Below are 59,041 nucleotides of genomic sequence, written 5' to 3'. Positions count from 1 at the left end.
CCAAGCCTTTATTCTGGGATAACTTACACCATTGTTCCCTCATCTGGGGGGTAGAGCCGCCTTTCAGATCCTTCTCTACCTCCCTTAGTTTCAGAACAATGATTTGGGTGGTGGGGTGTCCTCTGTGAACCTTCCCCGACTACCCTTCGCCTCCGATTCAACTGGTCCTACTAGGTCAACATTGGTGTCTCTCTCAAGGGGGAAAGAGTCCTTCTCCAACCCTCCTCTCCCGCACTTGAGATCGTTAGCACCCCTGACTTTTCGGTTTAATCTTGCCTGAACTCACTCGAGGGTGAGAAGGGCTTTTTCTGATGCCTCAACTTGCCCAGAGGTTACATCTCCTCCTCCCCCGGATGCACTGAGGGCTTTCAACTTGCCTCGATTTGCTCGCGCAAAGAGGTCTTGTGATCTGTTCTTGCCTACGCTCGCTCAAGGCGAGGAGGTCTTTTAAATCTCTTTCTTGCCTGCACTCGCTCAAGGCGAGGAGGTCTTTTAAATCTCTTTCTCGCCGGGAGGAAATCTGATACTTGGGCCTCCAATCGCCAGGAGGCGGTGAGGACTTAAAAAACTTTATTCTTGTGCCTCCGATCGCCATATGGCGATGAGGACTTAAAAAACTTATGTTTCCAAAAATTTGTACTGGATGCACGCAGTTCGGATTTGTCGTTTTTCTTTAAAACACAAGGGCGATAGGGTCTCCCCCCACAAACTTGGCAAACAGATAGCATGCAAACTTAATAGATGGGAAACTTTGATAAACTTCGAAACCTTCTTTACTGGGTGGCCTCGTTAAAACCCTCCTTAGGGAAAAAGAGTGGCCCCTTGAAAAATTTGTTTAAATCGATACATCTTAAATTGTTCGAGTTAATTGCTACTTACAAAGACTTAACTGTAGTAAAACTTGAGATGGGTGGCGTTCCAAGTGCGAGGAATCGCCCCTCCCTCCAGCGTCTCCAAGGGGTAGGCGCCGTTCCCGAGTGCTTCAGTTATTCTGAACGGTCCTGTCCACTTGGGTGACAACTTGTTTTCCATCTCGTACTGGTGGGCCTTCCTCATCACCAGGTCACCATCCCTGAAATGCCTTGGCTTTATCTTGGAGTTGTACTTACGCTCAACTCTTCTCTTTACCGCCTCAGCCTTCACCCGCGCTTCCTCCCTGACTTCGTCCAGCAAATCCAAGTTCATTCTCCTTTCTTCGTTCGAGTCTTCCGCCACGAAGTTCTGGAATCTCGGCAAGCTTTCCTGGATTTCAACTGGAATCATCGCGTCGCATCCATACACTAAGCTAAACGGGGTTTCGTGGGTTCCCGATTGCTCAGTGGTATGATATGACCATACTATACGGGGAACTTCCTCAGCCCAAGACCCCTTGGCCTTTTCCAGCCTTCTCTTCAATCCTCTCAGCAGAACCCGGTAAGCGGACTCCACTTGCCCATTCGTTTGCGGGTGTTCCACGGAAGCAAACACCTGTTGCGTCCCGATGTCCTCGCACAGCTTCTTCAACAGGTGGCTTGCGAACTGAGTCCCATTGTCTGATACTAGACGCTTGGGCACACCAAAACGGCACACAATATTTTTCCACACGAAACTCTGGATTTTGTGTGCGGTGATCTGGGCTACTGGTTCTGCCTCGATCCATTTGGTGAAGTATTCGATCGCCACAACCAAATACTTCATTTGCCTGATCGCTAGCGGGAAGGGTTCCAGAATGTCGATTCCCCACGTGTGGAACGGCCAGGGGCTGTAGATTGACCTCAACTCTTCTGGGGGCGCCTTGTGCCAGTCGGCGTGCTGCTGACACTGCTTGCAGCGTTGGGCATATCTCTTGTAATCTTCCCTCATCGTGGGCCAGTAATAACTTGCGCGGACAGTTCTTGTTGCCAGCGATCGACCCCCAATGTGGCTCCCGCAAATCCCTTCATGGAGCTCAGCCATAATTCTCGTGCACTTCTCTTCGTGTACACATACAAGAAGAGGGTGTGTAAATCCGAACCTATACAGCTCGCCATCAATGAGGGTAAACTTGCTGGAGCTTTTCTTCATATTTCTAGCTTTTGTTGAATCTATTCGGAGCACGCCATCTGCCAAGTAGCGCTGGTATGACGTTATCCACGTATCAGGCTCGTGGACAGCGCAAACTTGCGTCGTGCTCACTTCTCTCGCTGGGTGCGCCCTGACCTTTTGATGGAGATCAAGCTCAAGAGAACATGGAGGCCACTCATCAAGCTCAAGAAGAGGTGGAGGCACAAATGGAGGACGCCCATGGAGGTCAAAGTCCACCTCAAAGGATTACAAGCAGCATGTTCAAAGCTTTGGGAGCTAGAGAACATTTATTTTCTCTTTTTGTAGTTTCTTTAGTTGAAGGTGCTTAGAGGGAAACTTTAGAAACCTCTTTTGTTATAGCATCTTTTAGGCTTTAGTTAGGAGCTTTAGGGGGGTGTGTTAGTAGATAGGTGTAGAAGTAGAATAGGAGGTGCCAAAGTGAAGGAAGGAGTCACACCTTCCTCATGGCTTGAAATAGGCGCCGGTTTTAGCTAGCTTTGGGAGGGAAATTTGAATTGTTTTAGCTTGCATTTTCAGCACCTTAGGCTATATATAGAGGTGCTCTCTTTGTAAAATTGAGATTGGAATTAATCTAAGAAAACTATACTCAAATTTTGAGTGACCTTTGGAGAGCTTTTGGAGCCTTCTTCCCTAGTCTTATCTTGATGGATCCATGGAGTCCTCAAGTGGCGGCAACACTCTCATCTAGGAGCATTCCACACTTCTAGTGGCGAGATCATCCATCCTTCTTCCATCTTCATGAGCATTCTCTTCTCCTTCCTTTCTTCTTCTTCAATTGTTCATGTTGCCTTGTGTTTTGAGTTGTTTTTAGTTTCGGTTCTTCCATTTTCCAGCACCTATATTCTGTTTTGTTTCTTAATTCTGTTCGGTTCAATTGAGTATTGGTTTATTTCTGTTCGGTCTTTTCAATTTTAATTCCTTTGTTGATTCAATTTGACAATATTTGGTTCATCCAAATGAGTTTGGGATTTGGTACTAGTAATTGGTGAGTTCTTGTCTTAGAACCATGATCCAACTCTAAGAAAAGTGCCTCTATATTTTCCAGCTCAAGGTGATTCCTAAAAATGTCAAGAATCTTGTTATATGTGGCTATTGGAATCACATCATGTGGTATCATGAGTCTTAGGTTCATTCTTGTTTAATTGTTGAGTTGTGTGCACTTTATTTCAAGAGCTCTTTTTAATTTCTTGCAATTTAAGTTTCTGTTTTAGAATTTTAATTGAGTATTCTTGCTGTTTTTCTTTTGCTCCAAGTGTTTGTGGAAAGGTTTATGGCACTCATAATTCTTATGAGTATGGTTGCTCTTTTGGAATGGCATTATCCTTCCTAGAGTTTACCTTAAGCTTCCTTTCACTTGTTACAATTTGTGTTGTGTCTTTTAATTTTTGAATCATGTCAAGTTTTGTCTTAGTCATGTTATTCCATATATGTCATTACTTCTAGTAGTACTTTTATTGTTTTGATTGTTTCTTGCTTTGGTGTCATATAATTTTCTGATTTGATGTTGATCCTTTGTGCATTTTCTTTTTAGAATTGAGTTCATACTTGTATTCTAGACCTATACAAGTTCCAATACATCATTTTCTATTATGTCTTTGCTAGTTCATCATCCTGTTTTTTATTCCTATTAGGATTCCTCTGTTTCTGAAAAAAATGCTTACTGTTTTTCCTTATTGCAACTGATTTACGTACTTTAAAATTCTGAAATTCTGGATTTGAGATATTCAAAGTGTTAGAAAAGAATAGAAAAAAGAATCATTCAAAAATATGAAGTACACAAAAAATGATAAATAAAATAAAAAAAGTGTACATTCCTGCCGAAAAAAAATACGGTAATCTGGCAGTGATTTTAAAAAAATTATTTCTCTCAATTGGCTTACTGTTTTTAATTGATTCCAGTGCCATTATTGAGTTAACATCTTGAAGTTTCTGTGGTATAAATTTCATAATCCAGTTCGCTCTACAACGTTCCAGTTAAATCAGTGAATATCAAACACAGTTTGCATAAATTTTTTTTTTTTCCAGTAGCTAAATTTTTTTGTTTTCTTCATCTACTCTAGTGCTTTTCCTTAGGTATTCTTTTGTGTGCCTACTTTTCTCATTGAGTTCTTTATTTTCTTGATTGTCTTTCATTCTTACTCTTTGAGTTTGTCTTACATATAGTATTCCTTTTGCAATTACCTTTCCTTGCTTATACCTTTTCTTGTTTGTCTTTATTGTTTCTTTGGTTTTGTGGTGGTTTGCTCTTAAGATTGGTGTGCTTGCTTTGACATATTTCATTTGAGGATTCCAAGGCCTCAAGTTCAGATTGGTGCAAGAACATTATTTCTTTGAGAGTGATATCTTTTCAGCCTTAGTTCACTTCGGCAGTTTCATTGCCATAAGCTCACTGTTTTTGCTAATTTTTAACTTGTTTGTTGTTTTTGTGTGTTTGCTGTTTTTAATTACCAATGGCTGGATTTTCAAGTGATGCATCCTACAAGCAGAATTCTCCTTCCAAAGCTTCAATTCTTGGTGAATTACATGAAGCTCAAAGAACAATTAGACGGTTGGAGGAGAAAATGCTAAAGATGGAGGTACAACAAGCTAGACCATCTCCTTCTATCCATGATGGACATCATTCTCATAGACCATCTTCTAGAGCTTCTTCAAATGATGTTGGCCGTGAAGATGAGCATAGGAGAAGGAGACCTCCACCCCAAGTCCATGGACAAAGACATCATCACCAAGGGGAAAGAATTCACTACGGCAATGGCTTCTACCATGATGCAAAGTCCAAGCTTCCTTCGGTCAAACTACCTTGTTTTAATGGTTCTAGTGATCCAAATGTGTATTTAGATTGGGAGGCTAAGTGTGAACAAATTTTTGAGATCCATGAGATCCAAGATGAGCATAAGCTCAAGCTAGCCACCCTAGAGTTTAGTGATTATGCCATGAAATGGTGGCATGGAATTGTAAAGGACATTATCTATCACAAGGGTCCTCCCGTGGACTCTTGGAACTCTTTAAAGGATCATATGCGCGCTAGGTTTGTGCCTCCACATTTTAGGAAAGACCTCATGTTGAGACTCCAACGGTTTCAACAAGGCACGCTAAATGTGGATGAATATTATAAGGAGCTGGAGACGCTTGTGCTTAAAATTGAATTAGAAGAAAGTGAAGAAGCCATGGTTGCTAGGTTTGTGAGTGGTCTTAGGAAGGATATTCAAGACATTGTTGAGTTACAAGAGTATTCATCATTGGGCTCTTTAGTTCATCTTGCAATGAAGGTGGAAGCCCAACTTGCTAAGAAAAACTCTTTTAAAAATGCTTCCAATGATGGATACTACTCCAAGTCTTGGAGAAACAAAACTTCTTTTTCTAAACATCCTTCCAAAGATTCTTCTTTCAAACCCAAGGAATCTAAGCCATCAACTTCTAGACCTAAGTCTCCCACTAGAACATCTAACACTAAATGCTTTAAATGTATGGGTTATGGTCATATTGCTGCAAATTGTCCTTCCAAACGAAGTATGTACATGCATGAGGGCATTGTAGTTAGTGAGCATGATTCGGATTCTCCAAAGCATTCATTGCATTCTCATGCATCTAGTGAGGAAGAGAGCGAATGTCCACTTGAAGGGGACTTGTTAGTTGTGAGAAGACTTCTTGGACAAGTTTCACAACCTTTTGATGAAAGTCAAAGGGAAAATATTTTCCATACAAGATGTCTTATTCAAAACAACATTTGTTCCTTGATAGTGGATGGGGGTAGTTGTGCAAATGTGGCTAGTACAAGAGTAGTAGATAAGCTTGGATTGCCTACTATCTCTCATACAAAGCCCTACAAGTTACAATGGCTTAGTGAAGTAGGAGAAATAATTGTTAATAAACAAGTCCTCATCCATTTCTCCATTGGAAAATACAAAGATGAGGTATTATGTGATGTTGTGCCCATGGAAGCCACTCATGTTCTTTTGGGAAGGCCTTGGCAATTTGATAGAAAAGTTTTACATGATGGCTTTACCAACAAATTATCTTTTGAATTCCATGGTCACAAGGTTACCTTAAAATCTCTCTCTCCAAGAGAAGTCCATGAGGACCAAGTTATCATGAAGAAAAAGAGGGAGAGTGAAAAAGATAGAAAAGATAAAAAAGATAAGAGTTCTAAGCCTACACTCCTTGTGTCTAGGCGTGACATTGAAAGGGAAATAGTGGCTCATCATCCTCTTTTTTTAGCCATCCCTAGAACTCTTAGCATAGCATCACTTGTTGATAGTCCTCATTGCTTGGAAAATTTGGTAGAAGAGTTCAAAGATGTGTTTCAAGATCCTCCAAATGGACTTCCACCTTTGAGAGGGATTGAGCACCAAATTGATTTGATACCGGGCTCTTCTTTACCAAATCGTCCAGCATATAGGACCAATCCAAGTGAAACCAAGGAAATTCGCCAACAAGTTGAGGCTTTGATTGAGAAAGGGTGGGTGCAAGATAGCATGAGTCCTTGTGCTATGCCTATCATCTTAGTGCCAAAAAAGGATGGCACATGGCGAATGTGTTCGGATTGTAGGGCCATCAATAACATAACCATTAAGTATAGGCATCCCATACCTAGACTAGATGATTTGTTGGATGAATTACATGGTTCAAAAATCTTTTCAAAGATTGATCTTAAAAGCGGCTACAATCAAATCCGTATCAAACCGGGTGATGAATGGAAGACGGCTTTTAAGACCAACTTTGGTTTATATGAGTGGTTAGTTATGCCTTTTGGTTTAACTAATGCACCAAGTACCTTCATGCGCCTCATGCATCATGTTCTTAGACCTTTCATTGGTAAGTTTGTTGTGGTTTACTTTGATGACATTCTCATTTATAGCTTATCTTTGAATGACCATAGGTTGCATGTTAGGCAAGTTTTAGAAACCCTTAGGAAGGAACATTTGTATGCTAACCTTGCTAAATGTATGTTTGCTCTTGATCATATAGAATTCCTAGGGTTTGTTGTGAGTTGTAAAGGGGTCCATGTGGACAAAACAAAGGTGGTGGCCATTCAAAATTGGCCTACACCGAAATCTTTGAATGAGGTCCGAAGTTTTCATGGACTAGCTTCTTTCTATAGAAGATTTGTCCCAAACTTTGGTACCATTGCCGCACCACTCAATGACATAGTGAAAAAGGATGTGGTCTTTCATTGGGGAGAAGCACAACAAAATGCTTTTGATACTTTGAAAGAAAAATTGACTAATGCTCCCATCTTGGCCCTTCCTAATTTCACTAAGACATTTGAGATTGAGTGTGATGCTTCAAGTATAGGTATTGGGGCTGTTCTCCTTCAAGAGGGCGACCCATAGCCTATTTTAGTGAGAAATTGAAGGGAAGTCATCTCAACTATTCCACCTATGATAAGGAATTATATGCACTTGTTAGGGCTTTGTTTACTTGGCAACACTATCTTTTTCCCAAAGAGTTTGTGATACATAGTGATCATGAATCTCTTAAATATTTGAAAAGCCAAAACAAACTTAACAAGAGGCATGCTAAGTGGGTGGAATTCATTGAGCAATTTCCTTATGTGATCAAACACAAGCAAGGCAAAATAAATATTGTGGCGGATGCTCTTTCTAGAAGATACACCTTGCTAAATCTTTTAACCTCTCAATATCTTGGTTTTGATCACATTAAGGAACTTTATCATGATGACCTTGATTTTTCTCCCATCTATCAAGAGTGTCTTAAAGGAGGACACAAAGACTTTTTTATTCAAGATGGCTTTCTTTTTAAAGGAAAACGTCTTTGTGTTCCCCAATGCTCTATTAGATTATCTCTTGTTAGAGAAGCTCATGAGGGGAGTTTAATGGGACATTTTGGGGTTGCTAAAACTTTGGATGTGTTGCATGAACATTTCTTTTGGCCTCATATGCATAAACATGTTCATAGTTTGTGTGATAAATGCATAGCTTGCCGCAAAGCTAAGTCTAAAATGCATCCCCATGGTCTTTATACTCCTCTTCCTATCCCTTCAATGCCTTGGGTAGATATATCTATGGATTTCATCTTAGGCTTACCCAAGACATCAAAGGGAAAGGACTCCATTTTTGTGGTAGTGGATCGTTTTTCAAAGATGGCTCACTTTATTCCTTGCCACAAAGTGGATGATGCATGCCACATTGCAAACCTCTTCTTCCAAGAAGTGGTTCGCTTGCATGGGATTCCTAGGTCTATAGTGTCCGATAGAGATCCTAAGTTCTTGAGTCACTTTTGGAAGACCTTGTGGGGCAAGCTTGGAACTAAGCTTTTATTTTCTACCACTTGCCACCCACAAACTGATGGTCAAACCGAGGTGGTGAATAGAACATTGGGACAACTATTGAGATGCTTTATTTCGGGGAATCCTAGAGTGTGGGAGAATTTACTACCCCATGTTGAGTTTGCATATAACCGAGTAGTAAATTCTACCACCTCCCATTCTCCTTTTGAGGTGGTCTATGGGTTTAATCCCCTAACACCTCTTGATCTTCTTCCTATTCCCCTTCTTGAAGATGTCTTGTGCAAAGATGGGGATGAAAAGGCTTCTTTTGTGAAAACTTTGCATAAAGACATCAAGAAGAGAATTGAGAAGAAGGTTGGCAAGTATGCTGAACTTGCCAATAAAAGGAGAAAAGCAGTGTTGTTTGATGAGGGCGATTGGGTTTGGCTTCATTTGAGGAAGGATCGTTTTCCTACTCAAAGGAAGTCCAAACTAATGCCTCGAGGGGATGGACCTTTCCAAATCCTCAAGAGGATTAATGACAATGCTTACGAGTTAGATATGCCTGATACATTCTTAGGTAGTCATACTTTTAATGTCAGCGATCTAACTCCTTTTTCTGTAGGTCTCCAGAATTCGTGGTCGAATTCTCTCCAACTCGGGGAGTATGATGGAGATCAAGCTCAAGAGAACATGGAGGCCACTCATCAAGCTCAAGAAGAGGTGGAGGCACAAATGGAGGACGCCCATGGAGGTCAAAGTCCACCTCAAAGGATTACAAGAAACATGTTCAAAGCTTTGGGAGCTAGAGGACATTTATTTTCTCTTTTTGTAGTTTCTTTAGTTGAAGGTGCTTAGAGGGAAACTTTAGAAACCTCTTTTGTTATAGCATCTTTTAGGCTTTAGTTAGGAGCTTTAGGGGGGTGTATTAGTAGATAGGTGTAGGAATAGAATAGGGGGTGCCAAAATGAAGGAAAGGATCACACCTTCCTTGCTTTGCAAATAGGCGCCGGTTCTAGATTGTTTTGGAGGGAATTTTGAATTGTTTTAGCTTTCTTTTTTCAACACCTTAGGCTATAAATAGAGGTGCCTTCCTTGTAAATTTCAGATTTGAATTTATCTAAAGAAACTATACTCAAAATTGGAGTGAGCATTTGGAGAGCTTTTGAGCCTTCTACTCTAGTCTTATCTTGAAGGACCATGGTTTCCTCAAGTGGCGGCTTGCACACTCATCTAGGAGCATCCATACTTCTAGTGGCGTGATCATCCAACCATTCTTCCATCTTCATGAGCATTCTCTTCTCCTTCCTTTCTTCTTCTTCAATTGTTCATGTTGCCTTGTGTTTTTGAGTTGTTTTAGTTTCGGTTCTTCCAATTTTTCCAGCACCTATATTCTGTTTTGGTTTATTTCTGTTCGGTCTTTTCTTTTTAAATTCCTTTGTTGATTCAATTTGACAATATTTGGTTCATCCAAATGAGTTTGGGATTTGGTACTTGTTATTGGTGAGTTCTTGACTTAGAACCATGATCCAACTCTAAGAAAAGTGCCTCTATATTTTCCAGCTCAAGGTGATTCCTAAAAATGTCAAGAATCTTGTTCTATGTGGCCATTGGAATCACATCAAAGTGGATGATGCATGCCACATTGCAAACCTCTTCTTCCAAGAAGTGGTTCGCTTGCATGGGATTCCTAGGTCTATAGTGTCCGATAGAGATCCTAAGTTCTTGAGTCACTTTTGGAAGACCTTGTGGGGCAAGCTTGGAACTAAGCTTTTATTTTCTACCACTTGCCACCCACAAACTGATGGTCAAACCGAGGTGGTGAATAGAACTTTGGGACAACTATTGAGATGCTTTATTTCGGGGAATCCTAGAGTGTGGGAGAATTTACTACCCCATGTTGAGTTTGCATATAACCGAGTAGTAAATTCTACCACCTCCCATTCTCCTTTTGAGGTGGTCTATGGGTTTAATCTCCTAACACCTCTTGATCTTCTTCCTATTCCCCTTCTTGAAGATGTCTTGTGCAAAGATGGGGATGAAAAAGCTTCTTTTGTGAAAACTTTGCATAAAGACATCAAGAAGAGAATTGAGAAGAAGGTTGGCAAGTATGCTGAACTTGCCAATAAAAGGAGAAAAGCATTGTTGTTTGATGAGGGCGATTGGGTTTGGCTTCACTTGAGGAAGGATCGTTTTCCTACTCAAAGGAAGTCCAAACTAATGCCTCGAGGGGATGGACCTTTCCAAGTCCTCAAGAGGATTAATGACAATGCTTATGAGTTAGATATGCCTGATACATTCTTAGGTAGTCATACTTTTAATGTCAGCGATCTAACTCCTTTTTCTGTAGGTCTCCAGAATTCGTGGTCGAATTCTCTCCAACTCGGGGAGTATGATGGAGATCAAGCTCAAGAGAACATGGAGGCCACTCATCAAGCTCAAGAAGAGGTGGAGGCACAAATGGAGGACGCCCATGGAGGTCAAAGTCCACCTCAAAGGATTACAAGAAGCATGTTCAAAGCTTTGGGAGCTAGAGAACATTTATTTTCTCTTTTTGTAGTTTCTTTAGTTGAAGGTGCTTAGAGGGAAACTTTAGAAACCTCTTTTGTTATAGCATCTTTTAGGCTTTAGTTAGGAGCTTTAGGGGGGTGTGTTAGTAGATAGGTGTAGAAGTAGAATAGGAGGTGCCAAAGTGAAGGAAGGAGTCACACCTTCCTCATGGCTTGAAATAGGCGCCGGTTTTAGCTAGCTTTGGGAGGGAAATTTGAATTGTTTTAGCTTGCATTTTCAGCACCTTAGGCTATATATAGAGGTGCTCTCTTTGTAAAATTGAGATTGGAATTAATCTAAGAAAACTATACTCAAATTTTGAGTGACCTTTGGAGAGCTTTTGGAGCCTTCTTCCCTAGTCTTATCTTGATGGATCCATGGAGTCCTCAAGTGGCGGCAACACTCTCATCTAGGAGCATTCCACACTTCTAGTGGCGAGATCATCCATCCTTCTTCCATCTTCATGAGCATTCTCTTCTCCTTCCTTTCTTCTTCTTCAATTGTTCATGTTGCCTTGTGTTTTGAGTTGTTTTTAGTTTCGGTTCTTCCATTTTCCAGCACCTATATTCTGTTTTGTTTCTTAATTCTGTTCGGTTCAATTGAGTATTGGTTTATTTCTGTTCGGTCTTTTCAATTTTAATTCCTTTGTTGATTCAATTTGACAATATTTGGTTCATCCAAATGAGTTTGGGATTTGGTACTAGTAATTGGTGAGTTCTTGTCTTAGAACCATGATCCAACTCTAAGAAAAGTGCCTCTATATTTTCCAGCTCAAGGTGATTCCTAAAAATGTCAAGAATCTTGTTATATGTGGCTATTGGAATCACATCATGTGGTATCATGAGTCTTAGGTTCATTCTTGTTTAATTGTTGAGTTGTGTGCACTTTATTTCAAGAGCTCTTTTTAATTTCTTGCAATTTAAGTTTCTGTTTTAGAACTGAGTGGCGTCGCGGCTTGGGGTTTGCATAGAACTGGTGGGCTCGCCAAATATTCTTTGAGCTTTATGAAGGCCTCCTCGCACTCCTTCGTCCAGACAAACCTGTTGTTCCTCTTCAAGCACTGGAAGTATGGATGGCCCTTCTCCCCACTGGCCGATCCAAATCGAGACAGGGCGGCCATTCGCCCGGTGAGCTGCTGCACCTCTTTCACAGTGGCTGGGCTCCTCATTGCCAAGATGGCAGCACACTTCTCGGGGTTAGCCTCGATTCCCCTTTCTGACAAAAGAAATCCCAGAAATTTTCCTGCTTCCACACCAAAAACACACTTCTTAGGATTTAGTTTCAGCTTGTACCTGGCTATGGTGATGAACAACTCTTCCAAATCGGCAACGTGCTTGCTCTTTTCCAGGGACGTTACAACCATGTCGTCGACGTACGCCTGCACATTCCTTCCGAGCATTGGGGCGAGCACCTTGTTCATTAGCCTTTGGTACGTGGCTCCCGCATTCTTAGCCCGAAGGGCATCACCTTGTAGCAGTAGCATGACCTTTCCGTCATTTAGGCGGTCTTCTCTTCATCCATGGGGTGCATTTTGATCTGATTGTACCCCGAGAAGGCATCTAGAAAACTGAGCAACTTGCACCCTGATGCACTGTCTACTAGGGCGTCTATACTCGGCAAAGGATAAGAATCCTTTGGACAGGCCTTGTTCAGGTCTGTGAAGTCGACACACATCCGCCACTTTCCACTACTCTTCTTGACCAGAACGACGTTGGCGAGCCATTCTGGATATTGAATCTCTTTGATGTGGCCTGCTGCGAGGAGTTTTTGTGTTTTGTCTTTGATCGCCTGCCTTTTCTCCTCGTTGAACTTTCTCCTTCTTTGGCGGATAGGCCTGACTTGGGGATCCATTGCTAAGTGATGGCACAAGAAATCGGGGTCAATCCCCGGCATGTCTGAAGCGGCCCACGCAAAGGCATCCAGGTGTCTACTGATCACCTTGGCAATTTGGTCTTGCGTCTCGCTATAAGGTTCTCCCCAGCTTAAACACCTTACCGTTGATCTCCTTCTCGAGCCATTCCTCCACTGGCTGAGGCCTCTTTTCACTGGCGATCAGCGCCCTCGCGATGCCTGTTTCTCTGGCGGTCTCCGAGCAACTTCTTTCTCCCTCCAACGGAGCGGCGCTCTCGGACCTCGCCTCTATATCCTCCATGGGCACATCGCCCCCGACGGCCACCTCCAACACCGTGTCTGAAACTCGCCGCCGGGTTTCCTTCGCAGGCTCCGCGCCAGGGGTAGGCGTTGTGGTTACGTGGCACACAAACCTCTTGTTTTTGAGGTTGTTCTTGTAACACTTCTTCGCTTCCTTTTGGTCAGAGCGAATGGTGATGATCAAACCCTCCATGGACGGTAGTTTGACCTTCATGTGCCTTGTCGAAGGCACAACCCCCGTTCTGTTGAGCGTTGGCCTTCCTAACAGTATGTTGTACGCCGACGGAGCGTTTACAACAAGATACCTGATCTTCTCCGTTCGTGAGGCCAAACCATCTGTGAAGGTCGTCCTCAACTCAATATACCCCCTTACCTCCACTTGATCGCCGACGAAACCGTAAAGGCAGCCCCCATATGGCCTCAGCTGATCAGGGGACAGTTGTAATTTTTCAAAAGTTGGCCAAAACATAACATCCGCCGAGCTCCCTTGGTCGACCAACACCCGGTGGACTGTCCTTCCCGCCGTGACAAGTGAGATCACAATAGGGTCGTTGTCGTGAGGTACCACGTCCCTAAGGTTTCCTTTTGTGAACGTGATATCCACGTCGGGTGAGTGGTCCTCAAAGACTTTCACTGACATCACCGATATCGCGTACTTCTTGCGCTGCGATGCAGTGCACCCTCTACTTGAAAATCCACCAGCTATGGTGTGGATCTCGCCGTGGACAGGCACCTCGTGCTGCTGTCCTTCGTTGCTCGCTGGTTGGGAACCCGCTGATTGGCCCGCTTGCTTTTCCAGCAAGTAATCTTTCAGGAATCCGCACTTGACCAACTCGGCGAGTTGGTATCCCAAAGCCAAACACAAGTTGATGGAGTGGCCAAAGCTCTTGTGGTACTCACACCACGTGTCTGGTTTTGGACCCAAAACCTTCTCTGTCGTCTTCTCAGGCACTTTGAGCCTGGCAGCGATATTCGGGATGGCGATCAGATTAGCCAACCCCATCACGAACTCATACCTTGGTGGGCGGTTAGTCTCTCTGGGCCGCCCTGGCCCCTTCCCCTTCCTGTTACTGTTCTTGGGATCATAAGGATGACGCATCCTCTGGTCCCTCTTCCCCGCTGCTGCCTCCATTACTCTTTGCGGCTGGACCCTCGTCTGGGCGCGCGGTGGTTTGGCTGGGGCCACGTTTCCCCTTTTCTCGGAGACTTCGCTCTCAGCGACGATGTGGGCCACAACACGTCGCCGGATTTCAGCAAACGTGGCGGGGTGACTCCTGATAAGTGACTCACTAAAAGGCCCAGGTAACACACCCTTTTTGAAGGCGTGTACAAACATCTCTTCGTCCTTACCTGGCAAGCGGACTATCTGGGCCCCGAATCTATTCAGGAAATCCTTCAGGGACTCCCCCTGGTACTGCCTCACGTCAAACAAGTCGTAGGACACCAATGGTGGTGCCTTGTTCACTATATACTGCTCAACAAACATCTTGGAAAACTGTTGAAAAGTGGTAATGTGGCCAGTAGGTATACTGACGAACCAGTCCAACGCTGTTCCACTAAGGGTGCTCATGAACACCTTACAATAAACCGCGTCAGACCCCCTAGAGAGCATCATCTGAGTATGAAACGCCGTGAGATGGGCCTCGGGGTCTTCCACCCCAGTGAAAGACGCTTTCACCGCCACAGTGTTAGCCGGGACCACCGAGTTCATGATCTTCTGGGAGAATGGCATAGGGAAGCTGCGCGATGGGGATGGGGGTGCAGATCTGTCCCCGACCGCACGCTCCTCCCGCTCCTACAGGGCTTTGCGCAGCTCTTCGTTAACCCTGTTAAGCTCCTCATTCCTAGCTTGCGAGGCCACCAGCGCCTCATGCGGCCTTTCCTGTTCAGAACGCGATGCAGCCACGTTCTCCTACAACGTCCTCATCATGTCCATCACTTGTGTCATGGACACAACATCTTCGTCTGTCAAAGCGTTGCCTCATCACGAACCTCCTCACCAGCTTGACTCCACATGCCCTTCAAGTTCACACCACAAGAGCTTCCTCAGGGAACCTGAAAACACAAGGTGGCGCCTCTGTGGCCGGTGGCGCTCCGACGCTCAAGTCAGTAACAAGAACACCCAAAACTCAGAGAAAATATGCTCTGAGGAACCGTACTAAAGGCACACAACCCTAGCAAAATGAGCCGTAATGAAAACGTACCCTGCAAATTCTGTTAAGTTTACCTTTATAGCTAGGTTTCCTCTCTCACCAGGGCGTTATGCTTTTGGACGCGTGGCTCGCATCCAGCCCTGCACGTGTCGCCATCTGGGCTGGGATAGCAGGTAGCGCCCAGCCCTACACGTGTCATCATCTGAGCTAGGGTAACTCGAGCGTCATTTCTCTATTGCACCCAACCCTACACGTGTCGTCATCTGGGTTGGAATAACGGTTAGCATCCAACCCTACACGTGTCGTCATCTGGGTTGGTGCAACTTGAACGTTATTTTTGTGTAGTAACCAGCCGCGCAGCTAAGTCATATACCCATGGAGCAAGCTAACACGCAATGTGCCTTAGAACACTACCTGACAAGGCGAGTATCGGGTGCAACACAATGCACCATCTCTGTGATACCGCCTGTTTGTTAATGGCACCCTCCTTAACGCTGCGCCATGAGAGTTCTCGGGCTGAGGAGACCTTGTTACCAACGAATGTCCACTCTAGGAATCCTGTCGCTGGTAGGCAAGCTGTCCCCTTCAACCCACACGCCCTTCACGCCCTATGCTGGCGCAACAATCGCCTCACTGGAGTTGTACACTTGAACTTACACTTCTGGGCCCTCATCAGCTTCAACTGAGCTTGTCGGGAAATCCGGCGACGTGCTTCCTGCGGCGATATCAAGCTATCTGATCGCCAATCGCCAAACAAGTCGATGACAGATAAACCCGGTGACAACCGACCATGTTCATCTCAGAACGCCAGTTCCATGAACCGGCGACTACGCTCACCTCTGAACCATCCACCTTTCCCTTGCCCACGTGCTCCGCTGAGCACGCCCCACATAGTCACGTGCAAGCCACGTCATCATACCCGATGTCCTGGTCGGTACATTTATCATTTTTACCATCTAGAACCTATAATATGCACACACATTAAATAATTACAAATTAATTACATGCATCACAAAACATATGATGTTTCTAAAGACGTTTAATGCAAATAGATATGTTTAACTAGACACAAATGTCTAATGCATATAGGACTAGACCATCTAATACATCACATTCTTAGATTGCTTAACAGAAACTTAGGTTGTCTAATGCATATAAAATGAGATGTTTATACATACAAAATCAAAATGTAATTTGTTAGACCATCTGATAAATATTATTGAGATATATATACTAGAGATACTTATCCCATAGATGTTGTGAAAACAAATCGTTTATATGAAAATTTCCCGTAGCAGAAGATGAATGTTTCATCTTGTGAGGCCATCTCTAGTGTTCTTTCCAATTTTTGTTGACAAGCATCTTGCTTGATCTCTTATTTTTATTCCTCGACCTTGGGAACATATATTTCCTTGTCATGGTTAATTGTGAGCATCCATTTTCCTTTTTCCATAAAAGATGTCTTCTTGCTTCTGTTTAAGATATTTGTGTTCTCGCCGGCTCAAAGTCGGTTGGAATACGGATGATCTCTTCTTGGTCTCCCGCTGGTGCTCGGTCGACCAACTGGATGAGGCACTGGTAACTGCCTTCAAGCTTTAGCAAACCGGTCTTTTGGGGACAAAGGGGGTTCCACTGATTACACTCCAATGCTCAAGTCAGTGAGAGCACAAATATATTGTATATAGTGGAATATATTGCAAAGATGCAAGTTGAGATACTTCTTGTGGGTGGTTGTCTATTTATAAGCCTTCATGGGCTTGGATTTCTAACCGTTGTTCCTCCAGGCATTCATGTGTCGTATTATGGTAACTTTACCTAAAATCTAAATTTCATGTAATATAATTATAGCATTTATGTAATATAATAAGGGATATTAGGCAAATAAATTAGGGCATTTATGTGTAATAATCAAGAAATATTTGTAGCGTAATCAGGAATATTATGTCAGTGCTTATAGCGTAATCAGAAATATTACGTTCAACATTTATAATGTGATCTGGAGGGATTCTGATGAGCGTCTCGGTCAGTATTGAGACCCGGGTTGCTCGGCCTAATTCCTAGCCATTTATCGGGTTGGTACAATTTGTAAGAGGAAATATTTTTTCTTTTGGTACCCATACATAGTTGAGTTCTTTTCTGTTTTTCTTTTCAATGCTTTCCTTTTTCAGACACCATTAGAGACTTCACTTACAAATACTCTAGAAGAAAAGGCTATAAATTCATTTTTGGTGATGAGTTTTTTGTTTTTATATCCAAATGTTGTTTTAAGAAAAATCCTTGAATTTTTAATCAAAACATTTATATAAGTAACGTTCTTAGAACTAATGTCTTCCTCAAATAGACAATCCAAAGGTTGATCATAAGACATTTTATTTGGTCTTTTACTTAATTTTTCTTTAAGTAAGATTAGTTCTTTGTTAATCCTTTCTAGATCAATATTTAAATTTTCAAACTTTGTTTTCACATCTAGATTTACTTTGCTTAATCTTTTATTAGCTCTAGCAAGTTCTACATTTCTATTAAAATCATTCAGGTTTTCCTTTGCTATAGAACTAATTTTCTTTACATGCATTTCTAAATTTCTTTTTCAATTTTTTTATGTGGAAACTAACTAAGTATAATGAAAATAGCTTCTCGGTAAGCTTTCCTAAGAGAGCACGAGTCTAGGAAATGTACCTCTCCGTTGGAGTAATCAACAATGAAATTTTCCAAGGATGTCGAGGTGTGTATGGCATTCATTATGAGGCAAATGTGATCTTCACTACAAAAAAAACTTTTATTAGAAAGGGCCAAAGGCGGACACTAATCACAAAAAGCCCACGCAAAGATACAATTAACGTAGGCTTTGCCTTCACACAACTTTGAAGCTAATATCCTTGTCGCAAAAAAAATTGTCGGGTGTGTGGCGTCGCAATAAGTTGGCTTGCGTGGGCTTTGCCTACAAGTTGGCAACACAAAAAATTACAAATATTAACTTAAGCGGGGGTTTAGCCTTGGACAGAAAGTGAGGGCTTAGACTTAGCTAGGGAGACAATAAAATTAGCGTGGGCTTAGCCTTGGATAAGGGGACAATAAAATTAAAAATAAAGTGTGGACTTAGCCTTGGATAGTGGGACAATAAAATTAGAATAAAGCGAGGGCTTGACCTTGGTAAAGTGACAATGAAATTAGAATGGGCTTAACCTTGGATATGTGGACACATAATTTTTTTTTTGTATACACTATTGTTGGCAGCTATTGAACTCCACCTTTAAATAAAAGTTTGGATTTTAAATATTAAATATTAATATTTTTTTAATTTTTTTTTTTTTTTTGCAATAGCATTAAAAAGAAAAAACATCAATAAATTGATAAGTTAAAAACTAAAAAACAAAAGTAATGAATAAATTATTATATTGATGAATAAAAAGTGTTTAAGCACCGAAAGATCAATAATTTTCAATTTATAATAACTATTTTTTAAAAAAATTAGTTTGTATTTAATAATAGTATAGATTATCTTATATCATACTTTTTCTCATTTTTTTCATATAATCTTTCTCTATCGAAGAAAAAATACTATACAATAAATAAATGCAATTTTTTAAACTCCAAATCATCACCAGACATATGTAATATTGACTATTCATTCTCTCATATTAGTCTTTTATTGGTACCATCTCTAAGTTTAATTAGTTATAGCATACATTTCACTGTTATCTAAATTCATAATGACTAAAGAAGATTAAAAATACAATGCATAAAATCTAAAATTGATGGTCTTTCATATAAGAATTAAAATGTAAAATTTGTTAAACTACAAGGACTACCAAGAAATTTAACCAAATAATGATTTATGTAGAATTTTCCTTGTCTTTTTACTGGTAGAAATTTGCATAAATTAAGGGTTTTAGACAATGTTGGTCATTGAACCAATGTTATCAAGTGGTTTCGTTCTTCCATGGCTACTGGATGCATAACCAACATTGTCCTCACTTGACATCTCTTCTCCATGTTGAACCCAAACTGTGTAGTTAGGTTTAAAACCATATCGTAGCAAATGAGCCCTCACATGTGATGGTGGAAGAATTTTCTCACAGACACACTTTATGCAAGGACACCTTATCCCTCCTTCTATAGTATAAAACGTTTGATCCATTACCTTTGAAACAAACTCACTTACTCCAGTAATGAATTGTTTGCTAAGTCTCCTTGAAGGATCAAGTCGTTCATACATCCATCTTCGATCCATTTTTCTGCATAGAATATATGTATATAGTAGTGATACAAAACTATCATACCATATCACAATGGTGTGAAATCAATTTTGACTTGTAAAGTGATTTTCAACTTAAAATATTGGTAATAAATTGGTTGTAAACCAATTTTTTTTTGTTTAATTGGACGGTCTTGTGAAGCCACAAGATTTGTCAATAGAAAAACCTAAATACTTATCTCAATAGAAAAACTACAAGATATATAAAACCTAAATACTTATCTCAACAGAAAAACTACAAAATTGACCTGAAGGGCATACCACTGGATGTGTTTAAGAGAGTCACCAACTAACCTGTAAGCATAAACAAATTTTTCTTTCAGATTTTAAGTGTAAGAGTACTCGAATGTAGGTAGAACCAAATGAATTAATAATTAAAATCGGCAGCCCAGTAGATTATAGGTTCTTCATATACCAAAAGTAGTCTAAAAAAATGAGAAACAAATGAAAACAATAAGAAAAAAATACATGAAATATTTATTAGCAATAAAACCTGTAGAAAAAAAGTTTGATGATTCTTTACCTTGTCTGTAAGTCTAATTAGTTATTATGAACAAGTACAATCATGCTATCACCTAATATAAAAATACGAAGCGTAGAAGACATGTTTAATCTTGAACCAATTAAATTCTTATGTACATCCAATTGTAGACACATTACAAAAAAAAAGTGAGGATTCATGGTGAAAAAATGAACAGGTTGAAAGTAAGCAGCAAAAATTTAGTAAAGGGATCAATGGACCAATTTATGTTTTTAATTAGTCAATTATCCTCACAACAATAAGCTTTAAAACTAATAGTTCATTTAGAAAGAATAAAATAATTATAGAATGCAGTTTTGAAAGTAAAACCTTGATGGGAGATGAATTGCTGCCAGACCCACTAACTGGTGACCTTGGATTCTCTGTCAAGTTAGCTGCATATACATAATGCTCAAGATCAAGTTCCAAACCCACAAAAGAACAATTATGGACAAAAAAATAAAGTATGATTGAAGTGCATACAAATGACATTATGAGTGATGTGCAATAAGTGGGCTAAAACAGAATCTAGTTTTTTTTTTTTTTTTTTATCAGCAAAGAATAAATAAAATTATAGGGACATTTCAGGGATGTCCCAACCCTTATCCATAGACTCCTCCGCCACATATGGAACCCTCATGTAATTTAGGCTTCCAAACCTGCAGCAGATGAATCTCACAGCAAGTCCCTCATATTTGGGTTTCCCCACGTTTACAATAAAAGCTAGAAAGCATCATAAAAAATGGTTCTCAATCCCATCCTGCTGATATGCATAACCTGCTGACACTGAACTCACTTACAGTGGTGCTCTCCCAAACATGTAACACTATAATAATCTGCATAAACCTTAGCTTAGAAAGAGTATTCGAATCCAGAGTCACAAGGATGATGAATCCTTGTTACCACCAGAGCTCTGCATCATCGGGACCAGTTCTGCAGCTCCAGTTTGATCTGCGTCTAGCCGGCTCCCATATGTATTCACCACCAAGTTCCAGCTACAGCAATTTAAAGCTCCACAAATTTTACTATTTTGGCCAACTTTGAATCTATTCAAATCTTACGCACACCTGCATACAAGACAAAAAATAAAGACTCCACTGAAACCATACACCTGCAACAGAGGAAGGCTCCTGCACCATATCATCCCTCTCACGGTAGCTCTCTTCTTTGTGCTAATAACTCCCTCCAGCTATATTTACACTGCCTACTGCCTTCGTCACACCAAGTAGCTGCCTTCCACCCCACTTACTTAAAGCCTGTGATGCATACCATTGGATTTATGATCCAATCCACCAAAGAGTATGTGAAAGAGTTTGATTTATGTTTTAACCATAACCATGCTTTGATTTGGGCCTTTTGGAAAATCTCCTCTGCATCTACTACTCCTTGCTTAAACACCTCCTCATTCCTTTGATCCCATATACTCCTCACAATTGCTGCCCAAACCCCACTCTAAACCAAATTTTGTTTATAATTAACATGGTACAAATGGAAGCTCTCAAAGTTGATCTTTATGTCATTATGTTGGACAATCACTATACCAACCCATCTGAAGCACATCGACCATACACACAGCGCATGTTTACATTCCATAAAGAGGTGTTGACTGGATTCTATCTTGGTCTGACAGAGTGCACATAGTGGGTTACTCAACACCACCCCTTTCCTACTCAACCTCTCTCGAGTTGGTAGACTATCCAACAGGGCCCTCCATGCCGTGGTCACCACATTAGGGAAAGCTTTAGCCTTCCAAAGAAGATTAAACACCCCAAGGTATGGCCCTCTTCCTTGGTTAGCCAAACAATCATATGCGGAACTTACTGTAAAACACCTTTCATCTTTACTCCCCCACGTATGCCCATCCTTCTCCTCTCGTTTCAACCTGATCGTAGCCAAGTATTCTAACATCTCTTCTTCTAGCTTGGATTCCCACTCAAATCTTGCTCGTCTCCACCTTAAGTTCCACCTCCATATCACATCGTCCCACCTACCAACCTCTTCCACCTTATGCCCCTGATTCAAAGACAGAGAAAATAGTCTAGGAAACATATTTTTAAGGCTAGAATTCCCAGTCCAGACATCCTCCCAGAACCTTACTTTGTCACCACATCCTACTTTCCACCCTACTTCATTTTGGAACCACCCTTCATCTCCACCCTCCCCACACGCTTTGGATAGATCTCTCCACCACCAAGATTAAAGTCTTACTAGAGTTTGTGAGACTTCTGATCCCGATCCATACTTTGAGACCACCATTTCCTTCCACCTCCCCTTCTCTTCACTTATAAGACGCCATTTCCACTTAGCCAGCAAAGCTAAGTTAAAGTTCTGGATATCTCTAAGTCCCAGCCCACCTTCCCCTCTTGGTTTGCAAACCACTTTCCAACTAACCCATGAGATGGGTTCCTTCTCCTTCCCCTAACCCCACAGAAACGCTCTCTGAATTCTGGTAATACTCTTACACACCGCTACCAGAACTCTAAAAAGAGATAGATAATATAGTGGGACAGCAGTAAGCACAGATTTGATAAGGCATATTCTTCCCGCCATAGATAAAAATCTCCCTTTCCACACATTAAGTCTGGCTTTTAAATTATTAACCACCGGATCCCAAAACTTTTTCCTCCTAGGGTTCCCTCCCACTTCCAAACCCAGGTATTTAAACGGGGTACTCATCTGTACACAGTTCAAAGTCTTTCTGTAGCATGCCATATTGTGACTGAGGACATTGATACCTGCTAATTTTGATTTGTAGAAATTAATCTTCAACCCTGAGATCACCTCAAAACCTCGGAGAATAGCCTTTAAAGTCACCACATTGCTGTAAGAATCCTCACATAGGAACACTGTGTCATCCGCAAACTGGAGAATAGCCAGTTCGATCTCATCCCTACCAAACTTGAGGCCTGTGAGCAGCCTTTCCTTCAGAGAGTGTCTTACTATACCATTCAAGCCTTCTGCTATCACTAAGAAAAGGAATGGGGCTAATGGATCACCCTGGCGCACCCCTCTAGAGGGTTTAAATTCCTCCGTGGGGCTTCCATTAACAAGCACTGAGACTGTGGTACTTTCCAAACACCCTCGGATCCAAGCAATCCACTTACTATTAAACCCAGCTTTTGTAGCATGTCATAGAGAAAAGCCCAGCTAACCGAGTCGTACGCTTTCTCAAAATCTACCTTCAGGCATAACCCACTGCTCCCTCTCCTTCTCAGATCCTCAATCGCTTCATTGACCAAAAGCACACTGTCAAGAATCCCCCTATCCTTTAGAAAAGCCGATTGACTTTCATCTATGATGGAGGGTAAAACCTTCTTTAATCTTTCAGCTAAAACCTTAGAAATAATCTTATACATAGCCCCTACTAGAGAAATAGGTCTATATTGTTCTAGCGTTACGGGATCCCTTACCTTAGGCACTAGTGCAATGAAAGAAGCATTGCACCCTTTTGGAATATAGCCAGAAGCATAAAAGGCAGCCATAGCACCCATAACCTCTTCCTTTATGACCTCCCAACTCTTCTTAATAAAGTTAAAATTAAACCCATCAGGTCCTGGGCTCTTCGACCCATCACAACGCCATACTGCTTCCCTCACTTCTTTCTCTGAGAATTCAGCCATCAAGCTGGTATTATCTTCCAGGGTTAAAGCTTTAAACTCCACCCCTTCTAATACTACCTCGAAATCTCTTGAGGCTTTGAATCTTTTTTCGAACATCTTCTTTGCTTCGTTACGGACAGTAGGCGGTTCCTCACACCATTGACCCCCCACCTCTACCCCTTTAATTTCATTTTTTAGGCGTCGCCATCTCAGTGTTGAGTGGAAGAATTTAGAACAGGAATCACCATTCTTAAACCAGCTGGCTCTAGCTTTTTGGCATAAAAGGGACTCCAACTTCTTATCAGTCTCCTTCAGTTTACTCACCAACCCAATCCTATGGAGCCTCTCACTTTCCATCAAAGCACCATTGCAGTCTTGACAGTCTAGCGTCTCTATTTCCTTCAACAGTGCCTTCTTCGTGTTCTCCATATTACCAAATACAACCCTGTTCCATACCTTTAGATCACCCTTCAACCTCTTCAACTTCTCTTTTAATCCCGTGAGTGCATTCCCATGTATTACATAAGAACTCCACTTCTCCTTAACCATCACACCAAAGCCCCTTTCCATAAGCCAGGCGTCTATGGTTCTAAAGGGTTTTGGGCCCCAATCCTTATCCACAGACTTCACCACTATTGCACAATGGTCAGAGACCTCCCTGTTTTGCATATACTGCTTACACATGGGCCATGTTTGCATCCATTCTTCAGTTACCAACACTCTGTCTAACCTGCTCTTGGCCTTCCCATTAGAGTTAAACCACATAAAGGGCTTACCCACCAAAGGGATTTCAAACAAGAGATTAGCATCAATGAATATATTAAAATCTCTCATTTCGCTTGTGTTGCTGTTCCTCATGCTAACACCTTTCCTCTCACCATTCTCTCTAATGGCATTAAAGTCACCACAGAAGCACCATACCACATCTGAGGAGGCCTTTTTTAAATCTGACAGTTCCCTCCATAGCACTATCTTATCACTTACAGAGCAGGCTACGTAAACATTTACTACCACACACCTACAGTTGGATTTAATATGTTTTCCAAAAACAGCAATGAACCCCTTCTCCATCACATGTTTTTCATAGCAAAACGCTTCTTTATGCCATAATGATAATAAGCTTCCACTACCATTATCACCTCCATAATGTAGCCATCCCACTTTGTTGTCCCCCCATAGGTTGAAGCATCTTGCATCCGTAATGGCATTCACTTTCGTTTCTTGAATACAAGCAAAATTCGCATCCTCTCTTGCAATAATATATCTCAGATACCTAGCCTTAACACTTCCCCCCAATCCTCTTATATTCAGATTAACAATCAACATAAATTATCATTCTTGTTTCCCTTCTCATATTTCTTCATAACCTCTTTATCTCTCTTTTCCAAACAGATATATTCGTTAACAATCTCCTCCTCATCCCCCCAACATTTTAGTCCAGCTTTCTTTCCAATCTCCCATAATTTAGATGGATCCGCCTTACCACTAGGCCCAGAAAAACGTAAATTGCAATTGACAACTTCCCCATCAGATACCGAGATTGAGCACATACCGTCTCTGCCGCTCGAGGAAACCTTAGCATTAGCACTCCTTGAAATGAGTCTCACAGATCTTCTCGGAAAGGATATCGAGTCCCCCAGTTCAAAGAGCCCTTTCAGCTTTCGTCTTCGTGGCGGAGCGGAAGTGTTGTCTTTTCCGTTTGCTTCCTCCAGATTGTCCCGAACCAGTGTTATTTCCTCTCCCCCGACATGTAGAGCCTCGTTCACCACATTCGTCGTCATTAACATATGCACCTTCGTTGGATTCCCATTATCGCTTCCTTCACTCTCATCGGCCCTTCCTCCCTCTTTTTCACCGTTCGTGATGTCGTCCAAACGGTCTTCCTTTCCTTCCCCACATTCACAGTCCTTCTGCACAGGCCCTGCCTCAGAACCATCCTCCTTGAGTTGGGCTGGATTTGAGGATCGTAAAACATGATAATGGGCCTCCAGCTCGTGGCCCATATTTTGGCGCACTGGAGTGTAACACTCCACCTCTATGACCGTTTTTGCCAGCTCAGCATTTTCGACACACCCATTGGTTGAGTATTCACGATTTTTTGTAGGGTCACAATCTAGGTCTGCACCTTGAGCCACCCTCTGGCCTAAGCTTTCTTCATTCATGAGGAAACTGCACCCACTCCTCTGACAAAAAAGATTTTTTAGATATGATTTCCCAAAATGCACATTTATTTTTTGCCTACTCTGATCACCGTCTTCCGCCGTCTCACCTACCTCCTCCTCCCTTTTTGAACGAACTACCTCCCTCAACTCCGGCTGAATCTCCTCCTCCCCGCTTCTGGTTGAGTAGGCTGTTTCTTCTACATATGTGTCCGAGGAAGGCACACTATCAGACGATCTGTAACCACACTCCTTTACCATATTCAGCTCACCATAGTAGACAGGGGTCTCTTCTTCAATAAGGATACAACACCTTTGTTTATTGATTTGCATACTCTTCATCGCTCCAGGGTTATGATTATACCTGCATCGCACTTGTAGCCTAACGAATTCCAGATTCTCCCACAACATAGTGGAGGGGTCAATGGAGACCAGCGTAATCGATTCCCCCAGCACATTTGTAAAGCATTCCTTGTTCCAGTAAGGCAGTGATATCCCATAGCATCTCAACCACATTAGTTTATGGTCAGCCACGCACGACGTCATCCACGACTTTATGCTTGTGAAGACATTGTCAAACCATTCATTATTATCCTTGATAATATCCTTAGCTTTCTCCCCTTCTCTTGGGGTCAGAAGGATTAGGTTATCTCCCAACTTTCTTGCTCTCAACCTGTTCAGGCCTTCTTTCACTAAATCCTCACTCAGTTGGTCGAAGTCCATGCCTTCCTTTAGTTGCCCAACAACACTTTTTTCCATCCAAGGGAGAATGTGCGTTTCAACTTCTATCGTTGTCCCCTTCCACTCTTCCTGTTGCACTTTCCCTTTCACAGCTTCAGCATATGACAGATTCCTTTTCTTCTCCACCCAAACCTCCTTACGCTCCACTCCCTCCCTCTTCCTTCCAGAGTGCGATGCCCTTGGATCCCTCATGTCCCCCTTATGTACTCCCATTGTCCTCCTTCGATATTTTGGTATATTTACGTGCAATTTCATGTTCCCGATATACAAGCTATCCAGGTCTCTCTCCATGCGTCCCACGTTTCTCACTTCAAAGAACCTCACAAAACCAAACCTTCTCCCCCATTTGTTCAACCTTCTTGAGATAAAAACTTCTTTCACCCTGGCCTATTTTTGGAAAATCTTCACCATGTCCATCTCTCCATATCCATGAGGGAAGTTTGAAAAGAAGAATGTAGCATACTCGTTTGAGTACCCGTCGTTACCCCTCCTGCCATTGTAACCTCTGCTTCCCATTCTACAACATGCTAACGCACAGATGCTTCTCTTTTGCAATATTTTAATATATTTGTACAGAATCTAGTTAATACAAGGAAAAGCAAGTTATATGGTAGGCCAGTCTTTGGATCACGATACCTATATTATTCCAGAGAGAATTCCTTAACAATATGTGGGTATAGTGGAAATTGACTAAAGAATTCCTTAACAGTAGATAACATAAAACTGATTGTTCCATGCAAGGAAAGCATATCCAAACTTCCCATCCCAAAAAAATACTCAAGTCCTAATAACATAAATAACAAGAATACAAGCTATCCAAAGACAATTTTAACCAAGAACTGCAACATTAGAAAAGGAAAATGCAAGAACTACCAAGTTGATAAATGAGATCTTACTTGGCAGGCAAACCAGTAATCGAGCAAATAGGTTGTTCTGGATATGAAACAAAAGTATAATAATGTTACTTAGAGACATGTTTTGCATGATTATCAAAAACAGAAGGTTAAGATACATACTTCATAGAAGCTCTATCTTTGAAATAAAGCAAACTAATCAGAAAAGACTAGGCATGTTATTCATTCCACCCTTTCATCATAGTGTTTGGTTGAGGAGGTGTGAACTATTGCTTAATTATGTTAAAATTACTCAAGGTATATATATAACCTCCTCATTGGTTCAATTTTAACTTAGAAAATACCTGCATCCTTTAACTATAGCTCCTCATTGGTTAAATTTGTCTTTTAATGTTAAGTAATTATATCTGTACAATAACCAGTTAGTATAGACAGTCATTGACACTTACCATCTCTCTTTACAATATTAGGGTGTGTATTAGCATGTAGGTTCATGCATTATTTCAAAAAGGTGTAACTCTTTGCTTGTAAAATTACGCGTAATGGTTGTTTTGTATAACAAGGAGAAACATGAAAAAAAGGAGAAGAATAGTTTAAGATAAAACTTATACATGTGAAGAAAAGAATGAAATTAAGAAACTACTGTAAAAGGGTATGAATGAGAATAATAAGAATGAGATTTTTCTCCTTTAGCACACCTCTAATTTCCATGATGCAAAGTGATGAGAATAGCAAAGACATGATGCAATTTCCCTCATCAACTGCAGCTGCTGCTAATCATTCTATTACCTTTGGAAACAGTTATATTAACTTAGACCTAACAATCTGAATATGTGAATTCTAATCATTCTAATTTTATATCTGAATATCTGAATATGTGAATTCTAACAACCTGCACAACACTAGATAATTACTGCTAACATTATGCCTCTTTATTCTTTAACATTCACTCATTTCTTATTCATAATTCTTTTCTAGGAATTGTCACACGCACACTGTGGTCAATTTCAATCCTTGATAACACATTTTAAATTAATGATAATTTCATAAAGTCTCAATTACCTTCAACTACATATATTCTAGGGAACTAACAGTAGTCACATGCACATAAACCTGCACAAAATTATGAATAACCTTTTCACACAGATCATTACAAGTGAAATTTTATAGGTATGCATGAAATTTACAAGGTCGCATATTAAAGGAACTGGTCTTGGTTTCAAGAGGGGTGCTAAAATTACTGGAAGCAGAAGCATTCACACATTAATTTAAGAAGAAGAAAAAGGAAAGTTGAAGGAGGAGAAATAATGGTACCTGAGAGCAACCTCAGCATCACACAGAATTGATAGTTTGGACCTATAAGCAGTATAGTATTGTTAGAATATTTGATAGAAAATAACTTGTCCTGTGTAAGAACTGTTATCAATAATAATAAAATAAGAAAAGAATGCCCTTTTATTATAACATTCAACTTTTAACTTTGCTTTCAACGTTTACCATAACATTTCATTTGCTGATTTCTCTAACAAAATAGTTTGAACACTCACCTCAAAGCACTATTCTTCTATTCTGAATTGATTATGGTTGTGATCTGCAAACAAATAAGAACTGTTAAGGCATATTTGTTTTCCACCTGAAAACACAGCTGTTACTCTACATCTTCAGACTCTGGAAGAGCATGATTATTGTCATAAATAATGACTCCAAAGATTTGATAAAAAACTTCAATAAAATTTCCTTCCAAAACATTCAAAGTATACTAACTAAGCTCCTTTACAAATACACTGCTATAAACAAATTAAAAAAAGTAAAGCATTACAAATTGCCCTATCATTTTAAAATTATGATGGATATTGTTTAAGGGTACATTAGAAATCAACTAGGACTCAATATTTCAACCTTAGAAATGTAGCTCAAACACTTAGCAAGCAACTTCATTTCTCAAGATAAATCATGAAAACTTTAACAGAACAAACATGAGAGAAAGGAAGAAAAAAGGTTACCTATAAGAATGATACAAATTTCAGCAACTTCAATACACAAATATTGTTACAGTTTTGAGTTTTTTTTTTTAAAGAAAAAGTAGATAAAAAAATGTGGAAAATGATAATTTATAAAAGAAAAAAGAAATAGGGAAAAACAACATGGTCGGTAGGAACAAAAACATCACCGAAACTTTATCTCAAATGCTGAATGCTCGTCCATCTCTCTATCTTTCTATCTATCACTCCCAACTTTGTATGCTCCACAATCATCTACTTCCAATATAATCAAATGCCCATAATACCAAATCATTTCTCGTGTTTCTTTCTCATTTCACTTTTCTTATCTATTTTTATTATATTACTCACACCATAACCACCATTGCATTTCTTGGCTTTTATGCTACTCTTTTCTTTCTCTCAAATCACATTGCTCAAATTTTTTTTATTTCCTTTATATAAACCAACTTCGATTTAAATCTAATTCTCCACCAAACCAAACATCTTATTAAAGACTGATTTGATTAATGGCAACAACACCAGTATGCATTGTCCACGCTCATATCAATATATATTGTCCATGGGAATATATATGTATATAATTATAAAAATAGTCAAATAGAGTCTACAAAATTGTTTATTGGAGAAAAGGCAATGAGTATGATTACATATGAGTTGATTTGAGGTACAGGGAGGTCATAGATGCATGGTGTGATATATAGAGATATGCATATTAGTCCAAACATAGTGACAAAAGCAATTACAAGAGAATGATCAACTCTACTTAGGTCACCATGAACCCTAACCAATGAGAAAATCGAAATAAAAACGAACTGTAGAAGAAAAAACCACAGAAGAATGAACTGCTACTGCGAGCACAAGTAGCATGTAAATTGGAAGAAAGAACCAAAGAAGAACCATGACTATCAGTGTAGGAGCTTGTTCTTAAATTTGTGGTTTCGTTTTCGAGGGCAACATTTGGGAAATTCAGGGCGCTATTGGATGGGTTTTTCAGGTTTTTGGAATGTGTTTAAGGTTGAAGCATGTGGAAATCACTCAACTGAATATGGTGAAACAAATTCTCTAATATCTCATTGTCTGAAAACGAGAAAGAGTAGGAATCAATAACAAAATTACACAACATAGGAAGAAAGGAATCGAGATGAAAACCTAGGGCAAAACCGCGGAGACTCCGTTTGCGTTCTCACGGTGGCACGCTGCTCAAGCTCAAGCGTTAAGGGTGACTACTCCCCTCTCTATATGGACGACAGTGGCACGCTGCTCACGCTCAAGCTGAAGGCTATGAACGACGATGACTTCTCCCGTATCAAATGCAATCCTCTGAAAAAGGTTTAATTTTTTTTCAAAATATTCAAAACCTTAACAATTAAGAATTTTCAAATAAACAAAAATTAATTGTTTGCGTGGGTTTCACCTTCAGAATTTAATTCTTTATTTAAATTTAATTTAAAATGTTTAGCGTGGGCTAAACCTTCAAACTTTTAATTTTTTATTATTTTTATATTTTCAATAGTGGTCGTTTTAGCCACGCAACTTTTTCTTTTTTTTTTAAGTTTGCGTGGGTATAACCCACGCTTGCTCACATTTTATTTAAATTTTGTGAATAACGTAGGCTTATTTGACACTATTTAGTGTCGACCTAAGACCTTCGCTTTTTTTTTTTGCAGCTAAATAAGTAATTTCTTGTAGTGCTTTTTCGTTAGTATTGGAGTCAAATGTTTTGAGATCTTCTCTTGATTCTTTGTGACAAAGATAAATAGTCTCTCATATTTCTTTAGCACTCGTTAATACAATAACTTTGGATAGTTCATTTTCAAACAATGCCCACAAAAAAATATGCCTAACTTTGGCATTAAGTTGATATTTGTTCTTTTGATGTTCGTTCCAAGATTCTTTTTGTGGCAGTTCTCCATAGGAGTTAAGTAGAGAAGAAAGGCCTTCTTCAATAATAAACAACATATCTTCATCCATGTATTTTAGGAAATCAATCATTTCACTTTTAAAAAATGATACTTCTCTCATTTGAACAAGGGTGGCATGTTGATGATTCTTGTCACAAACTCAATTGAGTTCACCAAGATCATGCCTCTAGTCCTGTTAAGAATTAACCCTTGAGGTTAGCTCTAATACTAATTGAAGGTACAATTGCCTCCAAAAGGGGGTTTAATGGAGCCTAACTCAATTTGTGGAGTATCAAACCATTAAAAATAGAATCTAAACAAGAGTAGAGTGAGAAAAGTAGACAGAGATTTACACTGGTTCACCCACTCATTAGGGCTACGTCCAATCCCCTCAAGAAACCCGCTTAAGATCCTTTTATTAACACAATTATTCTCCATCTCTCTAGGTTCACAAGTATTCTTACAACTCTTCAGGTTTAGAAATATTCTTACACCTTTTTGGGTCACGAAGTATTCTCTACCTCTCAAAGCAACCAATCCCAATGTCCTTCTAAGATCAATACCTCTTAACAAGAAGAGAAACCTCTCTATAGAGAAAACAATGAAATCTTACAACATATGCTTCACAAAGTGAAGGATTTACGAAAGCTTAAGCACAACACCCAATCTCACAATTTGATCTACAATAACATATGTAAGTTGTATAAGCATTATTTTAATCACACAACTGAATATCACTTGATAATTGCATTTCTTTCTCATTCTATGTACATTCATTGTTGTGCTATTCATCTTTAAGGTCTTTATATGGCCTTAAAAAATGTAACCGTTGAAGCTTTGCGTTCTTTATTTTTCAATATAGTCATTAAGCGCTCAATATAGAAACTTCGACTCTGATTGATCTTTGTGCGTCTTTGAATTGTGAGACATTTCAAATTCTTTCTTTATATTCTTCATATATAAACCTTGTAGCTTTAATCCTCTTTACTTCAATATCTTGATTAATCTGCCACATTGACCTTTTTCTTCAATGAGTTAAAAACTAGAAATGGAAACTTTAGCTCTGATGCATTATTCACATCTTTTAACAATTTCTTGCTCCTCAAATACTTTCTTTATCTATAATAAATTGAACGTTGAATCTTGAATAATCTTAATTCAACTTATGAGATTTGCCACATTGCTCTTCCTTTATTTGTAGTACGCTCAAAAATAGAAATAATGGTGTTGATGTAATCTTCATGTCCTTAAACATATATTTACTCTTCAAAAAATCTATTTATCTGAATGGACAGTCAATGTTGATGCATTAGCAATTTTGGACTACAATCTTTCCTTTTTTGTACTATTCATCTTCTTTTTTATATAAGACTCTCAATATGGAATGTTCAAATATGAAGCTTCATTGCGTCAAATCATTTGTTTATTATTGGAATCTTCTTTCTCTTTATAAATCTTCATTCGTAGCTGCTTGATTACTTGAATCTTCATCTGTGATTGCATAATTGTATTCGAAACCATTTATAATCAATATGGAAAGTATTTTTCATCCACCAAATATTAAAGCACATGATATTTGAGATTTCCAGTTTTTTCTATGTTAGTTCTCAAACAGGAAAACTTTCCAAAAGTATTTAATCATTTATCTTATTTGAAAATAGTATTTTGAATTAAAAATATCAAATAAGATTCGAAAATATTAGAGCAGTGTCATAAAACATTTTAAGAATGTGAATGTTAAGTATGGACATTTCCCTAATGTAGTAATTGTTTGATGGGTAGAAGATAATAAGATCGTTTGATATGTTCAACCTTTAGTGACCTGATGTTTTCATAAGCACTGTTTAGTTGGGCTTTTCGCATGCTTTGAGATCGTCTGCCTTGTGATGTATAAAGGAACCGTTTAACAAGATCTTATGATATACCCATGAGCACTAGGATCGTCTATAAAGACCTTCTAGCAAGATTGTTTGGTCCAATTCTTTGAGATCTTCTAATGAGACCTTCTTATTAAGATCGTCTGGTCCATTTCTTTTGAGATTTCTGACGAGACCTTCATATAAATATCACTTGATCCCTTTTGTTTGGACGACTTTCCTTCTTTAAGTGTTATCTATATAAGTTATTTGATATTTGTTCAACATTGAGATCAATGTTAGATTGTCTGATGTATCTTTACTAGACTGTCTAACCAATATTTTCACTGTAAGATCGTCCAACGAGTCTTCTTCAATAAGATCTTTTGATGAAATCTTCTAAGTGTTGCAGGATCGTCTGATATGTTTAAGATAACACTTCTTTTTGACACATCATACTTAAAAATCATCTAGTGTTGAATGTTTGTCAAGATTTTCTATATTTAAGTCTTCAAAAGTTGTCTTAGACTATAGACCTTCTAACATGTTAAATCTTAGGGAATGTCCTGATAAACCATCTGATGTATTTTATTTACAAGTATCGTCTAACACTTAATACAAAGCTTGATCGTTTGATAAACTTAAGCAACTTAGAACATTTGATGGGTATATAACTATATATGCACACTTAGTAGCTTCGTTGGTCATCTTAACACACCTTATAGTATTTGTTATCATGAAAATATATAGATGGTCGTGTTACGAGACTATCTGATGAGGTGATAATGTCTTGCGTCTTAACAATATAAGTGTTATATTTTTAGATTAACCACAATGTCGTTTTATATTAATCACAAAATTTCACATTTCTAAACACGTGGAGACAAGTAAGCAAGATGACTAGACAAGATAACATTCCACCAAGGAACCGTCACCAACACATTTCCATGAAAACAATAAAAGTTATTTGTTATTTTACATTAACGATAAAGTCATATTATATTAACTACAAAGGCTCAAATTTTTTAACACATGAAGACAAGTAAGATAAAGAGATAAGATAACAATCACATAACTCAGTTAATGAAAAAATTAAACGATAAAATTTTTTAACACATGAAGACAAGTAAGATAAAGAGATAAGATAACAATCACATAACTCAGTTAATGAAAAAATTAAACGATAGGAACTCAGTTGAAAATATAAAAAATTCGAGTACTCAGTAGACCAAAAAAGTTTAATATATAGTCAATTGAAAATACTCAAATTTATGAAGAAATTGAAACTTGATTAAGCCTAAAATTATTTTTCAATGTACAAGTAGTGTCAATAAAATGATCTAGAACCATTGAATAAAAATAAAATGAATAAGAATAATAAGAAATTAAGAGCAAATATAAAACTTAACTGCTTTGCAAGTAAATCAGCTCTGGTCTATATATTTATAAATATTAAAAAAAGTTTATACAATAAGTTCAGATTCGCATGGCAAGCAATGTGAGGTTCATATGAACATGGGTAGGGTTAACCTATACATTTTCTTCAAAAAGTTTCTCTAAGCAAATTATTTTACTGTCTCTTTGCCAATGTCTTCCTCAAGCCTTTGATAATCTTTGCAAACCAAACCAAGTTCATAACTGATAGCACCACTGGCACAGCAACAACTAGTATCTGCCCAAAGGGCTGCATCTGCTCTACCTGTTGAATAATTCGACTAAGCTGTAATTCTTACTCTTACTAACCACATTGTTTTTACCAGAAATAAGATAAAAATTGTTTTCACCTGTCTCCAGATACAAAAAAGGGGCCATTTATTTTTATTTTTATTTCCTGTTCTCACTTTTTGATTATAAGAATGTCATTTTATTTTCAATTTGGTTCCTGTTTTCTAAGATTTTTACTAGAAACATTGAAAGCAGCTTTTTTTCCTTAAATTTGCTGTTTCCTAAGAAATCTTTGTAAATAGACATAAAATGTAAGTGAACACTCCCTAAGTTATCCAACAAGGTTCCAAAAAACCTAAATTCATTACCCCAACTTTACCATTTGGCCTCATTAGATTCAACAATCCTCCTTCTCTCCAAATGGAAAGCGTAATTACAATTTTAGTTGATAATGACAAGTAGAGTTTAGAAATTATCAATGTGAAACAAATAGATCCATGATGAAGGCCAGTAATCATCCAAGACAATAATGTGCAGACATATTTTGAGTTTTAAAAGGCCAAGAATTGAATGTCAAAATCTGCTACCAAGAAAGCACTACACAGCAGATTCAGGGTGCCAACAGTTATTATTACCTGATGAAAGTGCAAGTAGACGTGGTAAAACATGTATATGAACAGAAGTATTCTGGCAACCTGCAGATGAACCATTTTGGTAAGCAACCCAATAAGACAAGAACATGAATTCTACCAAACCTTAATAAATGTGATGCCAATGTAAAAACTTTTACTGTTAGTATACTTTAATGAATATGTGTTTCAAACTATTGACTCACCAGCCAAGCAATGAATATTACAACCCCATTGATAAGATAAGCTTTGGACTTTTTCATTCCAGCTACATCAAGATACCTTCGTAAACACCACAACGTTAACAAAGAAAAATAATTGAGTTACTAGAATTCAATTAAAAGAGAAAAATTTACCATCTCAAATTGATCCCTGGAGTAGTTGTCTCAGAGATCAGGACCATGAACGTGTAAAGCTGTCCTTCCCCACTAAACATTGCGTATGCTACTGCTACTAAAGACAACAGATGATGAATCACCTGAACCAATGTTAATATGAAGTCAGGTTAAATCCCGACCATAATCATCTCCACCATGGTTCCTATCAAGTGAAATATCTTAAAATTTGAATAAGATAGTTCAACTTTATAAGACAGGTTGGATGAAACTTTGCACGTCAAAAAGATATTATCCTTACATACTCATATCCACCAAGAGAAGGAAAAAACCATAATATCATCCCTAGATCAGAAACGAAGTACCCAACAGAAGCCTGTTACAATAATAAATATCAAACATAAGAAATAACGACTTCACCAGATAAAACAAAGTGATGCAGATCACAAAATGGTTATTGAATGTATCAGGATAACCAAGAAGATAACAATTCCAAAGGTCGATCTCAATCATTTCAAGTATAAAATATAATGAATATCTGAAAAGGGAAATATTAGGAGAATACTAACACCAAGAAACTGAGAAGAGCTACGCAAAAGAGACTATAGAAAAGACAGAATAGTAAAAAGAATATGTGTCACAGGCTTCTTATTGCATGATTAGTTATGTAACAAATGTATAGAACCATAGCAGGAATGCTGTGTTCCATTGCCAAAGTTTATTTCTCTTTGGATTTGGACTTGCAATTATAAATAAACCTTCTCCAACACTTCCTGTGACGGGGGTTTGGAAATTGCACATATATGAAATTAGGCAAAAATCTTGTTAATCTGGACAAACAATGAATTTGGAGTTCTCTTGTTACATTTTCTATTTGACATTCAATAAATTTTGTTAAGAATGTTTTCTAAGCATAATAAACTTATAGTATCTCCATCCAATAAAAACCTTTAGGAGGAGGAATACGTTGGCAGCTAGGAATCAATGGGCATCATTCAGTGTAACTGAACAGAATATTAGCTATAGTTATTCAGGTAACAAACTAGAGGGGAGTTTGTTATAAAAGAGAGGAAAACAATGAGAGAAGAGTAGCTTATATTTTGAGAATTCATTGGTAGGGCAGCGGTCAAGGTCTCTCAATTTCCTGGAAGCTTACTATCTTGAGAATTATACCCTATTGAGTCTCTATTCAGTATCACATTTATAATAAGAGAAGAAATTTCTGAAATGAAGGTTTCCAATGTGTTTCTGAACTAGCATCTATTACAAACCATTTATATTGATTGGTAATCTGTGGTCTTTAGATGTTATGTGTTGTTCTTTTGTGCCTTTAGATGTTCTGTCATGGAGCAAGCTTTTCTTGTATATGAAACCAAGGTCCGTCATTGGAGAAGCTGCTAAATAAACTGTGCTTGAACGTGTGGCTTCATTGATGCAACATGCATTATTTTCTCAGCTATAGAATGCGACTTCTTTATCATCTCAGGATGAGATTCTTTTGTTTTTTTTCCCACCATGTGAATTTACAATATTTGAATCTGCACTCCAAGTTACTAACCAAAATGTTAGACACGATTGTTTAAATTTCCATGGAAAAAAATGCTAATCAACTGATTCTAATTATGTACAATTCTGTTGGTCATATAGATTAAAATCAAACTAAACTATATCCTTGTTCTATTCATTACTAAAATTACCTTCAAATTGACATAACTTCAAGGCCTTATACATTATCATAAGTCAGACTTGTAGTGGTAAATTGCATATATTTAATAGACAATCTACCATTAATCTTAACAAATCCTTCTTTATAGAGAATTTAGTTTTTTCTTTTACTATCACAATCAAGCTATATATAAAGCTCACCAAGTGAAGTAGTTTTTTTTGTGTGTGGAGTGGAAAGAAGTCAGTAGCTTGTCTGCTTTTCACTTTACTAATTCTGTAACTTCGAAACTTAATGAAAAGCAAAAGTTACACTGGACTCAACTCAAATACTTGTACGTACAAAATCACTTGAAATGATCCGATGCCCATAAAACAAATATATATAGTTTCTAAACAAAGCCCCATCTAAAGATATGAAGGAATAAGAATATAGATTCCATAGTTCAACTCTGATACCACAATAGTAGGAAAAGAAATTCAGATTGCTCATACCCCCAGTGCAAAAGTTGACAATGAAGAGCTTCGAACAGTAATAAATTCAGGAGAATGGCTGTCCCAAAACAGATTTGAGCAAAACACAAAGTACAATGATATAGTTGTTATAAAAATGGCATGCGTAGTTGATGCAGCACTGCACAAAGAACAAAATTTTATTAACATCATGTTTCACTGAGCAAAGAAGAAGAGCTTTTCTACTCTATAGTATCCAATCACCGGTTATTCCACTCAATACGTTGGACTTTGGAGAAGCTGGAATAGATCTTAAAGTAATTAGAACCAATAAGCTGAGTAAGATCGAAGACCTGAAACACAGGAAAGGAAATTATTAAAGATAATGAAACCATGATTACTTTAATGTGTCTGACATTGTTGAAGAAATCAGAATGACAACATTTTACAAAAGTAGATACCATCTTGCAAACTAACATGCCACTGATAATAGAAGTATATGGAATCAGAGAGTCTGCTAGTAAATATTCCTTCACAAACAAATTAGCCCTGTTCTGGTATAATTTGAATGTCATGTTTTCTTCGGAAGCCATTGCAACACTACTCTTTGATTGAGAAGCCTCTTCAAAAGAGTATACGCTTTCTTCTTTCCACCTCCACTCACCTATTACATGAACAAATGCAGTTTGAAGACAAGATATTGAAAATAGGATACATCAAAACATGGAGGTTAAGGATCACAACAAGCTCCAGAAAAGTTATCAGTGTCCATGGAAAAAGACAAATGAAAACAGGAGAGTGGCACGTGGTTAAGCACTGGAAGAGCTTTAGACACGTCACAATTCTTTCAAAACATATTTTTTCACAAAAATGACAATTTGTAATTTTAAACATGGCCTCCCCAAGATTCCACAAGATTTTTTCTTTTCTACTCTCGCACTGATAGAAAATTTCTACTTACAAGTTACAAATCTGTCTAAAGACACCAATTAAGTGATTACTTAGAAAAAGCTTAAGTTTTTTCTAGATGAAATAGGGTAAGCAGGGAATAACAGGATAAGGTATCCTCACTATAGAAAACAACCAGAAAAATTAGCATTAGTGAGAAAGAGCTTTACAATATCTCTCAGCCTGCTTAACAAGGCGATTCCCAGGACGAAACCACCCAAGCACATCAAAGAGAATAAGCCATGAAAACTATCTTCTCCTTGATCCTGACTGTCTGTACACAATAAATTTTCACCAAAAGATCAAATATCTAAATTCCATTTTCCAAATGCAGCTGCTCAGCATTGTGAAAATAAATAACAAAAACTAACAGCAACAATATCACTAATCCTCCAACTAACAAAAGCATAGGAAAACCATTAAAATCTCATTGCAAGAGAATGAATTATTCATTTTGAGATGCTAGAAGGAAAAGGAGACTCTAATGTGCTTCAATCATGAACTCAGTTCATAAAAAAACTAAAATCAAGTATGATTAGTCACCACTCCAAATAACTACGCCCATAAATGAATCAAGCTAGTGCTCTGAACATCAGTTAATAGTAAACTATGCAAAGCAGATAATTCAAAAATGAATAAATAACAAAAATGATCCACTCAAAGTTACGGAACCATGGAAAAAAGATAAATACATGTTCAAATCAATAAATCTCAAGGCCAAAAAATCATATAGTAATAAAACTTCAACGTTTTAAATTGACATTTTGCAATTAATAAAATCGTAAAGAAATAAATCACAAACAAAATCGACCTTTTAAACTACAGCATTACTCTCCAATTTAAAACCCTTTTAGGATTCCGTTATATTCCAACAACTTGCACCATCTGAATGTCCCAATCAACAGAACATGAAATGTGAAATTTCTGCATTTGGAACAAGGATCAAAACATCGTACCCTGTGGAACGATGCTGTGCAGTGGAGGAACCCAAGCTATGGAAGAATCGAGATCTTATACTGCGTGTTTTGAGATTCATTCAGAAACGCGTAAATTAATTTGGGGAATTATAGAAACCCTAGAAGGACGAACATGATCAAGTTATTAGATTGAGATGCCCAACAGAATCGTTACATAACCGCCAACCGTTATTTTTGTGTTTTTTTTAATATTTTCGAGAATAATAGAATACTAAATTACTAAGGCATTTTTATTTATTTATTTTAATCCCTAATTTTTAGTTTTACCCATTTTAGTATTTTTTAGAGCAAAATGACCTTTGCCCTAATGATAGGTTTATATATAGTTTGATGCAGAATTGGAATATAATATAAGGTTGAATATTACATATTACAATTGTTAATAAGCATTGTTTCTACCAAAATAGAATAAAATTACATTTAAGATTGAAAAGGACTAGTCAATCAAAAGATATTTTATTTTTGTTTGAGTTTAATATGATCATTGTAGTAAGATCATAATTGGATATTGCTAGATCTTTCCATTATCACAGTGTGATCACTGAACATGGTAAAGCTATAAATAAAAGTAAAATCATATGTGTTGGCTTAAATATTTGTATATTATTAATCAGAAACTATTTTAATCATATTTATCCAAACTAGTTAATATAAAATTCAATAAACTAAACTTATATTAATTAATTATAAAATCTAATATTAATTATAAAATTTTATTAATTCTAATTATAAACCCTAATATTAATTATTAAATTTTATTAATCTTAATTATATGACTAAAATAATATTAATTGTAAATCCTAATATTAATTATAAAATTTCATTAGTATATTAATTAATAATATAACTAAAATAATACAAATTATGAATTCTAAAAAAAATCTAAAAATATTTCAACACTAATTATAAAATTAAATAAATAAAAACTAACGTGGTAGAGTGCAAACACATAATAACGAGAGGGCAAGAACGGAGAAATCAAGGATAGTAACGGAGGAACCAATGACCGCGGAGGAAATAAAAAAATAAAGAATTATGAAGTTTTAACTAGAGATAAACAACCTATGACAACTAAAACACAATATTAGTAAAAAAATTGAAAGAAAAAACAAATAAGCGCAGCAAATGAGTGGCAAAGGGTGTACCACCAGCGACGGATCAAAACTCAAAAAACCAGTGAAAATATAGGGAAAGATGAATTCAGAGGGTGAATAAAAAAGTTCATAGACGACGATTGTCCACTAAAATGATCGTGTCTTTAGTGCATGCTCAACAATAGATGACAATTCCCTCTATAACTATTGTTTATGCCCTTCAAATAGGTGATGGTTCTCTCATATAATCGTTGTTTATTCTCTCTCGCTTAATATAGATGACTGTCCTCTCCACAATCGTCACCTATATATTCACATTATTTATAATACTGCATTTTTTGGACGACATATAGCTTTAAACATTTATATTTATATTGTCAGAATACATTATCTAATCATCAATTATTACTTATTGTACATGTGTGGTCTAATTTCACACAAATACCTAGTCATCAAATTGTTTATACCCTAATTCATTGATATATGACTTACTTAAGTTATAACCGAAGTTTACATATATCATTATCAAAATATTCTTCTAAAACTCAATACCACATTATACTTTATTAATCATAGCTCTTGATAATAATTATTTCAACAAATAATTCTAATTATTTCATATCACTATCATCATCATTATTTCTCACCTTTTTTTTCATCTATATTCATATTATTATAGAAATTTATTATAATGAAAATGGAATAACATGAGAATTACTTGTTCAAAAGACTAAAACAAGTAAAACAATGTTTTAAACATGGAAGAACATGGCTTAAGCGACATCTTTCTACGTGAAAGAAAATTGATATGTCTACAAGGAGATATCATTTGAACGACAAGACTTATCACTCACTACAAGAAAATCATGAAATAAAAACCAATTTTTAGAGACAAAAAATAATTAGTTGCTATAGTGACTAAATTAGAGACCATTTTAGAGATTAAAAAAATTTTGGTTTCTAAATTAGTTTTTATTATTGTTAAATGGTTTCTAAACTGGTGTTTAATTAGCAACCAAGGTTTTTGCTACTAAATTTAGAATCTAAATAATTGGTAGCAAAAATCTTGGTTGCTAATTAGACACCTATTTAGAAACCATTTAATAATAATAGAAACTAATTTAGAAACCAAAATGTTTTTAGTCTCTAAAATGGTCTCTAATTTAGTCACTATAGCAACTAATTATTTTTTGTCTCTAAAAATTGGTTTTTATTTCATGATTTCCTTATAGTGACTTTATCAAAATTTTAGCACATGAATTTGGTATTCCTAGAAAAAAAAGCAATTGACTTTCATCGTTTAAAAGACCAATATGTTATTTGAGTAATCACACCAATATGTCATTTGATCAATGACACTATAAAAGGAGAAATAATTTATATAACTTATTTCTCACTTAAACTAACATTTGGTTGCTTAAGCCGGGGAGGTTTGGGTAATTGACCTCTTACAATGTGTTAAATGTAATCACATAGGTTTAGTTACACCAAACATAACAAACTAGAAACAATATATTCAACTAAACCAAGACTTATAATTTTATTCAAAATATATATATTATGATCATTTTATAAAAAAATTCTAATAATTTCTTCTTTAATAAAAGATTAATTTGATTTTAAATGAAGTTACTTAAATTTACAATTAATTATAACTCAAGCAAAGTTTCAATCATTCAACCCAACTCAATTATTAAATTCAAACTTCACATTGTTAAAACATCATATGAAATAGAAATACTCTAATAAAATTGTCAATATAAATTAGGGTTTGTCGTTTACTTGTTATTGTTACACCAATTAAGATAAACGTGAGTTAGTTTTATAGACCTAAAAGTAACTTGCTTCATAAGGAATCTACTCTAAAACACTACAAAAAAGTATGTATTTGTGGTGGTTATTTTTGTATAAAGTGATGTTTATAACTGCCACAAAGTATAATATGACGATCTATTTTGAACCGCCACAACACACGTCATATAATACCTTGTATAAAGTGAAAATTTAAAACGAGTAATATATGTTAGTTATAAATGTCGTAATTTTCTAACGTAAAATAAAGAGCTTTTAAACACTACTTTATACGTTATAGTACAATGTTTGTAAGCACCAGTATTATATTTATTGAAGATGAGAAGCTTTGATGTGCCAAATCCAAGTGAAGCCTGAAGCTATGTGATGTTTTAGGTTTAGGTTTTGGTTTGGGGTTTAGAATCTTTGTAAGATCAGTTTTGAATCTCAGACAAAGCTCATTTTAAACTGTTTTTAAAGATTAAAGTGTTTTTCCATGCAAAGGGAAAAACAACCGATTAAAGTGTCGAGATAATTAGTTGTTTGTAACTTAGCTAGCAAAGAAGGTTTTGAAACTGTTTTATAACTAACAAGAGCATTAAACCAGTTAATTCGTGGTTTTAACCGATTAAATGTGTGTCCTTGTAAACAACTTTTTGAAAATCTGTTTTAACTGATTTGATTGTTTAGATTTTCTTTAACGTTAGCATTTCAAGGATTATAAATATGTTTTTGATTCAAACATTTAAAGATTGATGAAACAGAAACATTTGAAACTCTGAGTTGAGATTGATTTGAGAGATTACAAAACTGCATGTGAAAGGTTTCTACCAAGTTTTTAGCAAGATTGCTTTGTGCTTTGCTGTCTTTCAAAGAACTGATCAATAGGGTGTTGGTGTATTGTGTTTTACCAGGTGTTTTCTAATCCTGTTCAAGTTCTTGTATGTTCATATCACATTCTGTATCACTGTGTGAAATCCTGTAAAGTCAATGTGATTCTGGCTTGAGGTGGTTCTTGTGTGCAAGGAGGGTGAGTAGGCTTTGTGGGATTCAAAGTTGTGTGTGGTGTTTGTGTAATCTGTGATTGGTTGCATAGTGAAAATTCAGTGGTTTGACTGAGCACTGGATGTAGCTGTGTGATAGAGTGAACTAGTATAATGCCTGTGTGTGACTCTCTCTATCCCTTCTCTCTATATCTGTTTGTATTTTTTTCGCTGTCATAAACAACCGGTTAAACTACTATTTTAACCGATTATAATTATGCTTCTGTTTCTATTTGATAATTTGATTAGCTTTCTGAATTGCTTTTCTGGGTTGATTGAAAAAGTTTTATTCTAAGCCAAGTATTTGTGAAAATAGTTTGAAAACAATTCACCCCCCTCTTGTTGTAGCCATCAAATCTAACAATTGGCATCAAGAGCAAGGTTCTTGAAAGTTATTCAAGTTTTTTTATTTCTGGTTTTTGAAAATTTTGATGGCTGATAAAAGTTTTTTTTTGGGAAGGTGCCTCTTTGAACAAACCACCTTTGTTCTGTGGTCAAAACTATCTTATTTGGTGCATAAGAATGAAATTCTTTATTCAATCCTTAGATAAGAATATTTGGAATGTTATTTCAAATAATTCCTAAGTGCATATGCCTGAAATTAATTAATCTTCTAAAGAACATCTTGATTGGGTGGCACAACATATTATTGTGTCTGCTCTAGACTCTGATGTACTGCTCAAGATTTCAGAAAGCACTACAGCTAAAGGAATGTGGGACAGACTTGAGGAATTGCACACAAATCCAAGGAGTGACTTGGTAGATAAAGAAGAGTCATCTGCTGGCTCAATCTCTTCTGAAAATAAAGTGGAAGTCTGCTTAATGACCAAGGGAGAATCAGAATGAAGTCAAGTACGTACAACCTCTTTTAATAAGTGTGAAAGTTATTTTCAATTGCTTGATGCTTTCCCAAAAATACATGAAGAAGCTAAGAGATTAACTTTTTCAAATAATCGATTGAAATGTGAAAACAACAAGTTGAAAATGAAAATCATAGTTTTGGAAAAAGACTTGAATCAATCAAAAACTGATTTAGATAATTCTAATTTGATACATGAAAAATCCTTTTGCAAATGTGATTCAAATATTTGCAAAAACTGTGAGTCTCTTCAAGAAAAAGTTTTATATCATGTGAAAACGATTGATGTTATTTTCAAAGGAAAATCAAATTTTGAAAATGTGTTGGCATCCCAAACATGTGTCTTTGGAAAATTTGGCTTGGGTTTTAACCCCCAAAGCAAACAAAGTGGGTGCACAAAACCTTTTTCAACCTTCACTCAAAAACAATCGGTTAAAGCATCGAAACAACCAGTTGTTTGTTGTTTCTATTGCATGAAAAAGGGACATTCTGTTAGGTTTTGCAGAATCTGAAACTTTTCTGTACCTAAGGGTATTCTGAAATGGGTTCCTAAAGAGACTAATGATTCTGGAAACACATTAACACCTATGGGCCCAAATTCACAAGGGGACCAGATTTGGCAATTGGATTTTGTTTCTTTTGTAGGGATGTTTGGAGAGAAAAAAACACCTATGGTATCTAGACAGTGGCTATTCAAAACATATGACAGATGATGCATCCAGGTTCATCATCATTTCTCTTAAACCAGATGGTCATGTAACCTACGGTGACAATAACAAGGGAAGAATTCTTGGCAAAGGTACAATCGGTAACGAAGGTAGTTTGCTTATTCATGATGTGCTTTATGTTAAAGGTTTGAAGCACAACTTGCTTAGCATAAGTCAGCTTTGTGATAGAGGTTATCAAGTGACCTTTAGGACCAACTCATGTGAAATTCGCTTACCTAATTCAAAGGATGTTCTTCTCATGGGTAAGAGATTTAACAACATTTATCTACTTGATATATCTAGTCATGCTTCATTAGATTGTGTCCTATCAAAGCATGAAGAATATTGGTTGTGGCATAGAAGGTTTGCTCATATTCATATGAATCATCTAAATAAGCTTGTATCAAATGAATTGGTTTATTGCTTATGCAAACTCATATTTGAAAAAGAACATGTGTGTGAAGCATGTCAAAAGGGGAAACAAATTAGAAAATCTTTTCCTTTGAAAAGCTGTGTTTCAACTTCAAAACCCCTTGAACTTTTGCACATGGATCTTTTCTGTCCTTCTAGGACTATGAGTCTTGGAGGAAATCTATATGGTCTTGTTGTTGTAGATGACTATTCCAGGTACACTTGGACACTCTTTCTACATACAAAGAAGGATGCATATTCAGAGTTTAAGAAGCTTGCAAGGAAACTTCACAATACATGCTACAGCAACATAGGAGATATAAGAAGTGATCATGGAGGGGAGTTTCAAAACAAAAAGTTCATTAGCTTCTGCAACAAATTGGGGATTTCTCATAACTTCTCTGCACCAAGAACACCCCAACAAGGAAGAACAGGTCTCTAAGCTTAGGTAAGTTTGATGCTAAATCAGATAATGGTATATTTATGGGTTACTCTCTTAATAGCCATGCTTATAGAGTCTTCAATAAAAAGCTTATTGCTGTGGAAGAATCCATTCATGTTATTTTTTATGAGACTAAAAATTGTGAACAAGTTGCAGCTAAGATCAATATAGAGGAGGATGATCAAAACTTATTTTTAAAGAATCTTGACAACATCACAGAAATTCAACCGATTGAATCCTCGATTCAACCAATTAAAACTCTGCAGCAGGACGATCTACCAAAAGATTGGAAGGTTCCTAAGGATCTGTCCATTGACTACATCATAGGTCAAATACACAAAGGAGTTTCAACCAGAAGGCATGTAGCAAAGTTCTACAATCACTCTGCATTTGTTTCAAAGATTGAACCTCAATCAGTGTGTGAAGCTTTGAAGGATGAATTCTGGACAGCAGCTATGCAAGAAGAGTTAAATCAGTTTGTAAGGAATGAAGTCTGGACTCTTGTTCCGAGAACCAATCAAATGAATGTGATAGGTACCAAGTGGGTTTTGAGAAACAAATCTGATGACTCGGGCGTCATTACAAGAAACAAAGCGAGACTAGTGGCCAAAGGATACAATCAAGCTGAAGGCATCAACCTGTTGCAAGGTTGGAAGTGGGGGAGTTCGAAATGTCAATGATGGGAGAACTCTCATTCTTTCTCGGCCTACAAGTTAAGCAATCCGAAGGAAGGAATCTTCATATGCCAATCAAAGTATTGCAAAGAAATCCTTAAGAAGTTCGAGATGGAAGCTTGCAAAGCAACATCAACTCCAAATGTCAACTAACTGCTACTTAGAAGCTGATGAAGCTGGACTAGAGGTTAATCAAACCATGTACAGGGGTTTAATAGGTTCACTTCTTTATCTAACTGCAAGGAGACCAGACATTATGTTTGTTGTGTGTCTGTGTGCTAGATTTCAGTCTTGCCCCAAGGAATCACATCTTGTTAGATATTATTAGATATAATTAGATATTATTTGATATTATGAGATATTATAGATATTGTTAGATATCTCATATTTATGTAATGGACTTAGCCCATATGTTTCTTTTTCCTATATAAACATAACCCTATGTGTTCAATATACACAAGGGATTTACCCTATTCTTTCTTTTCCTTTAATATGGTATCTAGAGCATAAGGTTAGAGTTTAGGGTTTAGGGTTCAATTTTTATTGGTGAATCCACTATTCACTGGAATTTTCCAGCCACCACCCCCACTGTCTCGCCGTACCCGCCTCCGGACTTTCGCCGGACCTTCGTCGGACCTTCACTGGAACTTCGCCGGAGCCGCCGCTGGAATCGCTGTCGAAGCCTTCATCTTTGTTGCTCCCGCCAATTAACCGGTGACTGGATTTGTCCTTATCTTTTATGGCTTCTTCCGCTTTCGCTGCCACTATGGCTTCTTCTTCAGTCATTATGCCGAATTCATCTATTTATACTAATTACGTCAATGTTCATCTTTCCATTGACAAATTGGACGGAACCAATTATGACACTTGGGCATCAGATATTAAATTATGGCTTAAGAGTCAAGGTTATGTTGATCATCTTACTCATCCTACTCTTGCTGAAAATGAGGTTGTTCGTTGGTCGAAAATTGATGCTCAATTATGCATTGTTATCAAATCGACCATTCACTCATCTTTAAAACAAATTTTTCGTACCTATGAAACATGTTCAGAAGTTTGGGAACAAGCAAAATTATTATACACCAATGATACTCAACGTCTTTATGGTGTGTGTCAAAATCTTCTCACAATTGTTGCTCCCAAACGTCTTGATGGTACAATGGCAGAATATCTAGGTAAACTTCATGCTCTTCTTCATGATTTTAATGAGTTATTACCTCCTGCCTCTACTCCTTCTCAAGAACTAGAACAAAGATCCAAGTTCTTCATGTTATTGGGTTTACATGGTCTTCCTAATGATTATTCTCACGTTCGTGATCAAATTTTGGGATCTCCTATTGTGCCCAATTTTACTTCCACTTGTTCTACCCTTTTGCGCGTGCCAGGTAAACACACCGCTGATATAACGTCTCATGTTGATGACTCTTCTGCTTTAGTATCTCAGCATAATGATCGTACTCACCTTCACAAGCCGGGCAAAGGGCGTCACAAGTGTGACCATTGTGGCAAACTTGGCCACAAAATTGACAGATGTTATGCCTTACATGGTCGTCCTCCTAGATCTGTTGCGGTTGCTCAAATTGCCCCTGTGCAACCTTCTACCATGGACCATACTTCAATTGATACCCCAAGCCAGCCTGCTATTTTCAATGAATTTCTTAAATGGTATGAGGATCGTCAGAACCCTAGTTCCACGGCTTCTGTTGCACATGCAGGTATATCTTTTGTTGGCCTCACTCACTCCACTTCCCATGGCCCTTGGGTTCTAGATTCAGGTGCCACTGATCACATTACTGGTAATAAATCTTTTTTCTCTTCCCTATCTACTACGGGTTATTTACCTTCAGTTACCATGGCCAATGGATATAGGGTACCATCACATGGTGTTGGTACTATTAATCTTTTTTCATCTTTATCTATTGATAATGTTCTTTATGTCCCTGGGTCTCCATTTAACTTATTATCCATTAGTCATCTCACTCGTTCCCTTGACTGTGTTATTTCTTTTACCAAAGATTCTGTTACTTTACAGGACCGGAGTTCGGGACGGATGATTGGCACCGATGTGAGTCTCATGGTCTTTATCAACTACAAATCTCTGCACATGTTGGCGTAATTATGGATTCTCCATCTCTCATTCATGCTCGGTTGGGTCATCCTAGTCTTGCCAAGATGCAATAGCTTGTTCCAAGTTTCTCTAATGTGTCTACTTTATCGTGTGAGTCGTGTCAGTTAGGGAAACACATTCGTAGTTCTTTTCCTCGTAGTGTCTCACAACGTGCTTCATCTCCTTTTGCCTTAGTTCACTCTGACATTTGGGGACTAAGTCGTATTAAGTCTAATTTAGGATTTCAGTATTTTGTTACTTTTATTGATGATTATTCAAGATGTACTTGGGTATTTTTAATGAAAAACCGTTCTGATTTGTTTTCTATATTTCAAATATTTTACAATGAAATTAAAAATCAATTTGGAATTTCCATCCGAATTTTGCGCAGTGATAATGGACGTGAGTATCTTTCTCATTCTTTTAAAAATTTTATGGCTTCTCATGGTATTCTCCATCAAACTTCATGTGCTTATACACCTCAACAAAATGGGGTAGCTGAGCACAAGAATAGACATCTTGTTGAAACAACTCGTACTATTTTAATCCATGGTGATGCTGTTCTTAGTGCATGTTATCTCATTAATCGCATGCCATCTTCAGTTTTAGATAACAAAATTCCTCATTCTATTTTATTTCCACATGACCCTCTCCACTCTTTACCTCCCAAAGTTTTTGGGTCCACATGTTTTGTTCATAATTTTAGTCCTGGTCTTGATAAATTATCTCCTAAGTCACACAAATGTGTCTTTTTAGGGTTCACTAGATCACAAAAAGGATATAAATGTTTCTCACCGTCTTTAAACCGTTATTTTATTTCAGCAGATGTCACCTTCAGTGAATCTTCCCTTTACTTTAAGTCTTGTCCTTCTCCTTCAATTTCTTCATCTAATCAAGTTAATATTCCTCTTGTTGTGCCTAGTGCACCTAACAATTCACCACCGCCGCCAACTCTTCAGGTGTATAGTCGTCGTGAACCGTCTCATCGTCCATCAACAAACTCTATTCTGGTGCCAACACCTCATCCCCCTCCGGCTCCTATAGTTGAACCTCCGACTGTTGAACCTGATCTTCCTATTGCTATCCGTAAAGGTATACGTTCTACTCGTAATCCCTCTCCACATTATACTGCTTTGAGTTACCATAGACTATCTCAACCCTTTTATACCTGCCTTTCGTCTATTTCTTCTGTATCCATTCCAAAATCTGTAGGTGATGCCTTAGCCCATCCTGGTTGGTATCAGAGCCATTTCGAGCCTATCCTAGCGAGTGTTTGTGTTGGGCCTATCGTGCGGCCGCTATCGGACCACCCATAATATATAGTCCCATGCTTGATGAAATGAATGCGCTTCAGAATAATGGAACTTGGGAACTTGTTCCTTTACCATCTAGGAAATCTGTTGTTGGTTGCAGGTGGATTTTTGCTATCAAAGTTGGTCCTGATGGTACTATTGATCATCTCAAAGCTCGTCTTGTGGCTAAGGGTTATACCCAAATTTTTGGTTTAGACTATGGTGATACTTTTTCTCCAGTAGCAAAGATGGCCTCTGTTCGCTTATTCATAGCTATGGCTGCTCTTCAACAATGGCCTCTTTATCAACTGGATGTTAAAAATGCTTTTCTTAATGGGGATTTGCAGGAAGAAATTTATATGGAGCAACCTCCCGGTTTTGTTGCTCAGGGGGAGTCTTCTGGATTGGTATGTCGTCTTCGCAAATCCTTATATGGCCTCAAGCAGTCTCCTAGGGCTTGGTTTGGAAAATTTAGCAATGTTGTTCAACAATTTGGTATGACTCGCAGTGAAGGCGATCATTCAGTTTTTTATCGTCACTCGAGTGCTGGGTGTATCTATCTTGTAGTATATGTTGATGACATTGTTCTTACAAGCAGTGATCACCATGGCATCTCACAAGTAAAACAACACCTTTGCCAACACTTTCAGACCAAAGATCTTGGCAAACTCAGATATTTCTTGGGGATTGAGGTAGCACAATCCAATACTGGTATTGTTATCTCTCAAAGAAAATACGCATTAGATATTTTGGAGGAAATTGGGTTGATGAGTTCGAAATCTGTTAATACTCCCATGGATCCCAACGTCAAGCTTCTACCGTATCAGGGGGAGCCTCTTTCAGATCCTGAGAAGTACAGGAGATTAGTTGGAAGATTGAACTATCTCACTGTTTCTCGTCCTGATATTTCCTTTACAGTCAGTGTGGTGAGTCAATTTCTTAATTCTCCATGTGAAGATCATTGGAATGTAGTCATTCGTATAGTGAAGTACATTAAAGGCTCTCCTGGAAAAGGTTTGTTATATGGTCATAATAACCATACTAAAGTCGTTTGTTATTCAGATGCTGATTGGGCAGGATCTCCATCTGATAGAAGGTCAACTTCTGGTTATTGTGTCTCCATTGGTGATAACTTGATCTCTTGGAAGAGCAAGAAACAAAGTGTTGTGGCAAGATCTAGTGCAGAAGCAGAATATAGAGCTATGGCCTCGGCTACTTGTGAGCTTATTTGGCTTAAACAGTTACTTAAAGAATTGCAATTTGGAGAGGTTACTCAAATGACATTGATATGTGATAATCAGGCTGCTCTTCATATTAGCTCAAATCCAGTTTTTCATGAAAGGACAAAACATATTGAGATTGATTGTCATTTCTTTTGAGAAAAGATTATATCAGGAGATATCAAGACTGAGTTTGTTAATTCAAATAATCAATTAGCAGATATTTTTACTAAACCCTTACGAGGACCTAGGATTGATTACATTTGTAACAAGCTGGGTACATATGATCTATATGCACCAGCTTGGAGGGGAGTGTTAGATATTATTAGGTATAATTAGATATTATTTGATATTATGAGATATTATAGATATTGTTAGATATCTCATATTTATGTAATGGGCTTAGCCCATATGTTTCTTTTTCCTATATAAACATAACCCTTTGTGTTCAATATACACAAGGGATTTACCCTATTCTTTCTTTTCCTTTAATACATCTCAAGGCTGCAAAGAGGATCCTGAAATATATGAAAGGCACAATATCCATGGGCTTATGGTATCCCTCTCTTTCTCCTATACATTTAGTAGGCTATTCTGATTCAGATTTTGCAGGTTGCAAATTAGATAGGAAGAGTACAAGTGGAACATGCCACTTGCTTGGTTCATGCCTCATTTCATGGCATAGTAAGAAACAAGCGTGTGTAGCCTTATCCATTGTTGAAGCTGAATACATAGCAGCTGGTAGCTGTTGTGCGCAGATTCTATGGATCAAACAACAACTTGAGGATTTTGGAGTAAAAATGAGTAAAGTTCCTCTTCTATGTGACAACACAAGTGCCATTAACTTGACAAAGAATCATATTCAACACTCGAGGACAAAGCACATTGAAATAAGACACCATTTCATTCGTGATCATATAGCCAATGGAGACTGTGAGGTCAAGTTTGTTTCCACAAAAAGGCAACTGACTGTTATCTTCACCAAGCCTTTATCCAAGGATAGGTTCCACTCTTTACGAAATGAATTGGGAATTCTTGATATGCATGCTTTATCCTAGTTATATTCTATTATGTTTTGTTTATTTGATGAGATAAATAGGGGGAGAAGAGTTGAGAAAGGTTGTTGGAGTTGTAATGTTCTTCTGCTATTGTATTCTGGTTTTCAGTAGAATTTCAACCGGTTATCTCTGTATTATTACTGTACCGACCAGTCCTTGAGCATTGCTGACCACTAGTAATGTTGGTGCCACGTAAGCGGGTCCCACGAGCGGCGTGGGCCAGTATCTCGCAAAGCACGTGCGCCAAGGAGCCAAGAGTGGTCAGACATCGGTCATCAGGATGTCCCGACGTGCCACTAGACAGTGTGGAGAGATCGGACATCGGAAACCCAAACAGTAGAGCTGGGCCATGAGAGGTGGATCCCAGATCACACGCCAGTTATCAGTAAGGGAGAAGCTTAGATCTCGAGGGCCCATGTGTGTAGAGTGGATGACGCATTCAGGCGTAACACAAAGTGTAGAGCCACTAGAAAGATATGACCTGTGAGGGTCACGTTTAGGGGTGAGCTGCATGCACGACACGTGAACAGCTAGGGCACTCGCAGAGGCGAGTGACCTTAGAGATCAGGTGCACGAGGAGGCACCCAGGTGGCCATCCCGTCAGAGGTTGCACTCCAGTTAGGGAACCCACGCGCTAGGTTATCCTGAGAGTAAGGTAACAACATTGTTGGGCCCGCCCCATCAGAAAAGCCCATTTCGAGTAAAGAGGAAACCCTAGTTTCAGTTTATAAATAACAAGGTAACAAACTTGACAAGAGACAATTCCCTTGCGCTGCTAAACACAAACACAGTAACAGTTACACAGTTTTGGTGTTTCGTAGCCCTAGTACTAACTTGAGCGTCGGAGTGCAAACGACCTCTAGGACGCCCTTTTTCTTTATGTTTTCAGGTGTTCATCACAAGAAAGGCACGTGCAAACACAAGGATTCTGGACGTAGGAGTGACGTAGGCGCACGAAGGCATTTCGAGTCAACTGGCAGGAACAATTACCGATTGTCCTTATGCAGTTTTTGCTTATTTTGAAATCTGATATATAGTGCATATCTTTTTGGACTAGTCTATTCTATGTTTGTTCAGTGTTTGCAGGTTTTAACAGATTCTAAACAAGGAACATTTCTAAAAGCATCCCAGGGATTTGTCTCAATCAAATAGGGGGAGATTGTTGAAGATGAGAAGCTTTGATGTGCCAAATCCAAGTGAAGTCTGAAGCTGTGTGATGTTTTAGGTTTAGGTATTGCTTTGGGGTTTAGAATCTTTGTAAGATCAATTTTGAATCTCAGACAAAGCTCCTTTTAAACTGTTTTTAAGGTTTAAAGTGTTTATCCATGGAAAGGGAAAAACAACCGATTAAAGTGTCGAGATAATTAGTTGTTTGTAACTTAGTTGGAAAAGAAGGTTTTGAAACTGTTTTATAACTAACAAGAGCATTAAACCAGTTAATTCGTGGTTTTAACCGATTAAATGTGTGTCCTTGTAAACAACTTTTTGAAAATCTGTTTTAACTGATTTGATTGTTTAGATTTTCTTTAACGTTAGCATTTCAAGGATTATAAATATGTTTTTTATTCAAACATTTAAAGATTGATGAAACAGAAACATTTGAAACTCTGAGTTGAGATTGATTTGAGAGATTACAAAACTGCATGTGAAAGGTTTCTACCAAGTTTTTAGCAAGATTGCTTTGTGCTTTGCTGTCTTTCAAAGAACTGATCAATAGGGTGTTGGTGTATTGTGTTTTACCAGGTGCTTTCTAATCCTGTTCAAGTTCTTGTATGTTCATATCACATTCTGTATCACTGTGTGAAATCCTGTAAAGTCAATGTGATTCTGGCTTGAGGTGGTTCTTGTGTGCAAGGAGGGTGAGTAGGCTTTGTGGGATTCAAAGTTGTGTGTGGTGTTTGTGTAATCTGTGATTGGTTGCATAGTGAAAACTCAGTGGTTTGAGTGAGGACTGGATGTAGCTCTGTGATAGAGTGAACCAGTATAATGCCTGTGTGTGTATCAAAGTTCATATGTCATATCAAATATATGAAACTACAAGTTCATGAAAATGATAACTTCAAATTTTCAAAATAACAATTGTTCCATATTGGGCATAGTACAAGCACATCTTAATCTGTCTTGCTCCCTTTGCTTGATTAATGTGAGTTGATATTAGGATTGCACATTTTAGAGGTTTCACTTTTGTTTGAGTTTGAGATTATCAATTATGCTGAGAAACCCAAAGAAGATTCCCACTTGACACGAACTTAACCAAGTGGTTTAAGTAAGTGTGAAAGTTCACTTCTAAAGGGCAAAGAGAAAAACACAAATATAGGGACAATGATGAAGATAACTTGCAGAAATAAATGAACACAAAGATGAAGATAACAAGATAATGACCGAAATTAAAGGACATGAGTTTATGTAATGTGAATTAATGAGCTGAAAATATTATGATGTCATTTTAAAGTTCATTGATATTTTTAGAAGAAAAAACAAACATCTCTTCAAACACTGAATTTCCAAAATACTATACTCAAGAAAGTCAATAGAATAACATGACAAGGAAATGAAAGTTTAAATAAAATAGATACTCAACAAAGTTGCTCTGTTTGAACTAAATAATACACAAATAATTTATAGAAACTCTTGAAATATGTTTGTTATTATGGTAAATATAGAAAAACTAATGCAGAGAAAATTCTGACAATGTGTTTAATTGTTTTATTTATTACTATATATCTGTGTGTGAGTGTGTATGTTTAAGAACATGCACTCACTTTTTCTTTTCACCAATCCATATGAGATCTGAAAATCCTAATGTAAAATTTAAATATTCCCAGTTCTTAAAATCACCCAAGAAAACATATCAGAAATGCATAAGCACGATCCGTCATATCCAATCTCCATAAGCTCAAATTTTTCAACAATTAATATACACAAGTTATGTTATTCATATTATGATCTATTTAAATTTTCTACATTAAAAAATATGTGAATAAAGAAGAAAGAACAAAACAAATTATCAAAATTTCAAAAACATAATTTCTTTGACATATATGGATACCTTTCTTAGTTATAGCTACTTCTAATGCTAAGAAGAAAGGTCTTTGATTTCAAAAGCATCATTTGGAGAACTTTTCACTTTATTGATCTCATTCATATCATTTCCAGCAATAAGAATATCATCAACATATATGAGGAGAGCCATAAAGGAGGTTTCAGTGTTTTTTTATAAACATTGAACTATCAGCTTTTGAATGAACAAAATTAATGGTAAGAAGAAAGGAAGTGAGTTTATTGTACCACTGTTTATTAGCTTGTTTAAAGCCTTATAAAGACTTGGTTAGCCGACAAACCTGATGAAATTTCTTAGTGATGACTCTAGGGGATTATTCCATGTATACTTCTTCTTGTAGATCACCGTGTATGAAGGCATTGTTTACATCTAACGGTTCTAGATGCCAATCCATGATAGATGCAATAGCTAAAATACTTCGTATGGTAGTAAGTCTAGCTACTGGTGAGTATGTTCCATATAATCAGTTCCTTCACGATGCGTATATCCTTTCGTTACAAGCCTTGACTTGTATCTCTCGATGTGTCCATTAACTCTTCGTTTAATTTTATATACCCATTTGCAACCGATGGGCGTTTTATTAAGAGGAAGATCCATGGTTTCCCAGGTCTTGTTGACTTCTAGTGCCTTAATTTCCATCTCCATAGCTTTCATCCATTTAGGGAATTCTTTAGCTTCTTCATAACATCGTGGCTTAGTTTGTGTTGAAATAGATAAAGTATACTTTAGTTTCCATTCTGACAGTATTTTTAAGAAATAACATAACTGAGTCGGTAGAGTACCTTATCATTGTTTCTGAGAGTCTTGTAGCATGGTGTTGCCATGATTTGATGATGGTAATCTTCCATATATGCAGGTGTTTTTCTTTCTCTCGTAGATCGTCTCAGAATCTCATGTTCAACTTGTTCTTGGCTTTGTCTTTGTTCTTCTTGTTCTTTTAAGTTCTTCTCAATTGCAATCTTCTCAGGATCATCACAGTGATACCTCATTGGTATCTTGTTCAATGACTTGCTCATCCCTTTCTTTTAAATCATAAAAGTAAGTCTAAAAAAAAATCACATTTCTTGATATAAAGGTTTCTCTGGAATGCACATCCTTGACAATATAACCTTTTGTTCCTTGTTTATAACCAAGAAAGATGCACTTTTGTGCTAGGATCAAGTTTGCTTTTTGTTTTGTTCAAGAGTTGAAGCAAAACACAAACAACTAAACACTTTAATATCAAAAAGATCAGGCACACAGTTATACAGAAGCTTGTAAGGACAAATATTAAGAATAACAAGTGAGGGTAAACTTTTTATTAAATGGACAACATGCACAACAACAAAGGACCAAAAAGCACTAGGCGAATTCGATTAAAACAGTATGCAATGAGTAACATTAAGAACATGCTGGTGTTTTCTTTCAATAGTAGACTTTTGTTGTGGCGTTTCATTACATGAAGTTTGATGCATTTTGTCATGCTTATCTTAGAAATCCTTCTAGCAAAATTCATTTTCGTTATCAGTCCAAATAGTTTTAATATCTTTATTAAATTGACTCTTAGCATAAATGACAAAACGTTGCATATGCTCTCTAGTTTCACTTTTACTTTTCATTAAGTGTATCCACGTGTATCTGCTAAAATCATCTACTATAGTTAAGAAGTACCTGTGTCTGTGTATGGAGGAAACACCTAGAGGACCCCATATGTCTATGTTCACAAGATAAAAAAACGCATTGGCTACCAGTTTTGCTAAGAGGGAAAGGAAGCTTATGTTAGAATATATGGCCTTAAACGAGACGGGGGTGAATTCTTTAAGAGGGGTTTTTGAAAACTGTTTCAGGTTTAACAAAATTCTTTGTGTAAATCCAGAACAGGAATCAAGTTATCCAAGAATTTAAGCAATTATACACCAAAGCAACAAAAAAAACAATCAGTTATTTATTCGAAACAATCGGTTGTTTATATTAGCAAAGCTTAAAACAGAATTTAAATGAGTTCAGGGTAAGAGAGAAATACACCAACAGTTTATACTGGTTCACTCTTAAGCCAAGAGCTACATCCAGTCCCCAAAATACCACTGGGTAATCCACTAAGCAATCAAACCAGATTACAAAACACAAACCACCAATGTAGTGTGACCTTGAACCCTTCAAGAAACACACTATCTTTGGCAAACCACACCAAGAGTATTGATCTTGAACACCTCAAGAGCACGCAATACTCCTTGGCAACACAACACCAGAGATACAATAGGTTTAGAAAGGATTACACCTGATCACAGTACAAACTGAATTGAATACAATTGCAATCATATTCCACTCTCTCTTGAAAACCCAAAGCTTGATGTGAATCTTGAAATCTTAGAATCAAATCTCTCAAACTGAATTTCTCAAAACTGTTTTGTTTCTTGTTTGAAAACATAAACTAACCATTTATATTTTCTAAAGATTGGTCAAAGCAATTAATGAAGGAGCGTATTCAGTTGAAAAACATTTAAAGCAAATTCACCATTCAAAACATAATTCTATTAGGATTTTCAAAGAAACAATCGGTTGAAACCACGAAACAACAGATTGTTTGGCTTGATAGTTAAGTCAACCAAACCAAAACAGTTTTCAACCTTTTCAAAACTCCTAAGAGTAAAACAACCGGTTTATTCAACAAAACAATATGTTGTTTTTCACTTAGTTGGAAAAATACTTGATTTCAAAAAGGTTTTTAATCACATCAGTTTTAGATTCAACAAAGGAGTGGATCACACTTTATTCTACCCAGATCCCACCCAAACATAGCAGCAATACCGACCTTTCATCAAAAACCTTGGATTTGGATTCTTCAAAGCACTTGATCACTCTTGATCAACAATCTCCCCCTATTTGATCAAGAAAAATCCCTAGTTCCTTGTGTTGATCCTGATTGAATCTGAAACATCACCTGCAAAACAAAAAGCTATGCAATCTAGAGCATCTCTCATAGCAGGTTATGATCATACATCAACTAGTTTTCTGCATAAATCCAAAAGCAGAAAAACCAGCCAAAACTAAACAAAAATCAACAACCAATAATGCAACAGAAACTTAAAACAAAAATATAGCAGAGTTATAACAGTTTGTAGGACAACACAAAAACCATATTCTCCCCCTATTTGTCTTCACAAATAGACTTTAGGAAGAGATGAAAACAGAATAGTCCAAAATAAAGCAATACACACATAGAAAGAACAATAAAGACTTGACTTCCAAGCTTTTCAATCGGTTGTTTTGTGATATCAATCGATTGTTTTTCTTCAATCTTCTTTCCCATACTGCAACTCAAAAATCTGATTATGAACAACTTCAATCAGTTAATCAAAGGTAAGAAAACGTGTATCCATGCTTTGAAATCTGTTGTCAAAGTTCTGAAAATTTGTAACACAAAGATCATGAAGATTCCTTTGGTTTTCAACAAAGCTATCTAGCCTATTGACCATGTAACTCTCAAAGGAAAACATTGAAGGAGTCCTATTTCCTTGATGTCCAACACTTGTTCCAACACCTAAGTCAGTAGCAGGTTGATCTTCATTTTGAACATTCATATCAGCTCCTTCAGCAAC

The 59,041-nt window shown here is 37.4% G+C and overlaps 2 protein-coding genes and 1 long non-coding RNA gene across 20 annotated transcripts; 1 reads left to right on the top strand and 2 right to left on the bottom strand.

Annotated features, from left to right (window-relative positions):
• Nucleotides 1-18,889: 18,889 nt before the first annotated feature.
• LOC137831100 (uncharacterized) lies at nucleotides 18,890-30,643 on the bottom strand. 9 transcript variants are annotated; one of them, XR_016521450.1, is made up of 8 exons: nucleotides 30,428-30,597; nucleotides 28,823-28,866; nucleotides 28,590-28,631; nucleotides 28,338-28,388; nucleotides 27,318-27,354; nucleotides 20,253-20,317; nucleotides 19,651-19,696; nucleotides 18,890-19,382 (listed from the first exon to the last, which is right to left on the bottom strand). It is a non-coding gene; the product is annotated as an uncharacterized LOC137831100 (long non-coding RNA). The 9 variants fall into 9 exon arrangements; XR_016521452.1 differs by having other exon boundaries at nucleotides 19,664-19,696; XR_016521449.1 differs by lacking the exon at nucleotides 28,338-28,388 and having other exon boundaries at nucleotides 19,664-19,696; nucleotides 30,428-30,643.
• A 3,795-nt stretch (nucleotides 30,644-34,438) lies between these two features.
• LOC137831102 (uncharacterized) lies at nucleotides 34,439-39,858 on the bottom strand. Of its 10 annotated transcripts, none has more exons than XR_016521447.1 (10): nucleotides 39,684-39,836; nucleotides 38,898-39,001; nucleotides 38,241-38,443; nucleotides 38,044-38,132; nucleotides 37,822-37,960; nucleotides 35,970-36,040; nucleotides 35,686-35,807; nucleotides 35,536-35,611; nucleotides 35,336-35,395; nucleotides 34,439-34,734 (listed from the first exon to the last, which is right to left on the bottom strand). XR_016521447.1 is itself a non-coding variant. In XM_068638637.2 (10 exons), exons 3-10 carry the CDS (start codon nucleotides 38,370-38,372, stop codon nucleotides 34,601-34,603), a joined length of 813 nt encoding a protein of 270 aa, XP_068494738.2. In that variant the 5' UTR covers nucleotides 38,373-38,443; nucleotides 38,898-39,001; nucleotides 39,684-39,836; the 3' UTR covers nucleotides 34,439-34,600. The 10 variants fall into 10 exon arrangements, 9 of the variants coding, with proteins under 9 accessions (XP_068494738.2, XP_068494733.2, XP_068494734.2 ...); XM_068638637.2 differs by having other exon boundaries at nucleotides 35,536-35,597; nucleotides 35,966-36,040; XM_068638632.2 differs by having other exon boundaries at nucleotides 35,966-36,040; nucleotides 39,684-39,835.
• Nucleotides 39,859-46,867: 7,009 nt separating this feature from the next.
• On the top strand, nucleotides 46,868-52,402 carry LOC137833373 (secreted RxLR effector protein 161-like). The gene is made up of 2 exons (XM_090303866.1): nucleotides 46,868-47,033; nucleotides 51,840-52,402. Exons 1-2 carry the CDS (start codon nucleotides 46,868-46,870, stop codon nucleotides 52,400-52,402), a joined length of 729 nt encoding a protein of 242 aa, XP_090159992.1.
• The last annotated feature ends 6,639 nt before the right edge of the window (nucleotides 52,403-59,041 follow it).

This window comes from Phaseolus vulgaris, chromosome 6 (assembly GCF_051622355.1).
Source record: "Phaseolus vulgaris cultivar YP4 chromosome 6, ASM5162235v1, whole genome shotgun sequence".
NCBI classification, from domain to species: domain Eukaryota; kingdom Viridiplantae; phylum Streptophyta; class Magnoliopsida; order Fabales; family Fabaceae; genus Phaseolus; species Phaseolus vulgaris.
This window is presented reverse-complemented; position numbering and strand designations above follow the sequence as displayed.

Coding starts and splice junctions, on each gene's coding strand:
- LOC137831102 (XM_090303296.1), bottom strand. CDS start 39,763: ATGAATCTCAAAACACGCAGTATAAGATCTCGATTCTTCCATAGCTTG. Junction 38,133..38,897: donor TAAGCAGGCTGAGAGATATT/GTAAAGCTCTTT, acceptor CCTGTGTTTCAG/GTCTTCGATCTTACTCAGCT. Junction 35,612..35,685: donor CCAGGGATCAATTTGAGATG/GTAAATTTTTCT, acceptor GTGTTTACGAAG/GTATCTTGATGTAGCTGGAA.
- LOC137833373 (XM_090303866.1), top strand. CDS start 46,868: ATGTCAACTAACTGCTACTTAGAAGCTGATGAAGCTGGACTAGAGGTT. Junction 47,034..51,839: donor GTCTTGCCCCAAGGAATCAC/ATCTTGTTAGAT, acceptor TTCCTTTAATAC/ATCTCAAGGCTGCAAAGAGG.